Source organism: Convolutriloba macropyga, chromosome 8, assembly GCF_964194025.1.
Source record: "Convolutriloba macropyga chromosome 8, txConMacr16.3, whole genome shotgun sequence".
NCBI lineage: Eukaryota > Metazoa > Xenacoelomorpha > Acoela > Convolutidae > Convolutriloba > Convolutriloba macropyga.
The window spans coordinates 19,756,394-19,828,482 of record NC_134475.1 but is presented as its reverse complement, the minus strand read 5'-3'; the positions used below and the strand labels follow the sequence as shown (position 1 = coordinate 19,828,482).

The following is a 72,089-nucleotide window of genomic DNA, read 5'->3' as shown; positions in this document are numbered from 1 at the left end:
GCAAACAACCTATAAGGCTGTGCAATTATGCAAAAGTTACCCTGTAAAGATTTCGAGTACCAAGGGACCTGCGTCGCAGATTCTGACACATCTCTATGGGGATACCATGCTTCGTCATATATTAAAAACTCCAGATGATAGGGATCATGGTTAATATATAGTTTGTGATATTAATTATACTAAAAGTTGTAAAGATAGAACAGAGCAACCAGCGTTAATGCCCAATAATAGAAAGATAAATGATAATGAGTTAGGCAATAGAGAAAGAGAGAAAGGAGAGAAAGGTAGAGCGAGAACAGAGAAATTAATCTTAGATCAAAACAACAAAACAGAATTTATGGTACTTTATAGGATGTTGAAGTTCTTTGTTAAGATGGTGTAAAAGTAACTAAATAACACAGAGTAATTAAATTTAAACAAGATTACCTACGTAGAGACTATATTCAAAACAATACTAATGAAAAAGCAACAGCTAAAACTGAAGCTGAAAACGATGTAAGGAAATTAATGAACAACTCACTATATGGAAGAATGTGCATGAATCCTCTACACTTCCTTCAAACTAATTTCTTACACGATGAAGAACAGATAATGAAAAGTATAAGAAAACAAACATTTCAGCAAATAACTAGATATAGGGATTATAGCCAAATCGAAAATACAAAGAAAAATAAATAAAATATGATTCTCCAGTACATGTAGCTGTTACTATATTAGAATTAGTACATTACACATGTATGATGTATTATATATTATTCCTCAACCATCTCTCAAGGATTTACGACTCCATTAAATGGATACCGATAGTTTTGTATTAAGTTTAACTGAAGGTAAAGTGGACAATGAAAACATGGACTTAAGTCATCTCAAACCACCAATCAAAACTAATAATAAAGTTCCAGGTAAATTCAAACTTGATTTGGGGAGTAGAGTAAAGGAAGAGCTTATAGCCCTGTCACTAAAGACATAAAGCTTTAAAGATTACCCAAATAAAACTAAAGAGAAAGGAATAAAGAATTGTAACAATGCTAAACATGAAGAGTATTATAATGCAATAATGTATAACACTCAGATAACTCTAGATGAATGTAGAATACAAAAAGTGGGTGATAACATGACAACAACATAAACAAGTAAGATTAGTCTAAACACATTTGATGATAAAAGATTTTATGTAAATAATAAAAAAAGCTATCCCCATGATGAGAATCTATATCTATTCAAAAGAGATTCAATAAATAAAAATAAGAAAGGGGATACCATGCTTCGCCATACACCATTAGATATAGACAAAGACCAATTGACTAATAAAATTCTAGAACTAACCATAAATGATGACAGAAAGTTATTTGAAGGTGCCATTAAATTATATGATGTTCTGCGAACGAGCTCCAATCGTGGTGTACTTAGCAGTTTCACTGATTTAACTTAATTTTTATCTCAACAAATAAACAAAATGACTAATCTCGATAAACTTATGGAATTAAATAAACTACAAAACTAAACCGAAAGAATACATTAGAAGATAAATTAAAATAACAAGAATATTATGGTGAAATAAAAGAGTTATTTGATCCTATAATCCAAACTTTAAATGCTAATAGTGAAACGAGGCTAGCCCATAATAAACAGAATCTAGCATTGGGTGAACAAATATTAAGAGCAATAGAATGGCAAAATCAACAGTTAAATAGACAAATGAGGGCAATCACTGAAGTTGGTTCCCAGATCGATGAAAACGCTTCGCGGATCGGCAACTCATTAATGATGTCTAATGAAGCATTAACGAAGTTCAAGAAGCTGTAGAGAGCTTCAGATAAACCAAGAGTTATAATTGATAAAGACGCGAGTCAAGTTATTTTTTTAATGACAGAACAATCTAACCCTCAAATTAACTTTTCTAGTTAATACATTGATAGTTATTGATTATATATATATATATATATATATATATATAAATATGAATTTTCATTTTGTCTTATTAACTTTCTTACTAATGAAGATGTATTATATGGTGATGATATGGAGGAAGATTAAACAATAATAAAAACATTTTTATTTGATATTGGATTTGATATAGAAAAAGTGATATGAGAAGCAGTAGATATAAAACAATAAAACGTATACTGGGGCTAAAAGATGATTATATTTGGTAGGGTTTTAAATAGCATTGACATTAACCCAAATAACCAACGAAGATATCATGTAAACAATTTAATAGAAAGATAAGAATTACTTATACTAGAAACAAAAGGTAGGCATGATAGAATATACGATGAAATGTTAAATATATGTAAACAACTATTATCAATGAAAATTATTTATTAAGAACAACTAGACAATTTTGTTTTTAATTATGGTAACTGAGGAAAGCTATGACTTTGTCCATAATGAAATAACAAGGCACAATTAAAATTAAACAACAACTACTAGCTATAGAAGTATTCAGTCCTCAATTAACAAAGTTTAGAAGAGAAACAATAATACCATTATATAAATATGAAACATGGTCAGCTGATTTAATTGATAACTCTTCTCTAAGTAAACACAATAATAATTATAAGTTTAATTTAACTGTTATAGATATTTTCACATAATATGCATGGGCTATTCCATTGAAGAATGAATCTGGTTTATCTATAACTAATGGTTTTAAAACAATCTTATCAGAAGAAAGAAAACCAGAAACGTTTTGGGTAGATAGAGGTAGTGAGATTTACAATAAAACACTTAAATCTTTTTTAAAAGAATATGAAACCCAACTATATTCTCTTTTTATTTACTTAAAGGCTGTTTCTATGGAGAGATTTAATAAAACATTATTACAAATAATTATTAAACCAATGTTCATCAATGGTAATAGTAATTGGGTAAATATATAAAATGATGCAGTAAAGACAAATAACAATAACATGCATTCAACAATTAATATGACACCGGTTGATGCTTCTAATAATCCTGATAAAGTTAGAAACTCATTTAATATTAAGAATACTAAACCTAAACTTAAAATTGGTGATTATGTTAGAAAAGCAGACTAACGTAATTTTTTTTCAAAAAGTTACGCTTCTAATTGGAATAGAGAATAGTCTAAAGTTAATGAGGTTTTAGAAACATAACCACCAACATATACGATAGAAGATATTAAAGGAGAGATAATAGAAGATAAATATTATGGAAGGAACCTTGAAACCCGAGTTTGATTTTGAATCGAATAATAAAGTTTTAGAATCACTTGGAATCAACATAGTTGCTGCTAAGCAGATAGACCTATGGTCAGCTACGAAGTAGATCAACCTAGTTGGTGCGCAGCAGATAGACCTATGGTCAGCTACGAAGTAGATCAACATAATTGCTGCGCAGCAGGTAGACCTATGATTAGCTACGAAGAAGATCAACATAGTTGCTGCGTAGCAGATCAGGGAACCTGCTTCGCAGATCTTTCTCAATATAAATAATGTCAAGAAATAGGTTTTACCAAGCCAAAAAACAAACAACAACAACAAAAATCAGTTCACTTAACCATCTTACAACTACTAAAGCCCATCAATTATTCTTAGATGATAATGATAATATTGATATGAGAAAAAAATGTATAATTAAAAATTTACATCCACCCATTGATTTGAAAGATGCTGTTAAAAAATATTGTGATCAGCACACTGCGACTTGTCGTGATAACTGATTATCATCTAATAAAAGGACGGACATTTTAGGCAAAAAGATAACTGAGTTAAGAAAGGTGAATTGAAGAAGTTACAACTGATCAACTAAATGCAAACATTTTCCGACTACCATCATCTACAACCAATGGTGGCTCTGTATGGGTTGATGATCAGACAGTTTAACTGGTTTCTCTTAACTCAGAAAACTTAACCACCTTAGCCAATAAGATAACTGAAATTGAAACTAATATTGTTCGATTTGATAATAAAGGTATTAGAAGTTATTATGATTTGAAACTAATAACTATAATAAGTTAGGTAGATATAAACTTATATTAACGTAGCTGAGATAACAGCAATAGTATTATCATCAATAGCAACAACTGCAGCATCAACATCAGTTGCATTAACAGGTATAGGATTACCTTATTCTATACCAACAGCTTTTGCTACAGCAACTGTTTGTGGTTCATTTTCAAAATTAATTAATACTAAAAGAAGAAATAAAGTTATAAAATTTGCACAAATGTATATTTTAAGTAAGCAGTTTAGAGACAAGTTTAATAAACTATACACTAAATCAATGAATGATAATAAAAATAGATAATGATGAATATAATAAATTAGTCAAGGTATATGAAGAATACAAGAAGAACAAGAAAAGATGTTAAGTGTTTTTTTAAACTGAAGTTATTAGTGTTTAGTTATAATAATATATTTAGGTATAAAATATTGGTATTAATATCTACCATTAGAAGTACATCTATATCTAGTATTAGAGGTAGATCTATATCTAGTATTAGATGTGGATCTATATCTAGAACATGAATTAAACTATCTTTTCTGAGTACCTAAATATAAACCTCTTCCTTTTTTTACTACTCTTATGCCTTCACCAGTAGTTGCAAATTTAAATAAATCTAGTGTGGCAGCTAAAGCAGCTCTTGGGATTCTACTTGCAGCCGCACTTCCTATTTTACTTGCTATTTCTAATGCTCTTACTGGATTATTAGCAGCTTTCTTTCCAAAGTTAACTGTTGCTTTACCAACACTCTTAAAGAAATCTTTCAATCCCTCCGCTTTTATTGTTGCATCACTGACAGTCATTGACTTATTTCTCTTACGCTTAAAAAAATTACATTTTAATATCTTTAGTATTTTTTGAAGTAAAAAAACCCCTTATGTTATAAGTATCACTATTATGTCTACCACCAACACAATATGAATTAGTTTTAAACTTATTAAAGTTACTCATATTTATATTTAAAGAAATAATGGAAGTTAAAAAGTATAATCCCTCTGTTATAAAGCCACTCGCTAAGATTATGACTAAGCCTAAGCCTAAGACTACGCTTGAAGCTATAGTCTTGTCTCTAGAGAATAAAAAATTAGCTATTATTCATGCTAAAGGTCTTGTTAAGACTAGTACTAAATAGTTTGACTGAGATAATGTCTGTAACATTGACTATAACTATAAATACGAGATTATATTAAGCATCTTATTACCATCACTACTAACACCTATAACTTTCTAGTTAATACTAGAGCAAGACATATAACATCTGCAACTGCAGCATTAAATTTAAAAATATGTTGTACTGATTGTAGACCTATATGATCATTTTGATATCTAGTATCAAATAAATTTATTCTATAACTACTTTTCATTGTTCTATGGTTTATATATGGTTTAATATTGTGAGGTAATCCATTATAATCTTTATTAAAATTAACAATCTCTTTAAAAGCTTCATTATAATTAGTAGTACCATAATTAATATTCATTCTATCCTCGAGATAAAACTCACTATCAATCTGACAATAACATTCGGTAACATTCATTATACCAAAATGATTGCATCATTAGTTTGTTCATTAACATTAATATTTTGAAAACCAATTATTATATATTGTGGTCTTTCCATACCACTTTCAATACCAAGATCAAACAAGAAGTTAGTAACTTTTGGTACAATCTTATAAAATGTCTTTCTTTCATAATAACTAAAATTAACATTATTCTTTTTTTTAATCATTTCTGTAGAATAATTTTATTATAATTACTAGCATCAATACTAAGCACACACCATGATATATCTCTAATATCAATATTACCATCATTAGCAACTGCACCAGGATTAGAATTAACTCTAAATAGAGCTCTATCATTGTTATTTTTTTGTAATATTAGTTTAAATCCAGAACCATATATAATCTTTTCTAAATCATTCAAAAACCCAAATAGATCACTCATCTTAACCATCATCTGCACATGACCTCGTTCTGCAGCAATATGATCACCTTTAAGTTGACTATCCCTATTACCTTGATTTCCGACAAAACCACTCTTATATTCATCATCAGTACTGGTGAATAACTTATACATTAATAGATTAGGATGGCAATGATCTATATATTCAATAGTCCTACCACCACTAGTTTCAAGCTTAACTGAACTAAATATTGCCTTCATAACATAACTAACGAATCTGATATTAGCATCGTTAGCAAATACACCACCAGCATTCTCCGATACAACAAACTCTATCTCTCGATATGAATCACCCAAATTTGAATGATTCTCTTCTCTATTGAGAATGATAATAATATTAGTATTAACCGTATTCATAGTTGCTAGGTTATTAGGTTTATATTTTTTGAACTTACTCTTATGTATATCACTATTGTAACCATAAGTTGTATCAAAATCAAAATCCTTTTTTTTGGGTTAATATATATATATATATATATATATATATATATATATATATATAAGGGAACCTGCTTCACAGATCTAGATATTTACCTTAATGAAATGACTTACAACAAAATCATCTTATGGGAAATACAAAAGATAACTAAAGTGTTTACCAAAACTAAAGATGAACAGACTCTTAACTTTAGAATGAAGAGACCAACAGAAAAATTTCATTTCAATGAACCTATATTTAATACAACGAAATTAGGTTTAATTAGATTATCTGTTTATAATTCTTTTTTTTAATATAACTGAATGAAATAATAATTTTATATATGCTATTAGGAATAGTACTATACCACCTGGTGCATATTAGTTAGTTCATATAGCAGATATAATAAAACAAGAAACAAATAGTAGTATTTTAATACAGGCAGATAAAAAATACAATGAAATGCAAAATAGAAGTGTTACAAGATGTAATTAGCTTTGATGTAGATAACTCAGTAGGATTATTAATAGGATTTGATAGACAAATATATTCAACAGGTATGCATTTATCAACTAAGATTGTTGATATTATGAGTTTTTACTACTATTAACATCCACTGTAATATTATATCTAGTGTTAAAGAAAATGGTAATGATATAGACATACTATATACTTTTAATCTAATAGAACCACCAGGTTTCAAGATATACATTATACCAATTAATTTACTATATCTAAATGTAACAAAGGATAGAATAGAGTATATTGAATTTCATATTAAAGATGAGTAGGGAAGATCAGTTGATTTTAATGGTGATGTATTCAATTTTACTTTACATTTGATTTAATCATAAACTTGGTCATAGACTTAATCATACATATAATTAAACTATAAAACTCTGCAATGCCAGTTAATTCTTAGTTTACCATTAATATCTTTATTTTTAGATATATCAAAGAAAATGTAATTATAAGGCTGTTTCCATACTTTATTACATATACTAGAAAAATCAGTATAGCTAAGTTCAACATTATTAAAGTAATCTTTATATATAGATGTGAGGACCGTATCTCTTTGTTCAAATAAAATAAATAGATAACAAATCTCTCTAACATTCTGTCTATCTATTGTGAATAGATTTTGATTAAGATATATCATATTACAATTATTGTGTCTACCTCTACAAAAGTATTCTTTAATAACTGGTTTCTTGGCTCTGACATCATCAAATATCATGAGATTCTTTATATCTTTTGGTAGTTGATCAGGCGGGACTATTTTTTTATATCTTTAATAAACTCAATATCTCCATGCTTAATACCATCATATTGATCACCAGTATGACCAATGATATATAACTTGTCGAGGTGTATACTAGTCATAACTAGATTCTTTAATAAGATTGTCTTTCGACATTCACAAAGATCAGATATTATACATCTGAAGTTTTCTGGGAATATAGCATTGACAAATATATTATCATTATTTAGCCATGATTGCAGACTCCCATTAACATTAATAGAAAAATTGTTAGTATAACTACTATGGGTTATAGGTTTACCCCATAGTTGTTTTTCACCAAATAGATATATAAATTTATCTTAATCATTATCACTGTCATTGTTACTGTCATTGTCATTGTCATTATCAATGTTATTGCCATTGTCATTGACATTTTCATTTTCAATGACATTATCATTGGCATTTTCATTATCTTTAATATTGATATCGTCACAACCCAAACACAAATACTCATCATACATTCCTGGATATTTACATTGAATAATTAGAATATTCAGAGCACTCTTTATTCTAAATCCTCCGTCAATAAGATAGATCACATATAAACAATAGGCCCCGCAATAAGATTCATCATATTGTTGTGTTCTCTCATTACCCTCTAGATCAACAAATTTTTCTAGGAATAAAGGAGTTTCAACACCAATACTATCAAAGTAATGTGTTGGACTACTTTCTCTTCTTATAACTAAAACCCAATGTGTATCTATCAGTTGGATGAAGATTTATATTAATGTTGAAGTCGACTTTATCAATCATTTCTGGTTTTTCATCTCTCATTGTTATTTCTATTGGTATTAGACATATATCTTTACCTATATCTTCTATTTGATATTACACATAGATTTATTATCAATACCAAATTTATTATAGAATTCCTAAAAGGTTAGGATAAGCATTTTTAAATGATAAAAAATGGAGCCGGGTTGTGCAATTTCTATATTTATTGTCGTAATTATGTTATATTATACGATATACGATTCGATACCAATTAAATATGCGAAACTAGAGGAAAGCTTTGGCGGATTTATAAATAGAAATCTAGTTAGATTTTAATATGAAGTGTCACAATTACATAATTTTGTTTATGGTGGAACTAGTACAAAAAAACATATTTTATTAGACAACAATTGAATTTGTATCAGGAAGAAGACCAAGACCAAGATCAGAGGTGCATATGCCAACTATGTAAAGATGAAAGAGATTGGATAAATCCAGAATCTGGCAAGCCCTATACTAAATTTAATATGAGTAATATAAGTATGATCACATCAAAAAACATACCTAAATTCAAAGATAGTGTAATTGTTCTAGATTATATGAAAAAATTTAATGAAATATATAAATGTGAACAAAAGTTCCATGAAATATTTAATGAATCAAATAAAACTATTATAATGGTACAGATGGAATGTCTGATGAACTTCGTTGCGGTATGATAAAGTATAATAAGAAAGAGAAAACTTTTTTTATTATTGATAGAAATGGAACTATGATATATGACTCGAGAGTTGGTTTCCTAGACTTAAAAGCTCTTAGTTTAAAATATAAACTATAAAGTGATGAGATAAATAAAATCTATAGCATATATGAAACCACTAAGGATTAATGCCACAGGTAGAAGTACAATTAATACACATAATTATTAGTTCTATTTAAATAACCCTCTTACATCAAAACTTATTAAAATTCAGAATGATTATCTAATAAAAAAACAGTTAAAGCTAGTGGTTTAAAAATAGTATCAGCCGTGTGCGGGATTATAGCTACAAGTTTTATGATATATAATTATATGAGTCCTTATACAACAGTAAAAACTGCTGCACTTGTAGCAGCTGGTACTAGTAACATATTAAATAAAACAAATACATTATTAAGCCATGGTTATGGTGAGGAAGATAAGGAATATCAGTAAAACTGCTTGGGTAACCACGAGCAAAGCTCGTTCACAGATCAACAGAGTTTCCACTACGTGGATCAAGATAACCGCTTGAGAAAAAATGAGCCTTGTTACACTAGCCAAGGGTGGACTCCATTGACAGATGAATATATGAATAAAAAGACTGGTTCTTTAAACAAAAAGGGTAGAGATGATTAAATGATCTATATAAAAATAATAAAAAAATTTAGAGATGTAATTATAAATTTTGTTTGAGATGGAGCCGGATTGAGTAATGATCACATTATAGATAAAAGATTTAAATATAATACTCTTGATAAGTTAGGCGTGGAAAATTTAATTAAGTTTGTCCAGTCTAAAGATAATACTTTACTTAATTTTAATTGAAATTTTGGCCCATTATAAATAATGATCATAGAATTCTTAGAGTGTAATTATAAATGCCTTTTACTTTAGCTTTTCATTAATAAAAAATCATAAGGAGAAAATTAGTGAGAGTTCATGTGGAGATGAATCATTGAGTGGAATTTGCATGAGCGGAGCTGCTTCGCAGATTAGTGGAACTACTCCAAAATGTTCTAGTTCTGGGTTTGAGTCTAGTTCTTTTTCCAATTCTAATTCTATTTCCGATTCTAGTTGTTTCCAATTCTAGTTCTATTTCCAATACTAGTTCTAATTCTATTTCTAATTCGAATTCTAGTTCTAATTCTTATTCTAATTCTAATTTCAATTCCAATTCTAGTTCTAGTTCTAGCTCTAATTCTAATTCTAATTCTAGTTGTACTTCTAGTTCTAGCCCCTCATATGGTTCTACTATAGCCAAAATAAACTATGATATAACAATTAAAATTTTGTAATGAATGTAAGGTTATAAAACAAACAACATCTCTTGATAAAAAAAGAAATTAATATGTACAGAATGTAATTCAATTAAGGTTAGGTGTGAATATTGTTCTTCTATTATTAGTTTTAGTGGGTTAAAAGGTCATATGGAAAGATTTCATAAAGAAATTGTTTCACCTAGAGGTGTTCATTCTGTCAATGAAGTAAAACCTGTTAGTAAAACTATGAAGTCTAACTTCTTAGAAAATAAATCTAATTCTACTTTTGAATCTAATTCTGCTTTATCTTCAATAGATAAGTGTAGCTTCTTCGAATATAAATCTAATTCAATAGATATGTCTAAGTTCTTAGAAGATCAGAGAACCTGCTTCGCAGATAACCCCGATGAACCCAAGTATTATACATATTATCTTATAGTTTCCGAATTAATAGCCAAAGCTACAGATAGAGATAAATTATTAGAAGAATAGATTAGTAAGGCTAATTGCTAAATTATTGGCCGAATTTATTTCCATATTATTAGCAAAGTTATTAGTCGAGGACTGTTCCTTGAGAAACTCCGTGATTAATTGTTGTCCAGCCTGACTAAATGACTACGTGTTTAACGCATTGATTTCTGTTTGATGGAAGTGATTTCAGCATTGCTTTAGATCACGTTTCAAACCCATACGTTGCAATTTTTTCAAAAAAAATTCGTGAGAAAATGAGTTGAACGCTTTCACTGAATCTAAAAAAACACCAATTAAAGTTCCATTTTGTTCTACAAGATGGTTTATAGTTTCCGTTAATGAATTGACAGTTTCATTCTACGATTTATTTTTAAGAAAACGTAATTGATTTTTAATTATTTTATTATGCTCTTCAAGATGTTCTATCATTTGTTGGAGTAGAAGCCTTTTTTTCTAATATTTTAGCAAAAGTTGATGTCACTGAAGTTGGTCTGTAATTCATTGATTCAATTGAACCACTCTTTTTGTAAAATGGAGTTACATATGTTTTTACGGACATCTGGAAAAACTTTGTTCGAAATACAATTGTTAATTGCAAACTGTAAATGTGTTTCAATAGACATTTTACTACGTTTGAATGACCATGCTGGGCGGAATCCAGGAACCGATGCTTTGTTCTGTGGTAGTTTGTCAATTACATCATCCAATTTTTTTTCCGTTATAAACTTGAATGAAAAATATTTTTTCTCAAACACAAAATTTGGAATTCAGTTTTTTTTCTTTTACCCCTTCGTTTACACCTAACCTGGAAAAACAATTATTTCGTGTTAGCCACCTGTATTTAACCCCTTAAAACGATAATATTATTCCGAATTTGAGAAATGTTGTTATGTTTTACCACTTGTTTGTTTTTTGTTCTTATAGGTTTCCCTTGCTGTTTTAAATCAGGAAGTCTCTCGAAAATTTTCTTTGTATACTCATTACTTGTTTCTCCTATTTGTCGATTAGTGGCGTTTCTGGTTATTTTTTCAGTGTATTGTAAGCGGAAAGATCTACAATGTCCTTTCAAATAATTAAGTGTCGATGTTTTTCTTTACTAAGTTTCAGTAGTTATTCAGATATCCATTTTTTTGGACTCTCCAGTTTTTATAGGAGCTAATTTATTCAACACATTTTCAAACAAATGCGACAACCTTTGAAATGTGGAATTTGCATCTCTTTGATGATACATTGCTCTCCAAGTTTGTTGAGCCAAATCCCTAATTCAGTAGAGCTCTTGAAAATTCTTTGGTATCTCTGTAAAGGTATTGCGCTATCTTTTTTTGTTATCAAATTCCAAAGATGAAACAAACACCTGAGATAAATGATCATTTCCAAACAATTGTTCTAATGTTATGGTGTCAAAAATGTGATTTTTCGTGGTTAAGCAATGATCATCAAAGTTTCATTGTTTCCATTTGTCCAATTCGGCTGGTTATTTGACAATGTCAAACCCATTATTTGAAGCGAACTCTGTTGAAAGCCATTTTTTATTTTGCTAAAAGTAATTTAGATTGTACTCCTCGAACAAAATAATGTTGTCTATCTGTGAATATGCTACTGAGATATCTGATGTCAATTCATCCAGAAAAAATCCTCAAATTCTCCCAGGTTTTTGTTCGAACAAAATGAAACTTTTATTAGAATTGTTTCTTTAAATAGTTCAAATATTTCAACCCATAACGATTCGAAAATTTTTCTATTAATTGAGTTAAAAATCATTTCTGTATTGTATTTGAAAGTAGTTGGTATCCATAATCCTACTTCACCCCCACCCTTGACAGTTGCCCAGTATGACCTACATTGATGAATTAAAAAATGCTTATTGAAAAAAAAATTCAATGATTTATCCTGTTTGTCGTTAATCCACGTTTCAGTAACAATTAGGCACGTTTGGCTGTCTTGTTTTTTTTTAAAAAATAGATTTCTTCGTGATTGTTTTTGACACCACACATAGTAATATATAAAAATTTAGGATCAGACCTCAAGTTAAGCAAAATGTTTTTCGTAACTTTCGTATGTTTAAATCTTCTGAATTTTGGGCTCTGGATTTGATTTGACATCGCCACATAAAGAAAGAAGATAACATATAATCAGTAGTTGGTATTAAAAAATTAAATTTACAAAACCATACACCTTTATTTCGAAATCAGAGCATTTTTCTGGATAATCAAATCGCTCTATGTCAATATGGAGATATTGATTTTTTACAAATTGCTTTAGGGTTCCTTTTTCTCCAAAAATTTTTAAGTTAAAAAGCGCAATTGGAATAACAGTTTGGAAATCTTTTTCCAAAACCTAAAGTCAACCAATCGCATTATAATCTACATGACCATTGCTGTTCCAGTTACTCATAATGTTTCCATTTTTAAATTCATCTTCAATTTGTTAAACGGGCGAATTGCAACCAGCAGGCTTAGACACACTTGAAACATAATTTCAGACAGCGAACACCATTTTTTGAATTTACTTTGTTTTGTATGGATGCCATCCGGCCAAATATCCGCTTGATCCAAAGCATAGTCCAAAACTTTATTATTAGTCTATTGAAATTCTCCTCAGTCCATCTGTTTATTCATTTAACTCACAATTAAACTTGTCATTTTAAGGGTTAGTAGTTTCCCTCCCAAACGTACAGTTCTTTACCTTTGGCAATTTGCAAATTTCTATTCTGTATGGTTTTAATTTCCTGACACATGAATTATGTCGAGTGTGAACTAAAAGGCATTCTGCTTTGGTTGATGGCGAATAATTGCTAACAATTTTGCTCAGGTCCCGATTGTAGATGATGGATACGAATGGATAGCTGCCTCATTACTAATGTCATTTTGCCGGTCTTATTTCTTTGTGCTACCAGAAATTAGGGGTTGTTTCGTCAAATTTTGTGTGAAATTGCCTGTTAACAGTTTGAGTTGCTCCATTATTGTCGGGTCTCTTGTCTATATTGAGGTTTGATATCAGTTTGTTTTGACTCAAAGATTGAATTTCAGACTGTTCTTGGTTGAAAAGGGTTTGGCTGTAAAGTTTCCCTTATATCAGTTGTGACATTAAGTGACTCCATTCTTTGAATTCTTAGTTGCATTACCTCGTTTACCAGCTTTTTTCTTGTCCATTTCGATAAACTTATAGTATCAGTCATCTTGATCTCTTATGCTTATGTTGATTTAGTTTATAGTTCAAAAAAACATACCGGGACTATCTTTTGTTCCCCTCACGTAAAAATTGACTGTTTCAGAGTTGCCTAATTAAGAAAAATATTGAGCTGAAACAATGTGTATATTAGCAATAAAATGAAAATCTCACCAAGAATAGAATACCCAGCCAGTATGAGGATAGCATACCAGGTAATATATCCTATACGTTGTAAGGTATTGAAAAAAATGGAGTTAGAAAAATGGATAATTAGAGGCTGCAAAGGTTCTAAACGTGTAACTGAGGCTAATAAACGTGTAACTGAGTCTGTTTCTTAAAGATGAAATAATTGATTGTTCGAAAAACGTAAATAGCACGGACGGTTTTTCTTGAAACGCTCTATTATTTATTTCAACTTTTTGGGACACGCTTTACCTGTAGTTTTGTTCTGCGGGAGGAAAGTTTTGACGCGTAATTAGTATAATTTCAATTTTAGCATGTTGGTGTAAATTAATGCACCAACAAATATATGTTGGTATAAACATGCATTTTACGGTAAAATTCACATACGCTGCTGTGAGGTTTCATAGTAGGGGCTCACTGTTCTGGTCATTTGGTGGGTCATGCCCCCATTTTTGTGTGTACTGCTCTTTCAAAAACTTCTAAACGCTTGTTTTTAGGTTATAGATGGTATCACGACAAGGCTCATCAGAGCCTGTAAACCTGCTAAATATCAATCCAAACTCCTTAGCATTCCGATATGTACTCACAATATCGGCTGCAGCCATATCTGAAACAAGTAAAGTTGTTTTTGTCACGTTTTTGATGAATCGTAAATGCTCCTTGTCAGGATAATCTTATTTTCATTATAGCTACCTATCCGCTAGATTTGATCAAAACGCGACTACAAGTACAGAAGTTGTCAGTGATTGCCAAAACTGCCGATAAAATGCCAAAAAACAAAGCTTCACTGCAACCACAGTATCAGGGAATGGTTTCTATATGCTTTCAAATAGGTATTAGCTTTTTTCTAGAGTTTCTGTAATTCCAAGATTTTCTGAAATTTTTTTCAGTAAGAAAAGAGGGCTTCTTTAAATTGTGGTCTGGTCTTCCTCCAGCTGTCTACCGACATATGAGTATGTTACGCGATGACAAATAACCTTAAACCAAGATATTCGTATAAGTCTTGGTTTCAGTTTATTCCGGATTTAGGATCATGACGTACGAGAGGTTTCGGTGGTTCCTTGGCCGCAATCCAGATGGTAGCTTTCCGTTATGGTGAGTTTACAGTATTGAAAATTGTTAATTGCTCCAAAGCAAATTAGCATCTCTTTAGACACAAGTAGTAACAAACCTATACACCTGAACTCACGTTTTGGCACATTTTCTCCAAACATGCACGGAGATACTAGAGTATAGTTTTACCTTGCGGATAAAACACGTAGAACTGATTTTCTGCAAGCAAATAAAAGAGCAAAGATTTGAATCAAGATAGAAGGGAAGGGAATAGAATTGCATGTGGGTAATAAGGTAAACAAAGTTAGGCCATGGGGATAAAAGGGCATATATTTCAGCCTTTGCAATTAAGTAATGGGGTGAAGATTTGATTGGGTTTAATAGGGTAAAACATTGCATGCTATTTAGCCGAACAAAACTGCCATTGGGATAGTAAAATATAGAATTGACTATCTGCAAGATAAGGATAAGATTTGAAAAAAATATTAGGATTCAGATTTGCATAGGGATAATAAGATATAGAATTGTCATGTTTAGAATGTGGTATAGCTTTGAATAACTACGATGAGTTATATATAGGAAATAATTTTGAATATCTGCACGCTCGTAACATGGTGAAGATTAGTACCAAGATTGCTTGGTTTAGTATTTCATGGAGACAAAAGGGGTATAGATTCCAATATCTGCACACAAGTAAAAAAAAGAAAGTGATGATTTGAATCTTGATAAAAGCTTGTAGTATCACACAATAATTATAGAGTAAATTTTGCCAGGCATATAGTAGCGTATATAATGGATTATATGCATTTGGAGGGGGGAGCAAAAAGGTTGAAGATTTGAAGCGAATACTAGGGTATAGTACTGAGTGGGGATTAAAGGTAGGTTTTATCAAGATAGTGTTGTATAGATTTCAATAATAGCAAGCATGTAATTTGAGTAACCATTTGAATCGGTAAGGTTTTGCATGGAAGATAACAGGGTATAGTATTGCCATTAGAGTAATATACCAGTGCCATATTTTTTTTAAAGCAAAAGTTCAGTCACTGGTGAACACTAATTAAATTTTGAAATGTTTTAGTTTTGGTGACATGAAGTACAAAAAAGTCATCAAAGGTCACCTGTACATCATTATTTTCCTCTCAATGTACAAGTCCTAGAGAAGATTTTCATAAGTAAATGTTGATCCTTTAGTAAAAACTAACAGAAAACTACTTAAGAAAACATCAATTTTGCTCACATAACAAATATATGAGTCATCAAAGGTCAATTGTGCATCATTTTTCCCTCCTAATGTACAAGGCCTAGAGAAAAATTTCATAAGGTAAAGTTCTTCCATTAGTAAAAACTAACACAAAACTTCTTTTAAAAATATCAATTTTGCTCACATAACAATTATATGAGTCATCAAAGGTTAATTGTACATCATTTTTTTCCTTCTTAATGCACAAGTACTAGAGAAAAATTTCGTCAGGAAGTGTTTTTCCATTAGTGACAACTAACACAAAACTACTTTAAAAAACATCAATTTTGCTCACATAACAAATATATGAGTCATCAAAGGTCAATTGTGCATCATTTTTCCCCTCTTAATTTACAACTCCTAGAGAAAAATTTCATAAGATAAAGTTGTTCCGTTAGTAAAAACTAACATAAAACTTCTTTTAAAAATATCAATTTTGCTCACATAACAATTATATGAGTCATCGAGGGTCACCTGTATATCAATTTTTTCCTCTTAATGTACAACTCCTGGAGAAAATTTTCTAAAGGAAAAGTTGTTCCATTAGTAAAAGTTAACTCAAAACTACTTTAAAAAACAAATAAAGCCCACATAAAGTATGATTCAGCACAGGTCATTTGTACATCATTTTTTCCTCTTAATGTACAAGTCAACGAGGAAATTTTTTTTAGGTGAAAGTTATTTAATTAAAAATTAACATTAAACTACTATAAAAAACTTGAATAACGTTCACATAAAATACATACGAGTCATTAAAGATCAATTGTTCATCAAAATTGTACTCTTAATGTACAAGTGATAGAAGATAACTTCCTAAGTAAAAGTGGTAAATAAGTGAAAGATAACACAAAACTACTTTGGAAAATTAAATGTTGCTCATATATACCATATATGAGTCATCAAAGGTCATTTGGACATCATTTTTCCTACTAATGTACAAGTCATAGAGGAAATGTTCTTAAGTTAACACAAGATTAATTTTAAAAAACTTAAATAAAGCTCACATAAACTATATATGAGTCAGCACAGGTCATTTGTACATCAATTTTTCCTCTTAATGTACAAGTCCTAGAGAAAAATTTTATAAGGTAAAGTTGTTCCATTAGTAAAAACTAACACAAAACTTCTTTTAAAATATCAATTTTGCTCAAATAACAATTATATGAGTCATCGAGGGTCACCTGTATATCAATTTTTTCCTCTTAATGTACAACTCCTAGAGAAAATTTTCTAAAGGAAAAGTTGTTCCATTAGTAAAAGTTAACTCAAAACTACTTTAAAAAACAAATAAAGCCCACATAAAGTATGATTCGGCACAGGTCATTTGTACATCATATGTTCCCCTTAATGTACAAGTCTACGAGGAATTTTTTTTAGGTGAAAGTTATTTAATTAAAAATTAACATTAAACTACTATAAAAAACTTGAATAACGTTCACATAAAATATATACGAGTCATTAAAGATCAATTGTTCATCAAAATTTTACTCGTAATGTACAGGTGATAGAAGATAACTTCCTAAGTAGAAGTGGTAAATAAGTGAAAGATAACACAAAACTACTTTGGAAAATTAAATCTTGCTCATATATACCATATATGAGTCATCAAAGGTCATTTGGACATCATTTTTCCTACTAATGTACATGTCATAGAGGAAATGTTCTTAAGTTAACAAAAGATTAATTTTAAAAAACTTAAATAAAGCTCACATAAACTATATATGAGTCAGCACAGGTCATTTGTACATCAATTTTTCCTCTTAATGTACAAGTCCTAGAGAAAAATTTTATAAGGTAAAGTTGTTCCATTAGAAAAAAACTAACACAAAACTTCTTTTAAAATATCAATTTTGCTCAAATAACAATTATATGAGTCATCAAAGGTCACCTGTACATCATTATTTTCCTCTCAATGTACAAGTCCTAGAGAAGATTTTCATAAGTAAATGTTGATCCTTTAGTAAAAACTAACAGAAAACTACTTAAGAAAACATCAATTTTGCTCACATAACAAATATATGAGTCATCAAAGGTCAATTGTGCATCATTTTTCCCTCCTAATGTACAAGGCCTAGAGAAAAATTTCATAAGGTAAAGTTCTTCCATTAGTAAAAACTAACACAAAACTTCTTTTAAAAATATCAATTTTGCTCACATAACAATTATATGAGTCATCAAAGGTTAATTGTACATCATTTTTTTCCTTCTTAATGCACAAGTACTAGAGAAAAATTTCGTCAGGAAGTGTTTTTCCATTAGTGACAACTAACACAAAACTACTTTAAAAAACATCAATTTTGCTCACATAACAAATATATGAGTCATCAAAGGTCAATTGTGCATCATTTTTCCCCTCTTAATTTACAACTCCTAGAGAAAAATTTCATAAGATAAAGTTGTTCCGTTAGTAAAAACTAACATAAAACTTCTTTTAAAAATATCAATTTTGCTCACATAACAATTATATGAGTCATCGAGGGTCACCTGTATATCAATTTTTTCCTCTTAATGTACAACTCCTGGAGAAAATTTTCTAAAGGAAAAGTTGTTCCATTAGTAAAAGTTAACTCAAAACTACTTTAAAAAACAAATAAAGCCCACATAAAGTATGATTCAGCACAGGTCATTTGTACATCATATGTTCCCCTTAATGTACAAGTCTACGAGGAATTTTTTTTAGGTGAAAGTTATTTAATTAAAAATTAACATTAAACTACTATAAAAAACTTGAATAACGTTCACATAAAATATATACGAGTCATTAAAGATCAATTGTTCATCAAAATTTTACTCGTAATGTACAGGTGATAGAAGATAACTTCCTAAGTATAAGTGGTAAATAAGTGAAAGATAACACAAAACTACTTTGGAAAATTAAATGTTGCTCATATATACCATATATGAGTCATCAAAGGTCATTTGGACATCATTTTTCCTACTAATGTACATGTCATAGAGGAAATGTTCTTAAGTTAACAAAAGATTAATTTTAAAAAACTTAAATAAAGCTCACATAAACTATATATGAGTCAGCACAGGTCATTTGTACATCAATTTTTCCTCTTAATGTACAAGTCCTAGAGAAAAATTTTATAAGGTAAAGTTGTTCCATTAGAAAAAACTAACACAAAACTTCTTTTAAAATATCAATTTTGCTCAAATAACAATTATATGAGTCATCAAAGGTCACCTGTACATCATTATTTTCCTCTCAATGTACAAGTCCTAGAGAAGATTTTCATAAGTAAATGTTGATCCTTTAGTAAAAACTAACAGAAAACTACTTAAGAAAACATCAATTTTGCTCACATAACAAATATATGAGTCATCAAAGGTCAATTGTGCATCATTTTTCCCTCCTAATGTACAAGGCCTAGAGAAAAATTTCATAAGGTAAAGTTCTTCCATTAGTAAAAACTAACACAAAACTTCTTTTAAAAATATCAATTTTGCTCACATAACAATTATATGAGTCATCAAAGGTTAATTGTACATCATTTTTTTCCTTCTTAATGCACAAGTACTAGAGAAAAATTTCGTCAGGAAGTGTTTTTCCATTAGTGACAACTAACACAAAACTACTTTAAAAAACATCAATTTTGCTCACATAACAAATATATGAGTCATCAAAGGTCAATTGTGCATCATTTTTCCCCTCTTAATTTACAACTCCTAGAGAAAAATTTCATAAGATAAAGCTGTTCCGTTAGTAAAAACTAACATAAAACTTCTTTTAAAAATATCAATTTTGCTCACATAACAATTATATGAGTCATCGAGGGTCACCTGTATATCAATTTTTTCCTCTTAATGTACAACTCCTAGAGAAAATTTTCTAAAGGAAAAGTTGTTCCATTAGTAAAAGTTAACTCAAAACTACTTTAAAAAACAAATAAAGCCCACATAAAGTATGATTCAGCACAGGTCATATGTACATCATATGTTCCCCTTAATGTACAAGTCAACGAGGAATTTTTTTTTAGGTGAAAGTTATTTAATTAAAAATTAACATTAAACTACTATAAAAAACTTGAATAACGTTCACATAAAATATATACGAGTCATTAAAGATCAATTGTTCATCAAAATTTTACTCGTAATGTACAGGTGATAGAAGATAACTTCCTAAGTAGAAGTGGTAAATAAGTGAAAGATAACACAAAACTACTTTGGAAAATTAAATGTTGCTCATATATACCATATATGAGTCATCAAAGGTCATTTGGACATCATTTTTCCTACTAATGTACATGTCATAGAGGAAATGTTCTTAAGTTAACAAAAGATTAATTTTAAAAAACTTAAATAAAGCTCACATAAACTATATATGAGTCAGCACAGGTCATTTGTACATCAATTTTTCCTCTTAATGTACAAGTCCTAGAGAAAAATTTTATAAGGTAAAGTTGTTCCATTAGAAAAAACTAACACAAAACTTCTTTTAAAATATCAATTTTGCTCAAATAACAATTATATGAGTCATCGAGGGTCACCTGTATATCATTTTTTTCCTCTTAATGTACAACTCCTAGAGAAAATTTTCAAAAGGAAAAGTTGTTCCATTAGTAAAAGTTAACTCAAAACTACTTTAAAAAACAAATAAAGCCCACATAAAGTATGATTCAGCACAGGTCATTTGTACATCATTTTTTCCTCCTAATGTACAAGTCAACGAGGAATTTTTTTTAGGTGAAAGTTATTTAATTAAAAATTAACATTAAACTACTATAAAAAACTTGAATAACGTTCACATAAAATATATACGAGTCATTAAAGATCAATTGTTCATCAAAATTGTACTCTTAATGTACAAGTGATAGAAGATAATTTCCTAAGTAAAAGTGGTAAATAAGTGAAAGATAACACAAAACTACTTTGGAAAATTAAATGTTGCTCATATATACCATATATGAGTCATCAAAGGTCATTTGGACATCATTTTTCCTACTCATGTACAAGTCATAGAGGAAATGTTCTTAAGTTAACAAAAGATTAATTTTAAAAAACTTAAATAAAGCTCACATAAACTATATATGAGTCAGCACAGGTCATTTGTACATCAATTTTTCCTCTTAATGTACAAGTCCTAGAGAAAAATTTTATAAGGTAAAGTTGTTCCATTAGTAAAAACTAACACAAAACTTCTTTTAAAATATCAATTTTGCTCAAATAACAATTATATGAGTCATCGAGGGTCACCTGTATATCAATTTTTTCCTCTTAATGTACAACTCCTAGAGAAAATTTTCTAAAGGAAAAGTTGTTCCATTAGTAAAAGTTAACTCAAAACTACTTTAAAAAACAAATAAAGCCCACATAAAGTATGATTCAGCACAGGTCATTTGTACATCATTTTTTCCTCTTAATGTACAAGTCGACGAGGAAATTTTTTTTAGGTGAAAGTTATTTAATTAAAAATTAACATTAAACTACTATAAAAAACTTGAATATTGTTCACATAAAATATATACGAGTCATTAAAGATCAATTGTTCATCAAAATTTTACTCGTAATGTACAAGTGATAAAAGATAACTTCCTAAGTAAAAGTGGTAAATAAGTGAAAGATAACACAAAACTACTTTGGAAAATTAAAGGTTGCTCATGTATACCATATATGAGTCATCAAAGGTCATTTGGACATCATTTTTCCTACTAATGTACAAGTCATAGAGGAAATGTTCTTAAGTTAACACAAGATTAATTTTAAAAAACTTAAATAAAGCTCACATAAACTATATATGAGTCAGCACAGGTCATTTGTACATCAATTTTTCCTCTTAATGTACAAGTCATAGAAAAATTTCATAAGGTAAAGTTGTTCCATTAGTAAAAACTAACACAAAACTTCTTTTAAAATATCAATTTTGCTCACATAACAATTATGAGTCATCAAAGGTTAATTGTACATCATTTTTTTCCTTCTTAATGCACAAGTACTTGAGAAAAATCTCTTCAGGAAGTGTTTTTCCATTAGTGACAACTAACACAAAACTACTTTAAAAACATCAATTTTGCTCACATAACAAATATATGAGTCATCAAAGGTCAATTGTGCATCATTTTTTCTCTCTTAATGTACAACTCCTAGAGAAAATTTTCATAAGGAAAAGTTGTTCCATTAATGACAACTAACACAAAACTACTTTAAAAAACATCAATTTTGCTCACATAACAAATATATGAGTCATCAAAGGCCAATTGTGCATCATTTTTTCCCTCTTAATGTACAAGGCCTAGAGTCCATTAGTAAAAACTAACACAAAACTTCTTTTAAAAATATCAATTTTGCTCACATAACAATTATATGAGTCATCAAAGGTTAATTGTACACCATTTTTTTCCTTCTTAATGCACAAGTACTAGAGAAAAATTTCTTCAGGAAGTGTTTTTCCATTAGTGACAACTAACACAAAACTACTTTAAAAAACATCAATTTTGCTCACATAACAAATATATGAGTCATCAAAAGTCAATTGTGCATCATTTTTTCCCTCTTAATGTACAACTCCTAGAGAAAAATTTCATAAGGTAAAGTTGTTGCGTTAGTAAAAACTAACATAAAACTTCTTTTAAAAATATCAATTTTGCTCACATAACAATTATATGAGTCATTGAGGGTCACCTGTATATCAATTTTTTCCTCTTAATGTACAACTCCTAGACAAAATTTTCTAAAGGAAAAGTTGTTCCATTAGTAAAAGTTGACTCAAAACTACTTTAAAAAACAAATAAAGCCCACATAAAGTATATATGATTCAGCACAGGTCATTTGTACATCGTTTTTCCTCTTAATGTACAAGTCAACGAGGAAATTTTTTTAGGTGAAAGTTATTTGATTAAAAATTAACATTAAACTACTATAAAAAACTTGAATAACGTTCACATAAAATATATACGAGTCATTAAAGATCAATTGTTCATCAAAATTTTACTCTTAATGTACAAGTGATAGAAGATAACTTCCTAAGTAAAAGTGGTAAATAAGTGAAAGATAACACAAAACTACTTTGGAAAAATAATTGTTGCTCATATATACCATATATGAGTCATCAAAGGTCATTTGGACATCATTTTTCCTACTAATGTACAAGTCATAGAGGAAATTTTCTTAAGTTAACACAAGATTAAGTTTAAAAACTTAAATAAAGCTCACATAAACTATATATGAGTCAGCACAGGTCATTTGTACATCAATTTTTCCTCTTAATGAACAAGTGATAGAGAAAAATTTCTTAATTAAAAGTTGTTCAGTTAGTGAAAGTTAACACAAAACTATTTTTAAAGATTTGAATAAAGCTCACATAAAGTATATATGAGTCAGCACAGGTCATTTGTACAATTTTTTGTTTCCTCTTACTGTAAAGGTCATAAAGAAAAATTTCTAAAGCAAAAGTTGTGTAATTAGTGAAAAGTAACAGAGAACTACAAAGAATATATATGAGTCATCAAAGGTCATTTTTTCTCTTAACGTACAAGTCAGAGAAAAATTTCTTAGGGAAAACTGGTTCAATTAGTTAAAATTAACACAAAATTGTTATAAAAAATATCAATTTGGCTAACATAATTGATATATGAGTCATGAAATGTAACTTGTACATATTTTTTTCTCTTAATGTTCAAGTCATAGAGAAAAATTTCTTATGGAAAAGTTTTTCAATTAGTGAGAAGTAACATAGAACTACTTTAGGCAAACCTAAATACTGCTCACATAAAGCATATATTAGTCATCAAAGTTCATATGTACATCAATTTTTCCTCTTAATGTACAACTCATAGAGGAAAATTTCTTAATTAAAAGTTGTTCCATTAGTAAAAGTTAACTCAAAACTACTTTAAAAAACAAATAAAGCCCACATAAAGTATATATGATTCAGAACAGGTCATTTGTACATCATTTTTCCTCTTAATGTACAAGTCAACGAGGAAATTTTTTTAGGTGAAAGTTATTTGATTAAAAATTAACATTAAACTACTATAAAAAACTTGAATAACGTTCACATAAAATATATACGAGTCATTAAAGATCAATTGTTCATCAAAATTTTACTCGTAATGTACAGGTGATAGAAGATAACTTCCTAAGTAGAAGTGGTAAATAAGTGAAAGATAACACAAAACTACTTTGGAAAATTAAATGTTGCTCATATATACCATATATGAGTCATCAAAGGTCATTTGGACATCATTTTTCCTACTAATGTACATGTCATAGAGGAAATGTTCTTAAGTTAACAAAAGATTAATTTTAAAAAACTTAAATAAAGCTCACATAAACTATATATGAGTCAGCACAGGTCATTTGTACATCAATTTTTCCTCTTAATGTACAAGTCCTAGAGAAAAATTTTATAAGGTAAAGTTGTTCCATTAGAAAAAACTAACACAAAACTTCTTTTAAAATATCAATTTTGCTCAAATAACAATTATATGAGTCATCGAGGGTCACCTGTATATCATTTTTTTCCTCTTAATGTACAACTCCTAGAGAAAATTTTCAAAAGGAAAAGTTGTTCCATTAGTAAAAGTTAACTCAAAACTACTTTAAAAAACAAATAAAGCCCACATAAAGTATGATTCAGCACAGGTCATATGTACATCATATGTTCCCCTTAATGTACAAGTCAACGAGGAATTTTTTTTTAGGTGAAAGTTATTTAATTAAAAATTAACATTAAACTACTATAAAAAACTTGAATAACGTTCACATAAAATATATACGAGTCATTAAAGATCAATTGTTCATCAAAATTTTACTCTTAATGTACAAGTGATAGAAGATAACTTCCTAAGTAAAAGTGGTAAATAAGTGAAAGATAACACAAAACTACTTTGGAAAATTAAATGTTGCTCATATATACCATATATGAGTCATCAAAGGTCATTTGGACATCATTTTTCCTACTAATGTACACGTCATAGAGGAAATGTTCTTAAGTTAACACAAGATTAATTTTAAAAACTTAAATAAAGCTCACATAAACTATATATGAGTCAGCACAGGTCATTTGTACATCAATTTTTCCTCTTAATGTACAAATGATAGAGGAAATCTTCTTAAGAAAAAGTTGTTTAATTAGTGAAAGTTTTCACAAAAAGTTAACACAAAACTATTTTTAAAGATTTAAATAAAGCTCACATAAAGTATATATGAGTCAGCACAGGTCATTTGTACATTTTTTTGTTTCCTCCTAATGTAAAAGTCATAAAGAAAAATTTTTAAAGCAAAAGTTGTGTAATTAGTGAAAAGTAACAGAGAACTACAAAGAATATATATGAGTCATCAAAGGTCATTTTTTCTCTTAACGTACAAGTCATAGAGAAAAATTTCTTAGGGAAAACTGGTTCAATTAGTTAAAATTAACACAAAATTGTTGTAAAAAATATCAATTTGGCTAACATAATTGATATATGAGTCATGAAATGTAACTTGTACATATTTTTTCCTCTTAATGTTCAAGTCATAGAGAAAAATTTCTTATGGAAAAGTTTTTCAATTAGTGAGAAGTAACATAGAACTACTTTAGGCAAACCTAAATACTGCTCACATAAAGCATATATGAGTCATCAAAGTTCATATGTACATCAATTTTTCCTCTTAATGTACAACTCATAGAGGAAAATTTCTTAATTAAAAGTTGTTCCATTAGTAAAAGTTAACTCAAAACTACTTTAAAAAACAAATAAAGCCCACATAAAGTATATATGATTCATCAAAGGTCATATGTACATCATTTTTTCCCTCTTAATATACAAGTCAAAGAGGAAATTTATTTAGGTGAAAGTTATTTAATTAAAAATTAACGTTAAACTACTATAAAAAACTTGAATAACGTTCACATAAAATATATACGAGTTATTAAAGATCAATTGTTCATCAAAATTTTACTCTTAATGTACAAGTGATAGAAGATAACTTCCTAAGTAAAAGTGGTAAATAAGTGAAAGATAACACAAAACTACTTTGGAAAATTAAATGTTGCTCATATATACCATATATGAGTCATCAAAGGTCATTTGGACATCATTTTTCCTACTAATGTACACGTCATAGAGGAAATGTTCTTAAGTTAACACAAGATTAATTTTAAAAACTTAAATAAAGCTCACATAAACTATATATGAGTCAGCACAGGTCATTTGTACATCAATTTTTCCTCTTAATGTACAAATGATAGAGGAAATCTTCTTAAGAAAAAGTTGTTTAATTAGTGAAAGTTTTCACAAAAAGTTAACACAAAACTATTTTTAAAGATTTAAATAAAGCTCACATAAAGTATATATGAGTCAGCACAGGTCATTTGTACATTTTTTTGTTTCCTCCTAATGTAAAAGTCATAAAGAAAAATTTTTAAAGCAAAAGTTGTGTAATTAGTGAAAAGTAACATAGAACTACTTTAGGCAAACCTAAATACTGCTCACATAAAGCATATATGAGTCATCAAAGTTCATATGTACATCAATTTTTCCTCTTAATGTACAACTCATAGAGGAAAATTTCTTAATTAAAAGTTGTTCCATTAGTAAAAGTTAACTCAAAACTACTTTAAAAAACAAATAAAGCCCACATAAAGTATATATGATTCATCAAAGGTCATATGTACATCATTTTTTCCCTCTTAATATACAAGTCAAAGAGGAAATTTATTTAGGTGAAAGTTATTTAATTAAAAATTAACGTTAAACTACTATAAAAAACTTGAATAACGTTCACATAAAATATATACGAGTTATTAAAGATCAATTGTTCATCAAAATTTTACTCTTAATGTACAAGTGATAGAAGATAACTTCCTAAGTAAAAGTGGTAAATAAGTGAAAGATAACACAAAACTACTTTGGAAAATTAAATGTTGCTCATATATACCATATATGAGTCATCAAAGGTCATTTGGACATCATTTTTCCTACTAATGTACACGTCATAGAGGAAATGTTCTTAAGTTAACACAAGATTAATTTTAAAAACTTAAATAAAGCTCACATAAACTATATATGAGTCAGCACAGGTCATTTGTACATCAATTTTTCCTCTTAATGTACAAATGATAGAGGAAATCTTCTTAAGAAAAAGTTGTTTAATTAGTGAAAGTTTTCACAAAAAGTTAACACAAAACTATTTTTAAAGATTTAAATAAAGCTCACATAAAGTATATATGAGTCAGCACAGGTCATTTGTACATTTTTTTGTTTCCTCCTAATGTAAAAGTCATAAAGAAAAATTTTTAAAGCAAAAGTTGTGTAATTAGTGAAAAGTAACAGAGAACTACAAAGAATATATATGAGTCATCAAAGGTCATTTTTTCTCTTAACGTACAAGTCATAGAGAAAAATTTATTAGGGAAAACTGGTTCAATTAGTTAAAATTAACACAAAATTGTTATAAAAAATATCAGTTTGGCTAACATAAGTGATATATGAGTCATGAAATGTAACTTGCACATATTTTTTCCTCTTAATGTTCAAGTCATAGAGAAAAATTTTAACAATTTCAAAAAAGAGTCAACAAAGTTCATATGTACCTCATTTTTTCTCTTAATTTACATATCTAGCGGAAAGTTTGTTTGGTTGAGGTTGTTTCCTTCGTGAAAACTACCAATAAAAAACTTGAATTGTCAGTTTTATCCAACAAAATATCTATGATTACCGAAAGGTTAATTGTACGTCATTGTTTTTCCTCTTAAATTACATGTTCCAGAGAGAAAATTGTTTCGTAGTTAAAACTAAAACAATACTTGAAAAAGTATCGATTTTGTTTACATAAAGTAAAAATGAGGTATCAAATGTAACTTGCACATATTTTTTCCTCTTCATGTTCAAGTCATAGAGAAAAATTTCAACAATTTCAAAAAAGAGTCAACAAAGTTCATATGTACCTCATTTTTCTCTTAATTTACATATCTAGAGGAAAGTTTGTTTGGTTGAGGTTGTTTCCTTAGTGAAAACTACCAAAAAATTGAATTGTCAGTTTTGTCCATACAAAATATCTATGAGTCCCGAAAGGTTAATTGTACGTCAATTTTTTTCCTCTTAAATTACAAGTTCCAGAGAGAAAATTGTTTCGTAGTTAAAACTAAAACAATACTTGAAAAAGTATCAAATTTTGTTTACATAAAGTAAAATTGAGTCATCAAAGTTCGCTTGTGCATCGCCCCCTCTTAAACTTACAAGACCAGAACAAAAGAAATCTCATGTAAAATTTGTTTCGTGTGTCATCTAAATTTATGTGAGAGTCATCATAAGTGCATCGTTTTGCTCTTAGCTTAATAGTTACAGTGAAAAATTCCTTCTATAAAGTTGTTTTGTATCTGAAAGGTGACAAAAAAACTTAAAATTGTATCAATTTTGCCCATGAAAGTTAAATTTGAGTAAATGTGAAATAAAGGGTCAAATGTACATCATTTCTTTCTACTTAATGAACAAGTCCTGGAGAAAAGTACAAGTAAAAAAGATACGTTCATTTCTGAAAGTTAACGCAAGATTGTTTTAAAATGTATTGATTTGTGTCATAAAAAAATATAAAATGACTCATCAAAGGCTAATTGTACATCGTTTTTTCCTCTTAATGTACAAGTTGCAGTGAAAAAGTCATCAAATAAAAAACTCTTTCATTGGTGAAAATTAACGAAAACTTACTCTACTTTGCATTAGTTCCTTTCATATAACATATGTACGAGTCAGCAAACGTCAATGTTTATCATTTTATTCCACTTGAGTTACAAGTATCGGGGAAGGTTCCTTCATTAAAAAGTTTTTCGTAAGTTAAAATTCATCCAAAACTACTTAAAACTTTACGCAAACTAACATGAGAGTCATTTTTTCCCTTCATAATACACAAGTCTCTGAGCGAAACCTTCAGAGACAAATTTTTTCAAAAAAATCTCGATGAATCAGCAAAAACTAACGGAAAAATTCTCAAGAGTGTATCAGTTTTGTTCACGAAAATGTAAATGGGTCATTAAAAGTCAATTTTATATCATTTTTCGCCCTCTTAATCTACCCAGAGATCAGATATTTTGAATAAACTTGTTTCATTAGTGAAAACTAACTTGCAAACAATTTGAAATGTATTAGTGTCGGTAATGTAAATTATATATGCGTCATCAAAGTGTGTAAGTGTACGTCACTTTTAATCCGCTCAATATACATGTCGCGGAGAAATAATTCCTAAGTAAAAGTTGATTCATGCGTAAAACTTAATTAAAATTATTTCAAAAGGTATGAAGCTCGGTCATATAAACTATAAATGAGTCATTACTAGTAAACAATAAATCATTCATTATCTTTCAATGTACAAGCAGTAGAGTGAAACTTATTCAATGCAGGTTAGTTTTCTGAAAAGAAAAAAATGTTCAAAGGAACATCTATTTTATGCACTTACATTACGTATGATTCATCTGGGCTCAGACGTACACTATCTCAGATCACAATGTACAATAGTACAGCAATTTTTTGAAAACTTTTTTTTACTAGAAAGTTGTTGTGAAAGTATATTCGTCAACGGAAACTTCAAAAAAATCAATTTCGTGCTCATTGTCGAGAAAGAAATGTTCGATTGTTTATAGTTTCCCATCTCTCAAGGTACAAGTGTTATACAAAAATATACCTAAGGATAATTTTCACCAAAAAAAATGTGTTAAGATTACTATGCATGAGTTGGAATTAACCGATGTACGTCTTACTCAGTGTTATTTTTTTGTATAAGTAGCTAGAAGACACCAACAATTAAGAGTTTTTCATAAAACAAAGTCCGGAATATTTTTCCGAATAGTGTAGACAAAGGATTTGTTGTTGACTGTGCTAACTTGTTTTTCGTAACGTAATTTTAACGAAACAAAGTTACGCACTTGCAACTAAAATCATTATCTTTTTCTTTTTTGAAAAACGAAGCAATGAACCATACATGCACTTAGAGTTCTATCTGGTAGGTTTTCTTGCATGCATGGTTCATTGCTTCGTTTTTCAAAAGAGAAAAAAAGAATGATTTTAGTTGCAAGTGCATTACTTTGTTTCGTTAAAATTACGTTACGAAAAACCAGTTTGCACAGTCAACAACAAATCCTTTGCCTACACTTTTTGGAAAAATATTCCGGTTTTTGTTTTATGAAAAACTCTTAAATGTTGGTGTCTTCTAGCTGCTTATACAAAAAATAACACTGAGTAAGACGTACATCGGTTAATTCCAACTCATGCATAGTAATCGTAACACATTTTTTTTGGTGGAAATTATCCTTAGGTATTTTTTTGTATAACACTTGTACCTTGAGAGATGGGAAACTATAAACAATCGAACATTTCTTTCTCGACAATGAGAACGAAATTGATTTTTAAGTTTCCGTTGACGAATATTTTTTCAAAACAACTTTCTAGTAAAAAAAAGTTTTCAAAAAATTGCTGTACTATTGTACATTGTGAATCTGAGATAGTGTACGTCTGAGCCCAGATGAATCATACGTAATGTAAGTGCATAAAATAGATGTTCCTTTGAACATTTTTTTCTTTTCAGAAAACTAACCTGCATTGAATAAGTTTCACTCTACTGCTTGTACATTGAAAGATAATGAATGATTTATTGTTTACTAGTAATGACTCATTTATAGTTTATATGACCGAGCTTCATACCTTTTGAAATAATTTTAAATAAGTTTTACGCATGAATCAACTTTTACTTAGGAATTATTTCTCCGCGACATGTATATTGAGCGGATTAAAAGTGACGTACACTTACACACTTTGATGACGCATATATAATTTACATTACCGACACTAATACATTTCAAATTGTTTGCAAGTTAGTTTTCACTAATGAAACAAGTTTATTCAAAATATCTGATCTCTGGGTACATTAAGAGGGCGAAAAATGATTTAAAATTGACTTTTAATGACTCATTTACATTTTCGTGAACAAAACTGATACTCTTTTGAGAATTTTTCTGTTAGTTTTTGCTGATTGATCGAGATTTTCTTGAAAAATATGTCTCTGAAGGTTTCGCTCAGAGACTTGTGTGAATCTCATGTTAGTTTGCGTAAAGTTTTAAGTGGTTTTGGATGAGTTTTAACTTACGAAAAACTTTTTAATGAAGGAACCTTCCCCGATACTTGTACCTCAAGTGGAATAAAATGATAAACATTGACGTTTGCTGACTCGTACATACGTTATATGAAAGGAACTAATGCAAAGTAGAGTAAATTTTTGTTAATTTTCACCAATGAAAGAGTTTTTTATTTGATGAGTTTTTCACTGCAACTTGTACATTAAGAGGAAAAAAACGATGTACAATTAGCCTTTGATTAGTCATTTTATATTTTTTATGACACAAACTAATACATTTTAAAATAATCTTGCGTTAATTTTCAGAAATGAACGTATCTTTTTTACTTGTACTTTTCTCCAGGACTTGTTCATTAAGTAGAAAGAAATGATGTACATTTGACCCTTTATTTCACATATACTCATATTTAACTTTTATGAGCAAAATTGATACAATTTTAAGTTTTTTGTGTCATCTTTCAGATACAAAACAACCTTATAGAAGGAGTTTTTCACTGTAACTTGTAAGCTGAGAGCAAAACGATGCACTTACGATGACTCTCACATAAATTTAGATGACACTTGATGACACCTGATACAAATTTTACATGAGATTTTTTTGTTCTGGTCTTGTAAATTTAGGAGGGGGCAATGCACAAGCAAACTTTGATGACTCATTTTTACTTTATGTAAACAAAATTGATAGTTTTTCAAGTATTGTTTAAGTTTTAACTACGAAACAATTTTCTCTCTGGAACTTGTAATTTAAGAGGAAAAAAATTGACGTACAATTAACTTTTCGGGACTCATAGATATTTTGTATGGACAAAACTGACAATTCAAGTTTTTTATTGGTAGTTTTTATTAAGGAAACAACCTCAACCAAACAAACTTTCCGATAGATTTGTAAATTAAGAGAAAAAATGAGGTACAAATAAACTTTGTTGACTCTTTTTTGAAATTGTTGAAATTTTTCTCTATGACTTGAACATTAAGAGGAAAAAAGATGTGCACGTTACATTTGATGACTCATATATCAATTATGTTAGCCAAATTGGTATTTTTTATAACAATTTTGTGTTAGTTTTAACTAATTGAACCAGTTTTCCCTAAGAAATTTTTCTCTATGACTTGTACGTTAAGAGAAAAAATGACCTTTGATGACTCATATATATTCTTTATGTGTGCGCAATTGACATTTTTCAAAGCAGTTTTGCGTTTGTTTTCACTAATAGAACAAATTTTCCTCAAAGAACTTTTCTCTATGACTTGTACATTGAGAGGGAAAAAATGATGTACATATGACCTTTGATGACTCATATATACTTTATGTGAGCAGTATTTAGGTTTTCCTAAAGTAGTTCTGTTACTTTTCACTAATTAAACAACTTTTGCTTTAGAAATTTTTCTTTATGACTTTTACATTAAGAGGAAACAAGAAAATGTTCAAATGACATTTGCTGACTCATATATACTTTGTGAGCTTTATTTAAATTTTTAAAAATAGTTTTGTGTTAACTTTTTGTGAAAACTTTCACTAATTAAACAACTTTTTCTTAAGAAGATTTCCTCTATCACTTGTACATTAAGAGGAAAAATTGGTGTACATATGAACTTTGATGACTCATATATACTTTATGTGAGCAGTATTTAGGTTTGCCTAAAGTAGTTCTATGTTACTTTCCACTAATTGAACAAATTTTCCTTAAGAAGTTTTTCTCTATCACTTGTACATTAAGAGGAAAAATTGATGTACAAATGACCTGTGCTGACTCATATATAGTTTATGTGAGCTTTATTTAAGTTTTTTAAAAATTAATCTTGTGTTAACTTTCACTAATTAAATAACTTTTACTTAAGAACATTTCCTCTATGACTTGTACATTAGTAGGGAAAATGATGTCCAAATGACCTTCGATGACTCATATATGGTATATATGAGCAACATTTAATTTTCCAAAGTAGTTTTGTGTTATCTTTCACTTATTTTACCACTTTACTTAGGAAGTTATCTTCTATCACTTGTACATTAAGAGTTAAATTTTGATGAACAATTGATCTTTGATGACTCGTATATATTTTATGTGAACGTTATTCAAGTGTTTTATAGTAGTTTAATGTTAATTTTTAATTAAATAACTTTCACCTAAAAAAATTTCCTCTTTGACTTGTACATAAAGAGGAAAAAATGATGTTCAAATGACCTTTGCTGAATCATAAATACTTTATGTGGGCTTTAAGTTTTTTAAAGTAGTTTTGAGTTAACCTCCACTAATGGAACAACTTTTCCTTTAGAAATTTTTCTCTAGGAGTTGTACATTAAGAGGAAAAAATGTTGTAAAATTGACCTCTGATGACTCATATATATGTTATGCGAGCAAAATTTATATTTTTAAAAGAAGTTTTATGTTAGTTTTTACTAACGGAACAACTTTACCTTATGAAATTTTTCTCTAGGAATTGTGTTAACTTTCACTAATTAAATAACTTTTACTTAAGAACATTTCCTCTATGACTTGTACATTAGTAGGAAAAATGATGTCCAAATGACCTTCGATGACTCATATATGGTATATGAGCAACATTTAATTTTCCAAAGTAGTTTTGTGTTATCTTTCACTTATTTTACCACTTTTACTTAGGAAGTTATCTTCTATCACTTGTACATTAAGAGTAAAATTTTGATGAACAATTGATCTTTGATGACTCGTATATATTTTATTTGAACGTTATTCAAGTGTTTTATAGTAGTTTAATGTTAATTTTTAATTAAATAACTTTCACCTAAAAAAATTTGTTTGACTTGTACATAAAGAGGAAAAAATGATGTACAAATGACCTTTGCTGAATCATAAATACTTAATGTGGGCTTTAAGTTTTTTAAAGTAGTTTTGAGTTAACCTCCTCTAATGGAACAACTTTTCCTTTAGGAATTTTTCTCTAGGAGTTGTACATTAAGAGGAAAAAATGTTGTACAATTGATCTCTGATGACTCATATATATGTTATGCGAGCAAAATTTTTATTTTTAAAAGAAGTTTTATGTTAGTTTTTACTAACGGAACAACTTTACCTTATGAAATTTTTCTCTAGGAATTGTGTTAACTTTCACTAATTAAATAACTTTTACTTAAGAACATTTCCTCTGACTTGTACATTAGTAGGAAAAATGATGTCCAAATGACCTTCGATGACTCATATATGGTATATGAGCAACATTTAATTTTCCAAAGTAGTTTTGTGTTATCTTTCACTTATTTTACCACTTTTACTTAGGAAGTTATCTTCTATCACTTATACATTAAGAGCTAAATTTTGATGAACAATTGATCTTTGATGACTCGTATATATTTTATGTGAACGTTATTCAAGTATTTTATAGTAGTTTAATGTTAATTTTTAATTAAATAACTTTCACCTAAAAAAATTTCCTCTTTGACTTGTACATAAAGAGGAAAAAATGATGTTCAAATGACCTTTGCTGAATCATAAATACTTTATGTGGGCTTTAAGTTTTTTAAAGTAGTTTTGAGTTAACCTCCACTAATGGAACAACTTTTCCTTTAGAAATTTTTCTCTAGGAGTTGTACATTAAGAGGAAAAAATGTTGTACAATTGACCTCTGATGACTCATATATATGTTATGCGAGCAAAATTTATATTTTTAAAAGAAGTTTTATGTTAGTTTTTACTAACGGAACAACTTTACCTTATGAAATTTTTCTCTAGGAATTGTGTTAACTTTCACTAATTGAACAACTTTTAATTAAGAAATTCTCCTCTATGACTTGTACATTTAGAGGAAAAATTGATGCACATTTGAAATTTGACGACTCTTATATACTTTATGTGAGCAGTATTTAGGTTTGCCTAAAGTAGTTCTATGTTACTTCCCACTAATTGAACAAATTTTCCTTAAGAAATTTTTCTCTATGACTTCTACATTAAGAGGGAAAAAATGATGTACAAATGACCTATGCTGACTCATATATAATTTATGTGAGCTTTATTTAAGTTTTTAAAAAGTAGTTTTGTGAAAACTTTCTCTAATAAAACAAATTTTTCTTAAGAAGATTTCCTCTATCACTTGTACATTAAGAGGAAAAATTGATGTACAAATGACCTGTGCTGACTCATATATAGTTTATGTGAGCTTTATTTAAGTTTTTTAAAAATAATCTTGTGTTAACTTTCACTAATTAAATAACTTTTACTTCAGAACATTTCCTCTATGACTTGTACATTAGTAGGAAAAATGATGTCCAATTGACATTTGATGACTCATATATGGTATATATGAGCAACATTTAATTTTCCAAAGTAGTTTTGTGTTATCTTTCACTTATTTTACCACTTTTACTTAGGAAGTTATCTTCTATCACTTGTACATTAAGAGTAAAATTTTGATGAACAATTGATCTTTGATGACTCGTATATATTTTATGTGAACGTTATTCAAGTGTTTTATAGTAGTTTAATGTTAATTTTTAATTAAATAACTTTCACCTAAAAAAATTTCTTCTTTGACTTGTACATAAAGAGGAAAAAATGATGTACAAATGACCTTTGCTGAATCATAAATACTTAATGTGGGAATTAAGTTTTTTAAAGTAGTTTTGAGTTAACCTCCTCTAATGGAACAACTTTTCCTTTAGAAATTTTTCTCTAGGAGTTGTACATTAAGAGGGAAAAATGATGTACATATGACCTTTGATGAATCATATATACTTTATGTGAGCAGTATTTAGGTTTTCCTAAAGTAGTTCTCTGTTACTTTCCACTAGTTACACAACTTTTGCTCTAGAAATTTTTCTTTATGACTTTTACATTAAGAGGAAACAAAAAAAATGTACAAATGACCTGTGCTGACTCGTATATACTTTATGTGAGCTTTATTTTAATCTTTAAAAATAGTTTTGTGTTAACTTTCACTAACTGAACAACTTTTAATTAAGAAATTTTCCTCTATGACTTGTACATTAAGAGGAAAAATTGATGTACATATGAACTTTGATGACTCATATATGCTTTATGTGAGCAGTATTTAGGTTTGCGTAAAGTAGTTCTATGTTACTTCTCACTAATTGAACAACTTTTCCAAAGGAAATTTTTCTCTATCACTTGTTCATTAAGAGGAAAAGTTGATGTACAAATGACCTGTGCTGACTCATATATAGTTTATGTGAGCTTTATTTAAGTTTTTTAAAATTAATCTTGTGTTAACTTAAGAATATTTCCTCTATGACTTGTACATTAGTAGGAAAAATGATGTCCAAATGACCTTTGATGACTCATATATGGTATATATGAGCAACATTTAATTTTCCAGAGTAGTTTTGTGTTATCTTTCACTTATTTACTACTTTTACTTAGGAAGTTATCTTCTATCACTTGTACATTAAGAGTAAAGTTTTGATGAACAATTGATCTTTGATGACTCGTACATATTTTATGTGAACGTTATTCAAGTGTTTTATAGTAGGTTAATGTTAATTTTTAATTAAATAACTTTCACCTAAATAAATTTCCTCTTTGACTTGTATATTAAGAGGGAAAAATGATGTACATATGACCTTTGATGAATCATATATACTTTATGTGAGCAGTATTTAGGTTTTCCTAAAGTAGTTCTCTGTTACTTTTCACTAATTACACAACTTTTGTTTAGAAATTTTTCTTTATGACTTTTACATTAAGAGGAAACAAAAAATGTACAAATGACCTGTGCTGACTCGTATATACTTTATGTGAGCTTTATTTTAATCTTTAAAAATAGTTTTGTGTTAACTTTCACTAACTGAACAACTTTTAATTAAGAAATTTTCCTCTATGACTTGTACATTAAGAGGAAAAATTGATGTACATATGAACTTTGATGACTCATATATGCTTTATGTGAGCAGTATTTAGGTTTGCGTAAAGTAGTTCTATGTTACTTCTCACTAATTGAACAACTTTTCCAAAGGAAATTTTTCTCTATCACTTGTTCATTAAGAGGAAAAATTGATGTACAAATGACCTGTGCTGACTCATATATAGTTTATGTGAGCTTTATTTAAGTTTTTTAAAATTAATCTTGTGTTAACTTAAGAATATTTCCTCTATGACTTGTACATTAGTAGGAAAAATGATGTCCAAATGACCTTTGATGACTCATATATGGTATATATGAGCAACATTTAATTTTCCAGAGTAGTTTTGTGTTATCTTTCACTTATTTACTACTTTTACTTAGGAAGTTATCTTCTATCACTTGTACATTAAGAGTAAAGTTTTGATGAACAATTGATCTTTGATGACTCGTTTATATTTTATGTGAACGTTATTTAAGTTTTTTATAGTAGTTTAACGTTAATTTTTAATTAAATAACTTTCTCCTAAATAAATTTCCTCTTTGACTTGTATATTAAGAGGGAAAAAATGATGTACATATGACCTTTGATGAATCATATATACTTTATGTGAGCAGTATTTAGGTTTTCCTAAAGTAGTTCTCTGTTACTTTTCACTAATTACACAACTTTTGTTTAGAAATTTTTCTTTATGACTTTTACATTAAGAGGAAACAAAAAATGTACAAATGACCTGTGCTGACTCGTATATACTTTATGTGAGCTTTATTTTAATCTTTAAAAATAGTTTTGTGTTAATTTTCACTAACTGAACAACTTTTAATTAAGAAATTTTCCTCTATGACTTGTACATTAAGAGGAAAAATTGATGTACATATGAACTTTGATGACTCATATATGCTTTATGTGAGCAGTATTTAGGTTTGCGTAAAGTAGTTCTATGTTACTTCTCACTAATTGAACAACTTTTCCAAAGGAAATTTTTCTCTATCACTTGTTCATTAAGAGGAAAAATTGATGTACAAATGACCTGTACTGACTCATATATAGTTTATGTGAGCTTTATTTAAGTTTTTTAAAATTAATCTTGTGTTAACTTAAGAATATTTCCTCTATGACTTGTACATTAGTAGGAAAAATGATGTCCAAATGACCTTTGATGACTCATATATGGTATATATGAGCAACATTTAATTTTCCAGAGTAGTTTTGTGTTATCTTTCACTTATTTACTACTTTTACTTAGGAAGTTATCTTCTATCACTTGTACATTAAGAGTAAAGTTTTGATGAACAATTGATCTTTGATGACTCGTATATATTTTATGTGAACGTTATTCAAGTGTTTTATAGTAGGTTAATGTTAATTTTTAATTAAATAACTTTCACCTAAATAAATTTCCTCTTTGACTTGTATATTAAGAGGGAAAAATGATGTACATATGACCTTTGATGAATCATATATACTTTATGTGAGCAGTATTTAGGTTTTCCTAAAGTAGTTCTCTGTTACTTTTCACTAATTACACAACTTTTGTTTAGAAATTTTTCTTTATGACTTTTACATTAAGAGGAAACAAAAAATGTACGAATGACCTGTGCTGACTCATATATATTTTATGTGAGCTTTATTTAAATCTTTAAAAATAGTTTTGTGTTAACTTTCACTAACTGAACAACTTTTAATTAAGAAGTTTTCCTCTATGAGTTGTACATTAAGAGGAAAAATTGATGTACTTATGAACTTTGATGACTCATATATGCTTTATGTGAGCAGTATTTAGGTTTGCCTAAAGTAGTTCTATGTTACTTCTCACTAATTGAACAACTTTTCCCTAAGAAATTTTTCTCTATCACTTGTTCATTAAGAGGAAAAATTGATGTACAAATGACCTGTGCTGACTCATATATAGTTTTTGTGAGCTTTATTTAAGTTTTTTAGAATTAATCTTGTGTTAACATAAGAACATTTCCTCTATGACTTGTACATTAGTAGGAAAAATGATGTCCAAATGACCTTTGATGACTCATATATGGTATATATGAGCAACATTTAATTTTCCAAAGTAGTTTTGTGTTATCTTTGACCTATTTTACCACTTTTACTTAGGAAGTTATCTTCTATCACTTGTACATTAAGAGTAAAATTTTGAAGAACAATTGATCTTTGATGACTCGTATATATTTTATGTGAACGTTATTCAAGTGTTTTATAGTAGGTTAATGTTAATTTTTAATTAAATAACTTTCACCTAAATAAATTTCCTCTTTGACTTGTATATTAAGAGGGAAAAATGATGTACATATGACCTTTGATGAATCATATATACTTTATGTGAGCAGTATTTAGGTTTTCCTAAAGTAGTTCTCTGTTACTTTTCACTAATTACACAACTTTTGTTTAGAAATTTTTCTTTATGACTTTTACATTAAGAGGAAACAAAAAATGTACAAATGACCTGTGCTGACTCATATATATTTTATGTGAGCTTTATTTAAATCTTTAAAAAACGTTTTGTGTTAACTTTCACTAACTGAACAACTTTTAATTAAGAAGTTTTCCTCTATGAGTTGTACATTAAGAGGAAAAATTGATGTACTTATGAACTTTGATGACTCATATATGCTTTATGTGAGCAGTGTTTAGGTTTGCCTAAAGTAGTTCTATGTTACTTCTCACTAATTGAACAACTTTTCCTTAAGAAATTTTTCTCTATCACTTGTTCATTAAGAGGAAAAATTGATGTACAAATGACCTGTGCTGACTCATATATAGTTTATGTGAGCTTTATTTAAGTTTTTTAGAATTAATCTTGTGTTAACTTAAGAACATTTCCTCTATGACTTGTACATTAGTAGGAAAAATGATGTCCAAATGACCTTTGATGACTCATATATGGTATATATGAGCAACATTTAATTTTCCAAAGTAGTTTTGTGTTATCTTTGACCTATTTTACCACTTTTACTTAGGAAGTTATCTTCTATCACTTGTACATTAAGAGTAAAATTTTGAAGAACAATTGATCTTTGATGACTCGTATATATTTTATGTGAACGTTATTCAAGTGTTTTATAGTAGGTTAATGTTAATTTTTAATTAAATAACTTTCACCTAAATAAATTTCTTCTTTGACTTGTATATTAAGAGGGAAAAATGATGTACATATGACCTTTGATGGATCATATATACTTTATGTGAGCAGTATTTAGGTTTTCCTAAAGTAGTTCTCTATTACTTTTCACTAATTACACAACTTTTGTTTAGAAATTTTTCTTTATGACTTTTACATTAAGAGGAAACAAAAAATGTACAAATGACCTGTGCTGACTCATATATATTTTATGTGAGCTTTATTTAAATCTTTAAAAATAGTTTTGTGTTAACTTTCACTAACTGAACAACTTTTAATTAAGAAGTTTCCATCTATGAGTTGTACATTAAGAGGAAAAATTGATGTACTTATGAACTTTGATGACTCATATATGCTTTATGTGAGCAGTATTTAGGTTTGCCTAAAGTAGTTCTATGTTACTTCACTAATTGAACAACTTTTCCTTAAGAAATTTTTCTCTATCACTTGTTCATTAAGAGGAAAAATTGATGTACAAATGACCTGTGCTGACTCATATATAGTTTATGTGAGCTTTATTTAAGTTTTTTAGAATTAATCTTGTGTTAACTTAAGAACATTTCCTCTATGACTTGTACATTAGTAGGAAAAATGATGTCCAAATGACCTTTGATGACTCATATATGGTATATATGAGCAACATTTAATTTTCCAAAGTAGTTTTGTGTTATCTTTGACCTATTTTACCACTTTTACTTGGGAAGTTATCTTCTATCACTTGTACATTAAGAGTAAAATTTTGAAGAACAATTGATCTTTGATGACTCGTATATATTTTATGTGAACGTTATTTAAGTTTTTTATAGTAGTTTAACGTTAATTTTTAATTAAATAACTTTCACCTAAATAAATTTCCTCTTTGACTTGTATATTAAGAGGGAAAAAATGATGTACATATGACCTTTGATGAATCATATATACTTTATGTGAGCAGTATTTAGGTTTTCACAAAGTAGTTCTCTGTTACTTTTCACTAATTACTAAACTTTTGCTTTAGAAATTTTTCTTTGACTTTTACATTAAGAGGAAACAAAAAAATGTACAAATGACCTGTGCTGACTCATATATACTTTATGTGAGCTTTATTTAAATCTTTAAAAATAGTTTTGTGTTAACTTTCACTAACTGAACAACTTTTAATTAAGAAGTTTCCATCTATGAGTTGTACATTAAGAGGAAAAATTGATGTACTTATGAACTTTGATGACTCATATATGCTTTATGTGAGCAGTATTTAGGTTTGCGTCAAGTAGTTCTATGTTACTTCTCACTAATTGAACAACTTTTCCAAAGGAAATTTTTCTCTATCACTTGTTCATTAAGAGGAAAAATTGATGTACAAATGACCTGTGCTGACTCATATATAGTTTATGTGAGCTTTATTTAAGTTTTTTAAAATTAATCTTGTGTTAACTTAAGAACATTTCCTCTATGACTTGTACATTAGTAGGAAAAATGATGTCCAAATGACCTTTGATGACTCATATATGGTATATATGAGCAACATTTAATTTTCCAAAGTAGTTTTGTGTTATCTTTGACCTATTTTACCACTTTTACTTAGGAAGTTATCTTCTATCACTTGTACATTAAGAGTAAAATTTTGAAGAACAATTGATCTTTGATGACTCGTATATATTTTATGTGAACGTTATTCAAGTGTTTTATAGTAGGTTAATGTTAATTTTTAATTAAATAACTTTCACCTAAATAAATTTCTTCTTTGACTTGTATATTAAGAGGGAAAAATGATGTACATATGACCTTTGATGAATCATATATACTTTATGTGAGCAGTATTTAGGTTTTCCTAAAGTAGTTCTCTATTACTTTTCACTAATTACACAACTTTTGTTTAGAAATTTTTCTTTATGACTTTTACATTAAGAGGAAACAAAAAATGTACAAATGACCTGTGCTGACTCGTATATATTTTATGTGAGCTTTATTTAAATCTTTAAAAATAGTTTTGTGTTAACTTTCACTAACTGAACAACTTTTAATTAAGAAGTTTCCATCTATGAGTTGTACATTAAGAGGAAAAATTGATGTACTTATGAACTTTGATGACTCATATATGCTTTATGTGAGCAGTATTTAGGTTTGCCTAAAGTAGTTCTATGTTACTTCACTAATTGAACAACTTTTCCTTAAGAAATTTTTCTCTATCACTTGTTCATTAAGAGGAAAAATTGATGTACAAATGACCTGTGCTGACTCATATATAGTTTATGTGAGCTTTATTTAAGTTTTTTAAAATTAATCTGGTGTTAACTTAAGAACATTTCCTCTATGACTTGTACATTAGTAGGAAAAATGATGTCCAAATGACCTTTGATGACTCATATATGGTATATATGAGCAACATTTAATTTTCCAAAGTAGTTTTGTGTTATCTTTGACCTATTTTACCACTTTTACTTAGGAAGTTATCTTCTATCACTTGTACATTAAGAGTAAAATTTTGAAGAACAATTGATCTTTGATGACTCGTATATATTTTATGTGAACGTTATTTAAGTTTTTTATAGTAGTTTAACGTTAATTTTTAATTAAATAACTTTCACCTAAATAAATTTCCTCTTTGACTTGTATATTAGGAGGGAAAAAATGATGTACATATGACCTTTGATGAATCATATATACTTTATGTGAGCAGTATTTATGTTTTCCTAAAGTAGTTCTCTGTTACTTTTCACTAATTACACAACTTTTGCTTTAGAAATTTTTCTTTATGACTTTTACATTAAGAGGAAACAAAAAAATGTACAAATGACCTGTGCTGACTCATATATACTTTATGTGAGCTTTATTTAAATCTTTAAAAATAGTTTTGTGTTAACTTTCACTAACTGAACAACTTTTAATTAAGAAATTTTCCTCTATGACTTGTACATTAAGAGAAAAAATTGATGTACATATGAACTTTGATGACTCATATATGCTTTATGTGAGCAGTATTTAGGTTTGCCTAAAGTAGTTCTATGTTACTTCTCACTAATTGAACAACTTTTCCTTAAGAAATTTTTCTCTATCACTTGTTCATTAAGAGGAAAAATTGATGTACAAATGAGCTGTGCTGACTCATATATAGTTTATGTGAGCTTTATTTAAGTTTTTTAGAATTAATCTTGTGTTAACTTAAGAACATTTCCTCTATGACTTGTACATTAGTAGGAAAAATGATGTCCAAATGACCTTTGATGACTCATATATGGTATATATGAGCAACATTTAATTTTCCAAAGTAGTTTTGTGTTATCTTTGACCTATTTTACCACTTTTACTTAGGAAGTTATCTTCTATCACTTGTACATTAAGAGTAAAATTTTGAAGAACAATTGATCTTTGATGACTCGTATATATTTTTTGTGAACGTTATTTAAGTTTTTTTATAGTAGTTTAACGTTAATTTTTAATTAAATAACTTTCACCTAAATAAATTTCCTCTTTGACTTGTATATTAAGAGGGAAAAAATGATGTACATATGACCTTTGATGAATCATATATACTTTATGTGAGCAGTATTTAGGTTTTCCCAAAGTAGTTCTCTGTTACTTTTCACTAATTACTAAACTTTTGCTTTAGAAATTTTTCTTTGACTTTTACATTAAGAGGAAACAAAAAAATGTACAAATGACCTGTGCTGACTCATATATACTTTATGTGAGCTTTATTTAAATCTTTAAAAATAGTTTTGTGTTAACTTTCACTAACTGAACAACTTTTAATTAAGAAATTTTTCTCTATCACTTGTTCATTAAGAGGAAAAATTGATGTACAAATGACCTGTGCTGACTCATATATAGTTTATGTGAGCTTTATTTAAGTTTTTTAGAATTAATTGTGTTAACTTAAGAACATTTCCTCTATGACTTGTACATTAGTAGGAAAAATGATGTCCAAATGACCTTTGATGACTCATATATGGTATACATGAGCAACATTTAATTTTCCAAAGTAGTTTTGTGTTATCTTTGACCTATTTTACCACTTTTACTTAGGAAGTTATCTTCTATCACTTGTACATTAAGAGTAAAATTTTGAAGAACAATTGATCTTTGATGACTCGTATATATTTTTGGTGAACGTTATTTAAGTTTTTTTATAGTAGTTTAACGTTAATTTTTAATTAAATAACTTTCACCTAAATAAATTTCCTCTTTGACTTGTATATTAAGAGGGAAAAAATGATGTACATATGACCTTTGATGAATCATATATACTTTATGTGAGCAGTATTTAGGTTTTCCCAAAGTAGTTCTCTGTTACTTTTCACTAATTACTAAACTTTTGCTTTAGAAATTTTTCTTTGACTTTTACATTAAGAGGAAACAAAAAAATGTACAAATGACCTGTGCTGACTCATATATACTTTATGTGAGCTTTATTTAAATCTTTAAAAATAGTTTTGTGTTAACTTTCACTAACTGAACAACTTTTAATTAAGAAATTTTTCTCTATCACTTGTTCATTAAGAGGAAAAACTGATGTACAAATGACCTGTGCTGACTCATATATAGTTTATGTGAGCTTTATTTAAGTTTTTTAGAATTAATTGTGTTAACTTAAGAACATTTCCTCTATGACTTGTACATTAGTAGGAAAAATGATGTCCAAATGACCTTTGATGACTCATATATGGTATACATGAGCAACATTTAATTTTCCAAAGTAGTTTTGTGTTATCTTTGACCTATTTTACCACTTTTACTTAGGAAGTTATCTTCTATCACTTGTACATTAAGAGTAAAATTTTGAAGAACAATTGATCTTTGATGACTCGTATATATTTTTGGTGAACGTTATTTAAGTTTTTTTATAGTAGTTTAACGTTAATTTTTAATTAAATAACTTTCACCTAAATAAATTTCCTCTTTGACTTGTATATTAAGAGGGAAAAAATGATGTACATATGACCTTTGATGAATCATATATACTTTATGTGAGCAGTATTTAGGTTTTCCCAAAGTAGTTCTCTGTTACTTTTCACTAATTACTAAACTTTTGCTTTAGAAATTTTTCTTTGACTTTTACATTAAGAGGAAACAAAAAAATGTACAAATGACCTGTGCTGACTCATATATACTTTATGTGAGCTTTATTTAAATCTTTAAAAATAGTTTTGTGTTAACTTTCACTAACTGAACAACTTTTAATTAAGAAATTTTTCTCTATCACTTGTTCATTAAGAGGAAAAATTGATGTACAAATGACCTGTGCTGACTCATATATAGTTTATGTGAGCTTTATTTAAGTTTTTTAGAATTAATCTTGTGTTAACTTAAGAACATTTCCTCTATGACTTGTACATTAGTAGGAAAAATGATGTCCAAATGACCTTTGATGACTCATATATGGTATATATGAGCAACATTTAATTTTCCAAAGTAGTTTTGTGTTATCTTTGACCTATTTTACCACTTTTACTTAGGAAGTTATCTTCTATCACTTGTACATTAAGAGTAAAATTTTGAAGAACAATTGATCTTTGATGACTCGTATATATTTTATGTGAACGTTATTTAAGTTTTTTATAGTAGTTTAACGTTAATTTTTAATTAAATAACTTTCACCTAAATAAATTTCCTCTTTGACTTGTATATTAAGAGGGAAAAAATGATGTACATATGACCTTTGATGAATCATATATACTTTATGTGAGCAGTATTTAGGTTTTCCTAAAGTAGTTCTCTGTTACTTTTCACTAATTACACAACTTTTGCTTTAGAAATTTTTCTTTGACTTTTACATTAAGAGGAAACAAAAAAATGTACAAATGACCTGTGCTGACTCATATATACTTTATGTGAGCTTTAAATAAATCTTTAAAAATAGTTTTGTGTTAACTTTCACTAACTGAACAACTTTTAATTAAGAAATTTTCCTCTATGACTTGTACATTAAGAGAAAAAATTGATGTACATATGAACTTTGATGAATCATATATGCTTTATGTGAGCAGTATTTAGGTTTGCCTAAAGTAGTTCTATGTTACTTCTCACTAATTGAACAACTTTTCCTTAAGAAATTTTTCTCTATCACTTGTTCATTAAGAGGAAAAATTGATGTACAAATGACCTGTGCTGACTCATATATAGTTTATGTGAGCTTTATTTAAGTTTTTTAAAATTAATCTTTTGTTAACTTAAGAACATTTCCTCTATGACTTGTACATTAGTAATAAAAATGATGTCCAAATGACCTTTGATGACTCATATATGGTATATATGAGCAACATTTAATTTTCCAAAGTAGTTTTGTGCTATCTTTGACCTATTTTACCACTTTTACTTAGGAAGTTGTCTTCTATCACTTGTACATTAAGAGTAAAATTTTGAAGAACAATTGATCTTTGATGACTCGTTTATATTTTATGTGAACGTTATTTAAGTTTTTTATAGTAGTTTAACGTTAATTTTTAATTAAATAACTTTCTCCTAAATAAATTTCCTCTTTGACTTGTATATTAAGAGGGAAAAAATGATGTACATATGACCTTTGATGAATCATATATACTTTATGTGAGCAGTATTTAGGTTTTCCTAAAGTAGTTCTCTGTTACTTTTCACTAATTTCACAACTTTTGCTTTAGAAATTTTTCTTTGTGACTTTTACATTAAGAGGAAACAAAAAATGTACAAATGACCTGTGCTGACTCATATATACTTTATGTGAGCTTTATTTAAATCTTTAAAAATAGTGTTGTGTTAACTTTCACTAACTGAACAACTTAATTAAGAAGTTTTCCTCTATGAGTTGTACATTAAGAGGAAAAATTGATGTACTTATGAACTTTGATGACTCATATATGCTTTATGTGAGCAGTATTTAGGTTTGCCTAAAGTAGTTCTATGTTACTTCTCACTAATTGAACAACTTTTCCTTAAGAAATTTTTCTCTATCACTTGTTCATTAAGAGGAAAAATTGATGTACAAATGACCTGTGCTTACCCATATATAGTTTGTGAGCTTTATTTAAGTTTTTTAAAATTAATCTTGTGTTAACTTAAGAACATTTCCTCCATGACTTGTACATTAGTAGGAAAATGATGTCCAAATGACCTTTGATGACTCATATATTGTATATATGAGCAACATTTAATTTTCCAAAATAGTTTTGTGTTATCTTTCACCTATTTTACCACTTTTACTTAGGAAGTTATCTTCTATCACTTGTACATTAAGAGTAAAATTTTGAAGAACAATTGATCTTTGATGACTCGTATATATTTTATGTGAACGTTATTTAAGTTTTTTATAGTAGTTTAATGTTAATTTTTAATCAAAATAACTTTCACCTAAAAAAATTTCCTCTTTGCCTCTTTGACTTGTACATAAAGAGGAAAAAATGATGTACAAATGACCTTTGCTGAATCATATATACTTTATGTGGGCTTTATTTAAGTTTTTTAAAGTAGTTTTGAGTTAACCTCCACTAATGAAACAACTTTTCTTTTAGAAGTTTTTCTCTAGGAGTTGTACATTAAGAGGAAAAAATGTTGCACAATTGACCTTTGATGACTCATATAGCTGTTATGTGAGTAAAATTGATGTTTTTTAAAGTAGTTTTGTGTTAGTTGTCACTAATGGAACAACTTTTCCTGAAGAAATTTTTCTGTAGAAATTGTGCATTAAGAAGAAAAAATGATGTACAATTAACCTTTGATGACTCATATAATTGTTATGTGAGCAAAATTGGTATTTTTAAAAGAAGTTTTGTGTTAGTTTTATCTAATGGATCAACTTTACCTTATGAAATTTTTCTCTAGGCCTTGTACATTAAGTGGAAAAAAATGATGTACAATTGTCCTTTGATGACTCATATGTTATGTGAGCAAAAATGATGTTTTTTAAAGTAGTTTTGTGTTAGTTTTCACTAATGGAACAACTTTTCCTTATGAACTTTTCTCTAGGACTTGTACATCAAGAGGAAAAAAATGATGTACAATTGACCTTTGATGACTCATATATATGTTATGTGAGCAAAATTGATGTTTTTTAAAGTAGTTTTGTGTTAGTTTTCACTAGTGGAACAACTTTTCCTCAAGAAATTTTTCTCTAGGACTCGTACATTTAGAGGAAAAAAAAATGATGTACAATTGACCTTTGATGACTCATATATATGTTATGTGAGCAAATTTGATGTTTTCTTAAGTAGTTTTGTGTTAGTTTTTACTAAAGGATCAACTTTTACTTATGAAAATCTTCTCTAGGACTTGTACATTGAGAGGAAAATAATGCAAAATTTAATTAGTGTTCACAAGTGACTGAACTTTTGCTTTAAAAAAAATCTGGCACTGGTATATTACTCTAATGGCAATACTATACCCTGTTATCCTCCATGCAAAACCTTACTCTACCTTACCGAATCAAGTGGTTACTCAAATTACATGCTTGCTATTATTGAAATCTATACAACAGTATCTTGATAAAACCTTCCTTTAATCCCCACTCAGTACTATGCCCTAGTATTCCGCTTCAAATCTTCAACTTTTTTGCTCCCCCCTCCAAATGCATATAATCCATTATATACGCTACTATATGCCTGGCAAAATTTACTCTATAATTATTGTGTGATACTACAAGCTTTTATCAGATTCAAATCATCACTTTCTTTTATTTACTCATGTCCAGATATTGGAATCTATACGCCTTTTGTCTCCATGAAATACTAAACCAAGCAATCTTGGTACTAATCTTCACCATGTTACGAGTGCAGATAATCAAAATTATTTCCTATATATAATATATCGTAGTTATTCAAAGCTATTCCACATTCATGACAATTCTATATCTTATTATCCCTATGCAAATCTGAATCCTAATATTTTTTTCAAATCTTATCCTTATCTTGCAGATAGTCAATTCTATATTTTACTATCCCAATGGCAGTTTTGTTCGGCTAAATAGCATGCAATGTTTTACCCTATTAAACCCAATCAAATCTTCACCCCATTACTTAATTGCAAAGGCTGAAATATATGCCCTTTTATCCCCATGGCCTAACTTTGTTTACCTTATTACCCACATGCAATTCTGTTCCCTTCTATCTTGATTCAACTTTTTGCTTTTTTATTTGCTTGCAGAAAATTAGCTCTAAGTGTTTTCTCCGCAAGGTAAAACTATAGCCTATTATCTCCATGCATTGAGTAGAATGTAATTTTCAACTTCTGGAATTTACCAAGTCGCGTCTCTACATGTAACCGCTAAAACCTATTACTCCCATGCAAAAGCTATACCCTATAATCCTTATGGGATTTCCACTCCATTACCCTCCATTGCACGATACCCCCATAGTCATTTCCTCCCTTACCGTGCGTAAAAACAGTTTTCTATACAGTTTACCAGTTTCTGTAATTACTCCTTATAAACAAAGAAGGTACCTGTCTACTTCAAAATGGAGTTAAGGTAAGTCTATTACATATTCAGGCAACAATCCTAAACTAAAAGGGAAAAATTACCAAGAATTTTTCATCCGCGCGCATGATCGAACATGTTTGGGGAAAATGTGCCAAAAAGTGAGTTCAGGTGTATAGGTTTGTTACTACTGACACACTTAAGTCTTGTTCGACATCTATAAGGGGGTTGCTCAATCTTAGTTCCACATACCTATAGTTGTGTAGTCATTTAGATTCAATTGTTATCTATTTGCAGGAGGGAGGCCGTTGGCAACATTTTTAAATCAGTTTCTGTCAATAACGACCAATGCCCTGCTCTATCATTTTAGGAAGTCCTGTATTTCTGGAATGACAGCGGGTGCTTTAGGACAGCTGTTAGCAAGTCCAACTGATCTTGTTAAAGTTCAGATGCAAACTGAAGGCATTCGCAGGTTGAAGGGAGAACCTGTCAGGTTGGTGTGCGATAATTCCAATTTTTGGGATTTTGCTTCATCCTGGGTCCAAGTTTCACAAATTTTGATATTTCAGAGTAAAAAATAGTGCTCATGCGTTTAAAGTTATTCTCTCGGAAGGCGGAGTGTTTGGTTTATGGCGCGGCTGGTTACCAAACTGCCAACGAGCTGCACTTGTTAATTTAGGAGGTTAGCCGTTTAGAATCTAGTTTCTCCAATAGAATCTCGCTATTTTTTCTCTAATAGTTTCTCTAATAGAATACATTTGGGAAATTCCAAGGCCCTCAGCATCCACTACAGATTTCTGGGATATGCAATCTTAAACAAAAAAAACTTTTAGCTTTCACTCTGTAACGGAAAAAGACTGTCATGATGCAATTAGGGCACTGGGGAGAAATAAAACAATCAGACCATCAAACATTCCTGCATGAGCTATTAAAGACTCAAGCTCTGTCATTGTTCCTCATTTAAACTTTCTTGTGAACTACTGCATCAAATGATCTTGCTTCCCCAATGAGCTTAAACAAGCACATGTTGTTCCACTGTACAAGAAAGATGTCCCTGAGGAACCTAATAACTATCGCCCAATTTTCAGTACCCCATGCTTTCTAAGATCATTGAAACCATTTTGAGAGATCAAATTGGTCAGTACCTTCACGAAAACAAATTACTAAGTAAAAATCAGTATGGTTTTAGGAAAAAGTTTTCAACCATCGATTCCCTATTATTTTGCGCAGAATTCATCAAAAAGAAAACTGACATTAACAAAACTATCAAAAGGTTTTGATTCTATCAATTACGACATTTTGGATATCGAGTTAGGAAACTTAGGTTTTGATGAGAGCTCAAAAAATCTCTTAAGAAGTTTCGTTACAAACTGCCGGCAATGCGTTATTCTACAAGATTGCATATCAGATGAACTAATGCTTCATAGAGGTGTACCACAAGGAACAGTACTTGGCCCGCTCTTATTTAATCTGTACATAATTGACATGGCAACAAGAGTTGACAATGAAAATGAACTTATACAATATGCTGACGATACCGTTATTTTGAATTTTGATACCTCCATTGACAAAAGCAAAATAAAGTTTGAGCAAAATGCAAACAAACTCGTTCGATATTTTCATGAACATCACCTCACAGTTAGTACCTCTAAAACTGAATTCATGATATTCGGTAAGAGCAAAAGAAAAGATTTCAATGAATAGATAATGATAGATTCAATTTCAATAGACGAGAAACCTGAAGTAAAATATTTAGGGGTTCACATAGACAGCAAATTAACGTTTCACGAGGAAGTGAAACATATCCTACGAAAGAAATCCTGCTATTAGAAAATCAATTCCACAAAAACTATTGATACTTGTCTTAAATGCCCTGGTATTAAGTCACTTGCACTACTCAGCAGTTATCATTCACGCAATCGAGCAAAATTTAATCTCTTGAAAAACAGCTTACCTGGTCATTACGAGCAACTTTTTTAGACAAAAATTTGAAGCTGTTCAAGATATTAAATGCAGTCGGAATATACTCCCCGTAAAAATTTTTAAATACAAAAAGATTAAAATACTTTTGGAAAATAAAAAAACAGTTACGACCTGCTTTTTCACCAACATCGAGACGTCCCTTGATCACCTGGAACCTTCATGAGTCTATAAGGACAAAAGAGTTGTTCTGGGACCAAAGTTTTTCCTCTTCCAAAATGCAAAACTCTTTGTTAGATTAGCGATACTAGATTGGAATGAACTACCAAGTGAAATTAAAATCAAACAAGCCAAAAAAGTTATTGCATGGTTGACCTGTTGACTTTCAAAGTTTTTTTGACAGAATGGTGAATATAGTTAACCGTTTTTAGCCTTTTTTGTCGATTTAGCTCATTTCTTTTGCTTTCAGTTATGTTTCGTTTCTGAGAACCAGCTAATTCTGAGAACCAGCTAATGCGTTTTAAGGAAAAAAAATCTATGCTTATTTAATGGAAAAAAAACATTAATAAAAATGAGAAAATTCATAGTTTTTCCCCAAAACGCATTAGTTGGCTCTCAATAACACTGCAACATCAATTGCGAAGGGTTATATATTAGTGGGGAGAGCTATGATAAAAAACGTTTTTTTTTGCTAAAATATAACTAAATCAAAAGAAATAAGCTAATAGACAAAAAAGGCTAAAAACGGTTAGCCATGTGCACCCTTCTGTCAAAAAACTTTCAAAGTAAAAAATTAAATCATCTAATACAGCGCACAGAAAAAAATACATTTCTCGCGTAGCAGAAGAAACAGTACACATGGCAATTTTCGCTTATAGATCAAACGCAAACTGATCCCATAATACTTCGGATAAAAATCTCATTTACTAAGTTCTGTTCTTCAGGATCTTTGATCGGACTTTATTATCAGTAATCAGGGCATATGGTAACAGTTTTTTCGCATATTTGGCATTCCGTTTCTGAGTTTTTTTACGTCAATTGTTTTAAAACAGTTTTTTACTTATACAGAACCCCTTTCAGTTTTCTTTTTTGTCCAAAGTTTCTTATTTTTTTAATTGCTCTCAAACGAAGTTTGTAGCAATTTTATTAGCCCTGTCGCTCTTTTTTATACGATTTTTCGTCTGACGCTTTTGACTTTTCTTCCTCATAAACGAGATAAACAGGTAGCGGGCATTAACTCATTAACTGCTCTTAGAGCCTTTCAGCTCTGTTTCAACTTAAACTGTTTTGGAGACTTGTACTTATGGTGTGAAGGGCGGTTCTTAAAGGAAGACCCCTCCACTGTTGACCCCCCACTTTTGCCCCCAACCCTACCAAGCTGAGCTGTTGCCCCCCCCCCCCCCCCCCCCCCCCCCTCGTGGCTACGTTCGAACAACCGATCGCTAAAGAAAACGCAAGTTTATACTAATTTTCAAGCTTTTTGAAAATTTTATTCATTTTGAGTTCTTTTAGTCCTAGGTGTCAAGGAACCTCCTCTAGGGTTTTATAATAGGTTAGTGCACAGTTTCTATTGGTAGTGCAATGGTTTCAACATTTAAACATCACGAATTTTTGCTATTTTTTGACAAAACGTGCAAATTTTTTCAATTGACACTTATTTTTCTTTATTCAACTCTTTCCAGACGCAGGGGCCAAAAACGTGCTTTGATAATAAATTACTGAACAAATTTTATTTGCCATGGAATAGCTTTCAATTTTTTACTATGACAGTTTTAGCGATTTTTTTGATAAAACTTGCTTTTTTTCAAGTTTTTTTTTATTTTTTTTTGGTTTTTCCAGCCTCAAGAGCCGAGGAACCTCCTCTAGGGTTTGGCAATAGGTTACTGTATAGTTTCTAAGTATAATGGAATGTTTTTCAAGATTTCAACACCACGAATTTAGCATTTTTACAAAACTTGCAATTTTCAAATTTTTTTGACATTTTTTAGTCATTATTCAAGTTTTTCAGCCCAACGGGAAATCTCCGTTAGGGTTTGATAAGTTACTGGAAAGTGTTTCTTGGCCATGGATTAGTTTTTAAATTTTATTATCATAATACAATTTTTAGCAGTTTTTATGCAACTTGCAAGTTTTTTGAAATTTTTTGGCTTTTTTTAGGTTTTTCCACCCTTAACAGCCACATAAACTCCTGTAGGGTTTGAATATAGGTTACTGCACAGCTTCAAGATGTAATGGAATAATTTTTCAAGATTTTAATATCAGCAATTTTTATAAAAAATTAATTGCAATTGTTTCAAGTTTTTTGAATGTTTTCGAATTTTTTTCTTTATTCCGGCACCAGGGTCCTGGGGACCTCCTCCAAGAGTTGATGATAAGCTGTGGCATAGTTTCTAGAGTTAATGGAATCGTTATCAATATTTTAATGACTCCAGCTTTATCTATTTTTTGATAAAGTTTAATTTCAAATTTTAAGAAAATTATCATGTTCCAAGTTTATGGGTCCTTGAGCCAGTGAAACTATTTAAAGCTTTAAATAGGGATACCGGATAGTCTCGTGAGACAATGAAATGGCCTTGAAGAGTTTAATATCATGAATTTTTGCAAGATTTTGGTAAAATTTGCGATTGTTTTAAATTTTTTTGAATGTTTTTGTCCTTTTCTGAGTTTAACGATCATTACTCTCCAACGAAGCTTTTCAAGACTTGCAGATGGGTTACTTGACATAACTGCAGAGCCGACAAACAGTTTTTAACCTCTTTTCACTGGGATCTATGGAAACTTTTCTTTCAAGTATGGCTTTTTCAAATTTTTAAAATATCAGTTTTTTCTATTTGATTTAGTACTAACAAGGCTAGAAAACTAAAAGTTGCAGAGTCGAATCAAGCTAAAGCTAGCCTCACTAGACCATGGTTAGCTACTGACGAAGCCAACTGCTCGACGGTTGTTTGAGAGCAATTCGCCCGACGTTAATCGGTTATGTTTCTGATTCTGTTTTTTTTGTCTACAGTCAGATTTAATTTGAAATTCTAATTAGTTTTTTGCGTTCTAAGTTTGAAGTGCTTCAATAAATATTTCAATTTTATTTGCTCTATTTCTTTGAGTATGATAATTTTTTCAGATTTTTGCCTTTTCCTGAGTTTTGCCAATTCTCTCATATGAAGAAATTCTGAGAATTTATTCAATTAATATCATAAAATTTGTGGATGATCTTTACGACTAGATGTTTTTGTACTGAGGTGCTTCTGAGGGCTTGAGGTTTTGATAATATTTTCATACGTCATGGTGTTAAATTATTCACTTTGTCTTTCTACTGATACATTTTAATTTGAAATAGTTTTGTTTAACCAAACATTTATCATCAAAACGAAAGAGTTAACTGCTAAGTATTTTGAATAATTGCGGTGACGCCAAAACCAAAAATTTGTTCTCGCAGTTACTAAATTGCGGTTTTAATTTTAAAATTCAATTTTTTAAAAGGTGCTGTTAGTTTTTTTTAGACTGGTTGGTCTATTTAAGTACTAGCGTGGACTTTGTAAATTTTGTTGTCTGAGAACTTTTTGTGCAAAATTTGTGGAAAGTTTGTTTGAGAACTTTTTTCTGGCTTTATGTGGAAATTTTAGTGATTCAGGGTTCAACAAGGAGTATGTTTTAGTCTTACGATTTTGTTTTGTCTGCCTTTTTTGTATGCTTTCTGAATAATGTTGTAATTGTTTCTCTTTTTGCTTGCTGCAGTGATGTTTTTGCTGTAGTTCTTCTCTTTTCGACATTGGTTATTGTTTTGTCATTTTTTAAATCTTGTTTTTAGGCAAAGAATAATTGTTGTGAGACAAAGAATAATTGCTGTGATATCATTGACTGCTTCGGGAAGGTCGGACACATCGAGTGACTTCCGGATATCTTCCGCTTAAGAGCGTTTTTGGTTTTGTCGTCTGACGCTCTTTTTGTCTCAACAATCCAAACAAAGCTGAAAGTCAAATTTTCTGAATGACCTCTTTTCCTCACCAACGGCTTTTTCGCGCTTGACGTCATTGCTCTCTAGAAAGGATTTAAGGTCATTTGCGTGATTATATTTTGATCATAAGTGCCTTACCTCAGTCAATAAAATGACTTTTGCATTTTAAATTGTAAATTTAGTTTGAATTAGTTTAAGGACTTATGTGTAATAAAGGTTCCTCAATTGTCTGTGAGTTGAATTTGAACAAACCATAATGATGTTTTTGGAAAGTTGAACATTTTCTTAAGCGTCGATATCTTTTAAGCGGCTATCTGTATTATACGGCCCGCAAGTCTATTTCGCAGCTATTTCTGCAATCTGCCGGGACAAGCCAATAGTCACCCAGTGTTGGGGAGGAGTGTTTTTAATCTACGTTTTTTTTGTTCTCTGGAAATCAGGTCCTGCTGATTTTTCGAAATAAAGTTAGAATTTGAGATTTAGGCGTTCAAGTTTGATTTGTTATAGAGCTGGCGACATATGATCAGGTGAAAAGTCATCTGTTGAACGATTTCTCAATGAAGGACAATGCTGTCACACACTCTTTGTCCAGGTAGAATAAGTAATTCTAACTTTTATTTAAAACAGCTGTTCTACAGGAGCTTTTTTATCTTCAATGTGGGTTGTGGTGTAGAAATAATATTCCGTCCAAATGGTTCCCGAATTTCCTTTTGAAAGTGCATCATTAGATTTTCGTTTCAGTGCGGCGAGTGGTTTGGTTGCTGCTCTCGTGGGCACTCCTGCCGATGTAATCAAGACTAGAATTATGAATCAGCCAGTTGACTCGAATGGACGGTGAGAGCCTAAATTTGTCGTTTCGATGGAAAATTTGTGTTGGATTAAAATCAAGAAAATGTTTATTAATAGCCGCACAGCGATAGCTGGGGCTATTATTGGCCTTCTCTTGGTTTTTTTATTTCGTCGTCATGATTTTTGTTACGGCCATATGACGTCACAGCCACTTTTTGTTCATTCGTTCATGCAATTTCAACTGAATTGCATGTGTGACGTCATTTTCCGCTCTTAGTGGAGCGATTTTTTTTGTTCATGCGCGTTTTTAAATTTTTGGTCACACTTGACTTACCTCACTCTCAAAAATGACTTCCTCAATTTGAAATTGACTTTTATTTACTTTAATTCAAAGAGATAAGGCCAAATGGGTGTGTGTCACTCTAAATGAAGGTTATTTGAGATCAGCTAATAGAGGCAGCAAAAACTTATACAGATTTTTAATCAAAATATAACAGATCAGCCTTCAATGAAAAGACGATTTTTTGGTCTGTCTTTTTTACTGTTTTTTTAGACTGCCGATCTACGAATCTATTGCGGCTATTTTCTGGCAATCTGCCAGCTATGTTTTTGCATTGACCTAAAGCTAAGACCCCGAGTATGTTTGTTTCAGACCCCTAGTGTATAAGGGGATGCTGGACTGTTTGTTCAAAACAGTGGGCGAAGAAGGAGTGCTAGCCCTTTGGAAAGGATTCATTCCAATTTGGTCGCGCATGGCACCTTGGTCACTCGTGTTTTGGGTCAGCTACGAAAAAATCAGATATTTTGCAGGCGTCCCGTCGTTTTAATATTCTTTTTTAGCTGAAACTTACATGCTTTATATGCAGGGCATTGACATTCTTTTGTTGCAATCCAAGAAAATGTTATTACTTTACTCTATCGTCATTCGCTTGCCATACATTGATCATTTTAAAAGGGAATTTTAGCACAAATAAATTTTTGCGTAAATACTGATGCTTTTTGCGTATATTCTGCTTGCATGTCAACTACAAAATATTTTCAAACTGTCAATGTCTCATGCATTTAACTAATTCGTTATAAAGAACTTTTAGCCTGTACTTTGAGTTCGTACCAATAACATTTTCTGCATGTCGTTACCTCTTTATCTTAGTAGCAACTTAACCTTTCTATACTGCTTGAAATTGTAATTAATTACAAAGCTGTTTATCAATCTGGTCGAGCGAAAAAATAACATTACCAGTAGAATCTAGCAACTGCTCAAGACTCTAGTACAAGATCAAAAGCGGCTGCGTAGAATTTGGGAAATTGAAAGCTCTTGTAACAGTCAAAATTTTAAAACTTTTATAAGATTTTTAAAGTTGTTGGCCCTTGATATTTACTGAGGTGCTCTTTCATGATAATGACAGTCCAATCCGGGGTTTCCGTATTTGCTATTTCTAACCAAAATGTCCATAGATATAGTTTAAAGGCTGATGCTTTTGTTTGTGATATTGTTGATGTTGAGTCAGTTTGAAAGGTTAAGTTACTCCTTTAACTCGCTCATATATATTTTTTTCAACATTCCGAGATCTGTTTAGGTCAAATTACAGTGTACTCTACTTCAAGTTTGTAATTTTGAATGTCTTTATTTAAATGCTTTCATAACTAGCACCTTTAATCAAAGATACAAATTAAATATTTGATATTGAGTTTTGTTCGATTTGAGCTCAGAATTAAGCGCGAAATGTGAACAAATGGAGCCGGTGAACCTAATATGTCATTGACTGAAACACTGACCTCAGATAAACAGGGTTCCTTTAGTATGCAATATTGCAAATATGACTAATCAAAGCTAACCGAAATTAGATGAAGATGCTGGATTCTCTTTCTGCATATGAAAAGGAGTTTCGAAGAGGGGAATTTCATTGCTTTTGAAACTAAATTAGTATGTTTCCAACAATTTTTCGTTTGACGGGTTTTACTTCTTTACGAGCGACTTCGTGCGAGCTCAATTGTGTGCGCTAATCTGCAATGAAGATAGTCTTCTTACTATACAATATTTTCACGTCAACAATGTATTTGAAGCCTCCGTGTGTCAATTTCGTGAAATTTCCTCAGCTGCAGTGTCTTTATTAAACATAATATAGACACTAAATATTTTCAGGCAAGCAGTTTTCAAGCTAGAAAAAGTTTGAAATTTGATTTAGCTAAATATCAGCGCTACTTCAATCAATGGCTCCTACGAATGCTGCAAGCTTTTCCAGATTAACTTCCTCAAGAAACCATTTGAGACAAAGAAATTCTTGATATTTTGTGAGCAAAGCAGCGGAAAAAATTACTCAATACAGAATTTTACTTATTTTATTATAGCTGCGAAGCTGTAAGCTAAGCGAAGCTATATTGCGGTGCTCTTGGTTTTTTACAATTCAAAGAATTTGAATTGTATCGGGGCGCTGTCTTTTTTTAAGATCTTCACACATTTTCATGATTTTTGAAGTCAAATTGTAGTGATTTTGGTCACGCCGAAACAGGAAGTGGAGCGAAAAAGCGAGTGGTTTTGCGGCCTGAAATTTTTTCGCTTTAAATTTAAAGTAGAGTGAGAAAACGGTGTTTGAACAAAAATTCGCTTTCGCTAGTGGTTTTTTTGTTCACATGCGGCAATTTCACTTTGATTTTTACTGTTTTCGATTTTTTGGATCGGATTTTCTTCTCAACGGTTTTCCCAATCCATTCATATTCCGTTCTAGGTCTAGTTTTCTGTTTAGTCAATGAAAATTTTTTGAATTGTACGTCAGGACTTGTCCTGCTATGTTTTTTGTTTCGTCGTCTGACGCTCTTTTTTCTTTTTACATTTGTTCACACAGCAAAGCTGAAGTCAAATTTTCTGAATGAGTTCTTACACTCACTAACGTCATTTGCGCGCGTGACGTCATTTCTGACTCCCTTTAGCAAAAGTTTTTAGGTTATTTGCGTGATTAGATTTTGATCATACGTGACTTACCTCACTCAATAAAATGACTTTGGCACTTTAAAACTTAATTTGAATTTGTTTAAGGTCAAAGGAACTCATTTGTGCAGTAAAGGTCCCTAATGAGAGGCTTCAGTGGAATGAATTTTAACAAGCTTTATTGATTTATCGCTGATTGTTTTTTACCTAGTTTTTTTGAGCGGCGTCGATTTTTTTTCAATTTAGATCTGTATCTGTTTCTATCTCTATTATATGGCACGCAGGTCTATTCTTTCGCAGCTATTCCGGCAATCTGCCGGCTTTGTTTAGTGTTTTGAACAATTTTTCTCAACCAAATCGTTACCAATAATACGTATTCATTGCTTGCTCTAGTTTGAAGCAATTATTGTTCCAACATTTGTTCAAAGTGAGGGAATGTATGCGGCGAGGCTGGCTTTTTTCGTTCAGTCAAAACTTCACTTTCTGTTTACTCATCTTAGAGAAAAGACACCATTTTGTAGCCCTCAGTATCTAGTTTTGATTTATAAAAATTATCATCAGAAATTTGAAAAATGGGGTTCACAGATGGCGCTGAAATTTAAGATAGCAAAAAATGAAAAAAAAATTGTAGTAAATTAAATATAGTTAGGTTAAGTGGAGATTTTCCAGTTGATTATAAACAGTCAGTTTGAAGCCTAAATATTAACAATTTAAACTATGACAGAAAATTTCCAAAAATCAATCATTTAACTTTTTTACATTTCTATCTGTCTGTCTTCTGCTGGTTAAAAACTATTCAACACTGTTTTCTAATGTATAGAGTTGTTTTGCGAAAAATTCTTTTCGCTTCAGAACTAACCATTTGAGTATGAAATGAACATCAAATCAACCAAATTTATTGAATAAAAGGAAATCCTTTTTATTTGTTAATCAGATAGTTCGGAATAATCTCTAGTTTTATGAAATACAGATAAAATTCAGAGCTAGAGAGTTTGTGGATTGCCAGGATGAAAAATTTAATGCATATGTTCATTTTTGAAAGTGAGAAAATTAATTACTTCTGTTTTTTTTAAATCATTCGTCAAACTGAACTTTCCAGTCTCAGGCGTTTCTGAAAAACGACAAACTAAAACCTTCATTTGTGGCGAAACTCTTATGAAAAATAGACATTTATATTGAAAGAAGAAAAAATTTCTTTTTCAATTCACAAAAAATTGAGAAAATATTCTGACTTAAGAGTGAAAGGGTCAAAACGTAAAGTTAACTGATAAAAAATGTTTCTCAAAACTAACCAAAATAAGAGACTTTAAGAATACTATCTACGTTCCTTTATATGTTAGAGACAACTGATGGCAGAGTGCAAAAACTCAGAATTTTTAACAAGTTACGAAAATTACTCAAGTAGGAACAATTTACCAAACCCGTGGTTGTTTATTCTAATTTTTACCGCATGCACGGGATATTTAAAAAACGAATATGCCGATTATGCTCATGAAGCATCAAAAAAACACCTCTGTGAGTTGAAAAAGTTAATTGCAACTTTATGCTCATGCAACTTCAAAATGGACAATATATTTAGAAAACTTCCAAGAAGATAATTTCAGATTTAACATTTTTACAATTATCGATTCTTCTGCTTCAGGAATTCAACGCCAGAAAAAAAAAGATCCAGACGTAAACTAACGGCGAGGAATCTTGAGGAAAGATCAGATCTCAAAAAGAAATTTTTAATGTTTTTCGGTGTTTGTGTTTTATTTCTGGGCGCGCTTTGTTTCTGTATATAGGTGTCTGTTTTTGGAATGTATGTTTGCTTGGTATGTGTGTGTAAAGGAGACAGAAAAAAGAGAGAGTTTGTCCGATACGGTAAGTTCCTTTAAATGTCGGACACAAGCAGAGCAAAAAACTTGAAATCAATACAATTTTAGAAAAATTACTTATTTGCTACAACCTTGCTAACAAACTGTTTTTGTGTCGCGATCTTGAAACATCTTTGAGATTTAAGAAAATCATTTGTCCCATCAACTATCAAAATTAAAAAAAAAATAAAAACTTACGTCACATTATACTCATGAAACATCCAAAATGATAAAATATTTCGAAAAGTACCAACAGTTTTGTTTCAGTTTTAGTGTCGTTTTTACGATTATCGATTCAATTCCATCAAGAAGTCTACGGCAAAATTTCCTGAGACAACAATGAAGACAAAAAGGAACGGTGAGTTACCTTGAGTAAGAATCAGATGACAAAAAGAAAATTTTAAAATGTTTTTGGTGGGGTTTGATTTTGTTTCTGTATGTGTGCATCTGGTGTGTGCGCGTTTGCGTGCGCATGTGTATGTGTATGCGTGTGTGTGTATGTATGGGTGTGTGTGTATTTGTAATTTATGGGGTATTTGGGTAAGTGAATTAAAGAGAATTAATGTGAGGGCAATAGCTCCTTTAAATTTTCGTCAGAAATCACGAAAAATTAGAAAAATTCTTCATGTGCTACAAATTGCGGCTTTTTAATATGTTCAATGCCGAGGCTGTGTTTAGATCTTGCTGATAACACCTCTGAGAGTTGAAAAAATTAATTGTCCCTTTATGCTCATGCAACTTCTAAATGGACAAAATATTGAGAAAACTTCCAAAAAGTTAATTTCAGAGTTAAGTGTCATGTTCTACAATTGCTTCAAGATTTCAACGCCAAGATTTCCAGAAAAAAACAATGCAGACGTAAACAAACAATGAGGAATCTTGAGTAAAGATCAGATCCCAAAAAGAAATTTTTAATGTTGTGCGCTGTTGGTGTTTGTATATGTGGGCGCGCTTGTGTTTATGTATAAAAGTGTCTGTGTTTGCAAGGTATGTTTGCGTTGTATGTGTATGTAAGGGAGAGAGAAAAAAGAGAGAGTTAGTCTTATACGGTAATAAGTTCCTTTAAATGTCGGACACCGACGAATAGAAATATTAAAGCATATTTTCAACAGTTTAATTGTTGCGATTTAAGTGATTTGAATAATTCGCAGCTTGAAATGCGTCCAATTAAGTGAATGAATGGATACTTTGTTCCAAAAAGTTAGAAGTTAGTCGAAAAAGAATCCAGTGCTCAAGGACTGCTCAAACAAGGCAGATCTTGAAGTTCAAGGGTGATATTTTAAACAGAGTGAGCTGGGGTAAACTACAAAATAGGTCGAAGGGTGAAGGAATCAGTTTTGGGAATTTTTATCTCAATTCCTACACTTACTGTTTCTGTAAAACTATTCGAGAATTTCATTTTTTTAACCTTTCTTAGGATATCTGTTTTGAGATGTTTTATCAGTATGCATGTAATTTGAAAGCAGACCTTTACCGCAAAGATCAAGAGAAATAAAATTTTTATTGGGTGTTGTGGCATTGATCAGAATTTGATTTTGTTGAAAGATGTTTGTCTTCGGTTCCGACCCCACTTGTGGGCGGAGGAGAGGAACTATATACTCAAATCGGTTTGAGTATAGAACTGTGAGTGGTATCATTAAAAAGTCGTCCAGCGTAGAGTTCGAAATTAAAATTGTTTTTTTTTTTGAATTCCGTATTTTTCGAGGATTTATCGAGGGTTAAATTTTGTGAACACGGGATATTTGGCATATTTTTGTTCACTTTTAGCGTAATTTCTGTTCAAATTAAGGTTTTTTTCTACAAAAATATTACTTCAAATTACATTTCACACTACAAAAAGAAACAATTTTGTGATGCCAAAAGACGAAAGGCGATAAAAAGACAAGGTAAATGAGAGACTGATCACTTTTCATAAGGAGGTTCCGTTAATGACAAACCTCATTTACAGTCAAATGATGCCCAATGAACAAATTTCTTTTGAAGGAATTGCTCATGCTTTTTTTGGCTTTGACTCAAAGTTCAATAGGCTTCCTAGTGAACAATAAGTGAACCTATTTATTGCTTTGAAGGGACAGCTAGGGCTGTTAAAGACTAAAAATAATTTCTTAAAAATATTTATTGAACATTAACCGATCTTAAGCTTATTTTCATGAACTGTAATTCAGTCTGAATAAGGACAAGACACCCTTCCTTCTACTGCAACCAACACTAATCTGGTGATTGGTTTATCTTCTAACTATTGGTTTTATGACTTCGATGGCACGAGTTTTCATAATTCTTTTATTTTTGGATTTTTTTTCGTAATTTAGGTTCTTTTGAAATGTTGTCACATTATCCTAAATTGATAGTTCCCATTGGCTTAGAGAAGACGTTCAATAAATCGTAGATAAAGTTTTCCCGGAAAAGCTTATGGTTTAAATGGCTTCGACACTTACTTCTCGCACTTTTCTCCCATATTGGTTGGTTTTTGCCCGTATTTTTTTTCATATTCATAAGACTTAATGTAATGTCTTATTGATGACTTATGAATGACAAACATCCTTTTCTTCCCATCGAATCCAAATTTAGTGTATTTATTGATTTCCGTTGAGAGCTATTGAGTTTAATGGCTTTTAAGACTTCAAAAATAATCTTTCGATTTTTTTTTGAAATTTGACCAATTTTAAAGTTATTTTCGTTGACCGTAAGTCAGTTTCAGTAATGACAGAACCCTCTTCATTTTTATTGCAACCAAAAATAATCGGTTTAGCGGTTTTATTGTCTAACTATTGGTTTTATCGCTTGGATGCCACAAATTTTTATTAAAATTATTTTCAGAATTTGTTTTTACTGAAAAGTTCATTTTTAATGGCTCCCGTCGCATAATCTTCTCATTGAGGATTGAATCAGTGATGTTACTCAATGCAGTCAGTTTATAGTGAATAGTCTTAAAGTTTATGATATTCTGTTTCTAAGATTTTGTGAAACTTTTCAGTTTTTGTTGTTCTTTTCTTCATCTTGTAAACTATTCTCATCATTGAGTGGTCCTGTACAATTCCCTCTAATTCAACAATTAACGTGTGTATTGATATTATGTAAGTATTGTGACTGGTCAATATTTGTTCCTTCTCATCTTTAGCACATTCGCGTAATAACAGAAGCCAATGAGTTTTAAATGTGGCCCAAGTGAACTTATTTAATCATTCAGTATAATTTTAGCAGAATTATTATAAATAACATTTGGAAGAAAAGTTCATAGTATTCAGATAATAGCTAACGATATTAATGGCTTCAATAATTTGCTTGCCGCAATTGTTTCTAATTTTTTTGAGTTTTTTCTGCGTGTTCAGTCCGCTTCTATGGCTTCGTCTAACCAAAGACCGGTCCCATTGGTTTCATAATGAGTTTTTATTAAATTTTTATTATGGTTATTTTGGTAAATTTTAATGTTTTTTTTAGGAATTTTGAATTTATTTGGTTTAAAAAATGTTGATTGATTTTTGATTTTCACCTGACTCTCTTCTTTTTGTGACTTGTTACGTGGTCTCATTAGGGAAAACTCCCACCTGTTTTGTAGTTAGGGTAAATTAATTTGTGTAGTTAAGGTTTTTTCCAATGGCATTTTGACGTTTTTACTGGACTCTTTTAAATTTAGATTGAGTTTTTGCCGTGAAATTGTTGTTTTTGCTTAATTAATTTTTTTTCTCGTCTTTCTATTGGCAGATCTCTTATTTAATCTGTTTTTAACATAAATGAACTGATTTAATCTTTCAGTATAATTTTAGCTGGATCAGTATAGATAATAATCGGAAGAAAAATACGTAGTATTCAGATAATAGCTAAGGATTTTAATGGCTTCAATATTTTCTGTTTTCCAAAATTGTATTTTTGTGAGTTTGCTCTACATCTTCAGTCCGTTTCCATGGCTTAGTCTAACCAAAGTCCGGTCCCATTGCTTTCATAATGACCCTAAATAAATTATCCAAGATTTGTTTTCTTAAAAGGTAATGATTTTTAAGAGTTTCAAAATTATTTGTTTAAAAAATGTTGATTGATTTTTGAATTTCGCCTCATTATCTCTTCTTTTTGTGACTTGTTAGACAGAGTCATTGAGGAAAATTTCCGTCTTTTGTGTAATTAGGAAAGTGTAATTGTTTGTAGTTATGGTTTATTCCAATTGCATTTGACGTTGTTACTAAGTGCTTTTTAATTTAGATAAATTTTTTTTAAAGTTTTTTCCTGCTTCTTCAATCTGTTTCTATGGCTTAGCCTAACCAAGGACCGGTCGAAATGTTTTCAGAATAATTTTTTAGTAAACTTATCAAGATTTATTTTGTTAAAATTCAAGGATTTTTAAGAGTTTCGAAATTATTTGTTTAAAAAATGTTGATTGATTTTTGAATTTCGCTTCATTATCTCTTTTTGTGACTTGTTACACAGAGTCATTGAGGAAAACTGCCATCTTTTTGTGTATTTAGGCAAAAGTAAAGTTGTGTAATTAAGGTTTTTTCCAATTGCATTTTGACGTTGTTACTAGGTTCTTTTAAACTTATATGTTGCGTTTTTGCTGTGAAATTTGTTTTTGCTTATTTTGTTTTTTTTCCTCGTAGTCTTTTGAATGGCAGATCTTTTATTTAATCTCATTTTTATTATAAGTGAACTTATTTAATCTTTTCATACAATTTTAGCTAAATTAGTATAAATAACAATTGGAAGAAATTTAAATAGTATTCAGATAATAGCTAATGATTTTAATGGCTTCAATAATTTGTGTTTTCCTAAAAATAATTGTAATTTTTTTTTAGTGTTTTCTGCATCTTCAGTCCGTTTCTATGGCTTACTCTTACCAACGACCGGTCCCACTGGTTTCAAAATGACTTCTTAGTATATTTATGAATTTTGTTAAAATTTAATGATATTTAAGAGTTTCGAAATTATTTGTTTATAAAATTTTGATTGATTTTTGAATTTCGCCTCATTATCTCTACTTTTTGTGACTTGTTACATAGTCATTGTGGAAATTTGCCGTCTTTTGTGTAATTCGGAAAAAGTAAATTTGTGTAGCAAAGGTTTTTTCCAATTGCATTTTGACGTTGTTACTAGGTTCTTTTAAATTTAGATGTTGCGTTTTCGCTGTGAAATTTGTTTTTGCTTATTTTGTTTTTTTCTCGTAGTCTTTTGAATGGCAGATCTCTTATTTAATCGCATATTTATTATAAGTGAACTTATTTAATCTTTTCGTATAATTTTAGCTAAATTAGTATAAATAACAATTGGAAGAAAATTACATAGTATTCACATAATAGCTAAGGATTTTAATGGCTTCAATAATTTGAGTTTTCCTAAATTAATTGTAATTTTTTTTAGTGTTTTCTGCATCTTCGGTCCGTCTCTAAGGCTTACTCTTACCAACGACCGGTCCCACTGGTTTCATAATGACTTCTTAGTATATTTATGAATTTTGTTAAAATTTAATGATTTTTAAGAGTTTCGAAATTATTTGTTTATAAAATTTTGATTGATTTTTGAATTTCGCCCCATTATCTCTACTTTTTGTGACTTGTTACATAGTCATTGTGGAAATTTGCCGTCTTTGGTGTAATTCGGAAAAAGTAAATTTGTTTAGTTAAGGTTTTTTCCAATTGCATTTTGAGGTTGTTACTAGGTTCTTTTATATTTAGATATTGAGTTTTTCCCGCGAATTTTTTTTTCTTAATTTGTTTTTTTTTTCTCGTCTTTCTTTTGGCAGATCTCTTATTTAGTCTTTTTTAACAAAACTGAACTTATTTAATCTTTCATTATAATTTTAGCTGAATTAGTATAAATAACAATTGGAAGAAAAATACGTAGTATTCAGATACTAGCTAAGGATTTTAATGGCTTCAATAATTTCTGTTTTCCAAAATTGTATGTTTTTGAGTTTGCTCTACATCTTAAATCCGTTTCTATGGCTTAGTCTAACTAAAGACCGGTCCCATTGCTTTCATAATGACCCTAAGTAAATTATCCAAGATTTGTTTTTTTAAAAGGTAATGACTTTTCGAGTAATGGGTTTCAAAATTATTTGTTTAAAAAATGTTGATTGAATTTTGAATTCGCCTCAATATCTCTTTTTTTTGTGACTTGTTACACAGAGTCATTGAGGAAAATTGCCATCTTTTAAGTAATTAGGAAAAAGTAAATTTGTCTATTTAAGGTTTTTCCAATTGCATTTTGACGTTGTTACTAGGTTATTTTAAATTTAGATATTGCGTTTTTGCCGTGAAATTTTGTAAATTTTTTTTAAGTTTTTTCCTGCTTCTTCAATCTTTTTCTATGGCTTAGCCTAACCAAGGACCGGTCGAAATGTTTTCAGAATAATTTTTTAGTAAACTTATCAAGATTTATTTTGTTAAAATTCAAGGATTTTTAAGAGTTTCGAAATTATTTGTTTAAAAAATGTTGATTGATTTTTGAATTTCGCTTCATTATCTCTTTTTGTGACTTGTTACACAGAGTCATTGAGGAAAACTGCCATCTTTTTGTGTATTTAGGCAAAAGTAAAGTTGTGTAGTTAAGGTTTTTTCCAATTGCATTTTGACGTTGTTACTAGGTTCTTTTCAACATGTTGCGTTTTCGCTGTGAAATTTGTTTTTGCTTATTTTGTGTTTTTCCTCGTAGTCTTTTGAATGGCAGATCTCTTATTTAATCTCTTATTTTTTATAAATGAACTTACTTAATCTTTTCGTACAATTTTAGCTAAATTAGTATACATAACAATTGGAAGAAGAATACATACTATTCAGATAATAGCTAAGGATTTTAATGGCTTCAATAATTTGTGTTTTCCTAAATTGTTTTTATTTTTTGAGTTTTTTCCTGCATCTTCAGTCTGTTTCTACGGCTTAGTCTAAACAAAGTCCGGTCGCATTGCTTGCTTAAGGACCCTAAGTATATTTATCAAGAGTTATTTTGTTAAAAGTTAATGATTTTTAAGTGTTTTGAAATTATTTGTTTGAAAATTGGTGAATGATTTTTGAATTTCGCCTCATTATCTCTTCTTTTTCTGACTTGTTACACAGTCTCATTAAGGAAAATTCCCATCTGCTGTGTAGTTAGGAAAAAATAAATTTGTGTAGTAAAGGTTTTTTCCAATTGCATTTTGACGTTGTTACTAGGTGCTTTTTAGTTTAGATGTTGAGATTTTGCCGTGAATTTTTTTTGCTTATTTTTTGCTTGTTTTTTTTCTCGTAGTCTTTTTAAGGGCAGCTCTCTGATTTAATATAAGTGAACTTATTTAATCTTTCAGTATAATTTTGGTTTAGTTAGTATGAACAACAATTGGAAGAAAAATACATAGTATTCAGATAATAGCTAAGGATTTTAATGGCTTCAATAATTTGTGTTTTCCTAAATTAATTGTAATTTTTTTTAGTGTTTTCTGCATCTTCAGTCCGTCTCTATGGCTTACTCTAACCAAAGACTGGTCCCACTGGTTTCATAATGACTTCTTAGTAGATTTATGAATTTTGTTAAAATTTAATGATTTTTAAGAGTTTCAAATTTATTTGTTTAAAAAATATTGATTGAATTTTGATTTTCGCCTCATTATCTCTTTTTGTGACTTGATACACAGAGTCATTGAGGAAAACTGTCATCTTTTTGTGTATTTAGGAAAAAGTAAAATTGTGTAGTTAGGGTTTTTCCAATTGCATTTTGAGGTTGTTACTAGGTTCTTTTATATTTAGATATTGAGTTTTTGCCGTGAAATTGTTTTTGCTTAATTTATTTTTTTCTCGTCCTTCTATTGGTAAATCTCTTTCTTTATCTTTTTAAACTTAAATGAACTTTTTTAAACTTTCATTATAATTTTAGCTGAATTAGTATAAATAACAATTGGAAGAAAAATACGTAGTATTCAGATACTAGCTAAGGATTTTAATGGCTTCAATAATTTCTGTTTTCCAAAATTGTATGTTTTTGAGTTTGCTCTACATCTTAAATCCGTTTCTATGGCTTAGTCTAACTAAAGACCGGTCCCATTGCTTTCATAATGACCCTAAGTAAATTATCCAAGATTTGTTTTTTTAAAAGGTAATGACTTTTCGAGTAATGGGTTTCAAAATTATTTGTTTAAAAAATGTTGATTGAATTTTGAATTCGCCTCAATATCTCTTTTTTTTGTGACTTGTTACACAGAGTCATTGAGGAAAATTGCCATCTTTTAAGTAATTAGGAAAAAGTAAATTTGTCTATTTAAGGTTTTTCCAATTGCATTTTGACGTTGTTACTAGGTTATTTTAAATTTAGATATTGAGTTTTTGCCGTGAAATTTTGTAAATTTTTTTTTTAAGTTTTTTCCTGCTTCTTCAATCTTTTTCTATGGCTTAGCCTAACCAAGGACCGGTCTAAATGTTTTCAGAATAATTTTTTAGTAAACTTATCAAGATTTATTTTGTTAAAATTCAAGGATTTTTAAGAGTTTCGAAATTATTTGTTTAAAAAATGTTGATTGATTTTTGAATTTCGCTTCATTATCTCTTTTTGTGACTTGTTACACAGAGTCATTGAGGAAAACTGCCATCTTTTTGTGTATTTAGGCAAAAGTAAAGTTGTGTAGTTAAGGTTTTTTCCAATTGCATTTTGACGTTGTTACTAGGTTCTTTTCAACATGTTGCGTTTTCGCTGTGAAATTTGTTTTTGCTTATTTTGTTTTTTTCCTCGTAGTCTTTTGAATGGCAGATCTCTTATTTAATCTCTTATTTTTTATAAATGAACTTACTTAACCTTTCGTACAATTTTAGCTAAATTAGTATACATAACAATTGGAAGAAGAATACATACTATTCAGATAATAGCTAAGGATTTTAATGGCTTCAATAATTTGTGTTTTCCTAAATTGTTTTTATTTTTTGAGTTTTTTCCTGCATCTTCAGTCTGTTTCTACGGCTTAGTCTAAACAAAGTCCGGTCGCATTGCTTGCTTAAGGACCCTAAGTATATTTATCAAGAGTTATTTTGTTAAAAGTTAATGATTTTTAAGTGTTTTGAAATTATTTGTTTGAAAATTGGTGAATGATTTTTGAATTTCGCCTCATTATCTCTTCTTTTTCTGACTTGTTACACAGTCTCATTAAGGAAAATTCCCATCTGCTGTGTAGTTAGGAAAAAATAAATTTGTGTAGTAAAGGTTTTTTCCAATTGCATTTTGACGTTGTTACTAGGTGCTTTTTAGTTTAGATGTTGAGATTTTGCCGTGAATTTTTTTTGCTTATTTTTTGCTTGTTTTTTTTTCTCGTAGTCTTTTTAAGGGCAGCCCTCTGATTTAATATAAGTGAACTTATTTAATCTTTCAGTATAATTTTGGTTTAGTTAGTATGAACAACAATTGGAAGAAAAATACATAGTATTCAGATAATAGCTAAGGATTTTAATGGCTTCAATAATTTGTGTTTTCCTAAATTAATTGTAATTTTTTTTAGTGTTTTCTGCATCTTCAGTCCGTCTCTATGGCTTACTCTAACCAAAGACTGGTCCCACTGGTTTCATAATGACTTCTTAGTAGATTTATGAATTTTGTTAAAATTTAATGATTTTTAAGAGTTTCAAATTTATTTGTTTAAAAAATATTGATTGAATTTTGAATTTCGCCTCATTATCTCTTTTTGTGACTTGATACACAGAGTCATTGAGGAAAACTGTCATCTTTTTGTGTATTTAGGAAAAAGTAAAATTGTGTAGTTAGGGTTTTTCCAATTGCATTTTGAGGTTGTTACTAGGTTCTTTTATATTTAGATATTGAGTTTTTGCCGTGAAATTGTTTTTGCTTAATTTATTTTTTTCTCGTCCTTCTATTGGTAAATCTCTTTCTTAATCTTTTTAAACTTAAATGAACTTTTTTAAACTTTCAGTATAATTTTAGCTGAATTAGTATAACAATTGGAAAAAAAATGTAGTATTGAGACAATAGCTAAGGATTTTAATGGCTTCAATAATTTCGGTTTTCCAAAATTGTATGTTTTTGAGTTTGCTCTACATCTTCAGTCCGTTTCTATCGCTTAGTCTAACCAAAGTCCGGTCCCATTGCTTTCATAATGACCCTAAGTAAATTAAACAACATTTGTTTTCTTAGAAGTTAAGTATTTTTAAAAGTTTCGAAATTATTTGTTTAAAAAATGTTGATTGATTTTTGCATTTCGCCTCATTATCTCTTCTTTTTGTGGCTTGTTACACAGTCTCCTTAAGCAAAATTCCCATCTGTTGTGTATTTAGGAAAGAGTAAATTTTTGTAGTTAATGTTCATTCCAATTGCATTTTGACGTTGTTACTAGGTGCTTTTTATTTAAGATGTTGAGTTTTTGGCCTGAATTTTTTTTGCTTAATTTTTGCTTGTTTTTTTCTCGTAGTCTTTTTAAGGGCAAATCTCTGATTTAATGTGAGTGAACTAAATTAATCTTTCAGTATAATTTTTGTTAAATTAGTATGAATAGCAATTGGAAACACATAGTATTTAGGTAATAGCTAAGGATTTTAATGGCTTCATTAGTTTGCATTTTCCAAAAATGTTTGTAATTTTTTTTAGTTTCTTCTTCATCTTCAGTCCGTTTCTATAGCTTAGTCTAACCAAAGACTGGTCTAAATGTTTTCAGAATAATTTTTTAGTAAATTTATCGAGAGTTATTTTGTTAAAGTTCAAGGAGTTTTAAGAGTTTCGAAATTATTTGTTTAAAAAATGTTGATTGATTTTTGAATTTCGCCCCATTGTCTCTTTTTCTGACTTGTTACTCAGAGTCATTGAGGAAAATTTTATGTAATTAGGA

At 29.6% G+C, this 72,089-nt stretch overlaps 1 protein-coding gene across 1 annotated transcript; it reads left to right on the top strand.

The window, feature by feature from the left end:
- Nucleotides 1-14,659: 14,659 nt before the first annotated feature.
- LOC142343989 (mitochondrial uncoupling protein 4-like) lies at nucleotides 14,660-57,687 on the top strand. Its single transcript, XM_075395415.1, has 9 exons — nucleotides 14,660-14,817; nucleotides 14,891-15,034; nucleotides 15,092-15,154; nucleotides 15,215-15,296; nucleotides 50,240-50,362; nucleotides 50,439-50,551; nucleotides 56,249-56,333; nucleotides 56,483-56,575; nucleotides 57,183-57,687. The coding sequence occupies exons 1-9, from the start codon at nucleotides 14,706-14,708 to the stop codon at nucleotides 57,355-57,357; spliced, it is 990 nt and encodes a 329-aa protein (XP_075251530.1). The 5' UTR covers nucleotides 14,660-14,705; the 3' UTR covers nucleotides 57,358-57,687.
- The last annotated feature ends 14,402 nt before the right edge of the window (nucleotides 57,688-72,089 follow it).

Coding starts and splice junctions, on each gene's coding strand:
- LOC142343989 (XM_075395415.1), top strand. CDS start 14,706: ATGGTATCACGACAAGGCTCATCAGAGCCTGTAAACCTGCTAAATATC. Junction 14,818..14,890: donor TGCAGCCATATCTGAAACAA/GTAAAGTTGTTT, acceptor TTTTCATTATAG/CTACCTATCCGCTAGATTTG. Junction 50,363..50,438: donor TTGAAGGGAGAACCTGTCAG/GTTGGTGTGCGA, acceptor TTGATATTTCAG/AGTAAAAAATAGTGCTCATG.